A 72089-nucleotide genomic window follows, 5' to 3' on the forward strand; every position below is an offset into this window, starting at 1 on the left:
ACCTTCCCCTATTTCTCTAATTCTTTATTCTTATTTTCTTTTTTTTCAGCTCTGCATTTTATATTCTTCCCCCCTTTTTTGTTTTTGTTTGTGCTTTTTTTGTTTGCTTTGTTGGTTGGTTTTATTTTCTCCTTGTATTTTTCCCCTTTTTCTTATCATTCTTGTTCTCTTTTATCTTTCCTAATTTTCTCTTCTCTGGTGGTTGCTTTTGTTGATGCTTTAGGAGTCTTGTGTATGTTCTTGTTTTGTTTCTTCTGTTTTGGGTTTTATTTTGTTGTATTTTTTTTCTGTTCAGTAAGCACCTCCACAACAGCTTGCACAATGTGGTCAGGAAGCCTGAGAAGAGACTCCATCCATAAACAGGACAATAATATTCAAGACCCAACTATAACAGGAGAGCCCAAATAACTCATGTAAGGGATTCTCCTAGAGCACCCAACTCAGGAGATCTAAGAGATTGCACCAATGGATCCCACAAAACACCTACTACATAAGACCACCCCACAAAATCTGGGAGGCATAGAAGTTTGATTTAATACATAGAAACACATACAAAGGTTCAGAAAAAATGAGGTGACAACACCCAAGAAAGAAAAAACACCCAAATGAAAGAAAAGGAGGAATCACCAGAAAAGGAACTAAATGAAATGGAGGCAAGCAATTTACCACATGAAGAATTCAGAGTAATGGTAATAAGGGTGCTCAATCCATTCAGTGATAACTACAAACAACTTAAAGATAATTACAAGGAAATTAATGAAAATATTAAGGGACTTAATGAGAACTACACCAATATGAAAAAAAAAGAGGTTGAAAGAATATACGGATCAATTAGAAATGAGGAAAGACATAGCTGAAATAAAAAACAACCTGGAAGGATTTAACAGTAGGTTAGAAGAAGTTGAGGGAAGAATTAGTGGAATTAGTGAATTAGAAGAAAAGGTAGAAGAAAACACCCATTCAGAGCTGCAATTTGAAAAAGAAATTAAAAGAAGGAGGAGAGTTTAAGGGAGCTTTGGGACAACATGAAACATAACAACATTTGCATATAGGGGTACCAGAAGGAGAAGAATCCAAGCAAGAAATAGAGAACCTGTTTGGAGAAATAATGGCAGAAAATTTTCCTAGCCTGGTGGGGGGAAAAAAAAGTCACTCAAATGCAGAAAACACAGAGACACTGCCAAGATGAATCCCAAAAGACCAACACCTAGGCACATCATAATAAAAAAGGCAAACATTAAAGACAAAGAAAGAATCTTAAAGGCTGCAAGAGAGTAATAGACATTACCTACAAGGGAGCTCTCATGAGTCTGCTAGCTGACTTCTCAGTAGAAACACTTCAGGCCAGGAGGGAATGGCATGAAGCATACAAGTTAATGAAAGCTAACGGACTGAACAGGAGTAAGGCTATGATTCAAAATCAAAGGTGAAATAAAGAGTTTTGCAGGCAAGAAAAAGCTAAAATAGTTTATTACCACCAAACCAGCATGGCAAGAAATGCTAAAGGGACTTTTATACGAAGAAGAAATAAAGAGAAAGAGAAAAACATAGGCATAAAGAATAAGAATGTCAATAAGTAAGTACCTATAATAATAACCTTAAATGCAAATGGATTAAATGCTCAAATCAAAAGACATAGGGTAGCTGAATGGATATGAAAACATGACCCATATAAATAACTCTTAAGAAGAAAAAAACAACAAAATAAATAAATAAATAAATAAATAACTCTTACCATTTGCAACAGCATGGATTTCCTGGAGATTATTATGCTAAATGAAATAAGCCAGTCAGAAAAAAATGAGTATCACATAGTCTTACTCATATGTGGAATCCAATGAACAAAATAAACTGATAAACAAAATAGATCCAGAGACATGGAACAGACAGTCGAACCTCAGAGGGAAGGCAGGGGAGGCTGGGTGGGTGAGAAGAGATAAACCAAAGAACTTGTATGCATGTAATGCATAACCCATGGACATAGACAATAGGGTGATGAAGGCCTAGGGACAAGGGTGAAGGCAGGTTAGAGGAGGTCAGTTGGGGGGAAAACAGGGACATATTTTCAACAATAAATGTTTTTAATAAAGAATAGATTTACCATATGATCCAACAATTTCTCTTCTGAGTATCTACCTGAAATTTTTGAAAACAATTATTCACAAAGATATATGCACCCCTACGTTCATTGCAGCATTATTCACATCTAGAGGCCTGGTGCACAAAATTCGTGCCCAGCCTGCACCCTCTCCAATCTGGGACCCCTCGGGAGATGTCCAACTGCCGGTTTAGGCCCGTTCCCCTACAGGGATCGGGCCTAAATCGGCAAACAAACATCCCTCTCACAATCCTGAACCCACAGGGATCGGGCCTAAACCGGCAAACGAACATCCCTCTCACAATCCGGGAATGCTGGCTCCTAACTGTTCACCTGCCTGCCTGCCTAATTGCCCCTAACTGCTTCTGCCTGCCAGACTGATCACCCCCTAACCACTCCCCTGCCAATCTGATCGATGCCTAACTGCTCCCCTGCCAGCCCAATTGCCCCCAACTGCCCTCCCTTGCTGGCCCGGCTGCCCCTAACTGCCCACCCCTGCTGGCCTGGTCGACCCCAACTGCCCTTCTCTGCTGGCCTGATTGCATTCAACTGCTCTCCCCTGCCGGCCATCTTGTGGTGGCCATCTTGTGACCACATGAGGATGGCCATCTTATGACCACATGAGGCAGCCATCTTGTGCGAGGGTGTGATGGTCAATTTGCATATTACCTCTTTATTATATAGGATGGCCAAGACATAGAAACAACCAAAGTGACCCTCATAGATGACGGGATAAAGAATTTGTGATACATATATACAATGGAATACTATTCAGCCATCAGAGAAGATTAAATACTACCATATGCAACAACATGGATGGATTTTGAGAATATTATGCTAAGTGAAATAAGTCAGGCAGAAAAAGTCAAGAACCATGTGATTTCAGTCATGTCCTATCTAATAAAGAGGAAATATGCAAATTGACCATCACTCCACTACAAACAGGACAGTGCCCACAGCCAATAAGGCAGGAATATGCAAATTGAGGGTCACTCTGCGACAAAGATTATGGAGGCTGGGCCGGGACGCTTGTGTCATTGTCGTGACGATGATGCAGGCGTTCTGCCCCGCCCCACCCACATAGGGCCTGTCAGCAGTGGGCAGGTGCAGAAGCTCGGAGCAGCCGGGGCAGGGCGGGATGCCTGCCAAGGTGACAAAGGCAGGCATCCCGCCCCGCCCGGGCAGCACACACAGAGAGCCTGTGGGCCGCAGAGAACCTCTGGGTGGGGGAGGCAGGCTGGCGGAGGGCGGCCTGTACTCCCCACATGGCGGTGACAGCAGCCGTGAGCACGCCAAATGGAGCCTGCAGGCCAAGATGAAATAGCGCCTGCAGCCCATCAGTGCCAAGGAGTGGCTATGTAAGTCCCGCCTCCTGGCCCAGAAGGTGCACAATTGCAGGGACAGTCACCATGGTGGGCCAGATTGACATCTTCCTGGCCGCGCCATGGGGGTTTGCAGATCTGCACAGCCACAAGCCTCCAGTGCAAGCATCCTCTCCTCCCCTCTGGCGTGCGAACGTTCCCCAGCGCGCTGTCATCCACACGCACCTGCAACAGTCCTGGACCTGGACCGTGGCACATGCAAGTCCTGCCCTCCTGCCCCTCAGCCACACTTCCATCAACCCCAGCATGCCTGTGTTCCCCACAGGACATGCACATGTCCCCTCTGGCATGCTCACGTCCTTTGGAGAGTGTCTGGGTGTTCTGGTGCTAAGGGTGGGCGCCTGTAAGATGATAGTGAGAGGGCAGAGTTGTGATGCCCTGTTCCTGCAGAGGCCAGTGTAGCGACGAGATCACCTCCCTGGGGCTAATGCAGGTGCTAAGGCAGGAGCAGGTGCGGACAGACACACCTGGTGGGCGTGGGTGGCCCTCGCTGAGGTGCCTTGGGTCAGTGTTCAAGATCGGGAACCCAGAGGAAGTGAGGAGTTCCGTCCTCTCAGTGAAATGGTGGAATAATCAGGGCGACTGCAGAGGAGGAATGTGCACTTTGGGTGCCAGCACCCATGAGCGAAGGCTGCCCTGACTGAGCCTCCCTCGCTTGGGGCCTAGCACACTCCTGCCGGGCAGCGGGTGACAGGACGTGCTTTCCCAAGTTAATGAAAGAAAACATTGATTCTCCCGCTGCCCACAAAGGTGGAAAGTGCAGTGGGGAGACATGTGGGAGTGAGCGAGGTTCCCTGTCTGGGGGTTCCAAATCCGCCGTTGGTTCCTTTCACCGCTGACTAGAGATATACAGGGTGTCCCCCCAAAATGTATACACACTTTGAATACCTACTAATTCCAATGGGTTTAAGCATGAAAAGAAACAACAATGGAGCTGTCATCTGTTAAAAGGGCACAAACTGGCAGTCAAACATTCCCCAAGGGGTCCCGGATTGGAGAGGGTGCAGGCTGGACTGAGGGCCCCCTTCCCCCCCATGCACGAATTTCATGCACTGGGCCTCTAGTGTAAGATATAAAACTGAAACCAAAAAATGAACAAACAAAAACTCATAGAAACAGACAACATTATGGTGGTTACCAGAGGAGAAGGGGGTGAGAGGGTAGCAAAGGGTAGAAGGTGCGAGTGTATGGTGACAAAAGATTTGACTTTGGCTGGTAAACCCACAATGAAATATGTAGGCAATGTATCATAGAATTGTATACTTAAAACCTATATAATTTTATTAATCAGTGTCACCCCAGTAATTTCTTTTAAAGGCACTAGCAGAGTTTCTCAATGCTGTAAAAAAATTTTTTTTAAATACTGCCAGCCTCAAAAGGCCTCTAATAATCTCGGAAACTTACTCTGCATAGGTGTCTTACTTCATTGGGTTATAATTCCAACCAAATCCCTTATCTCTATCCTGGGCCACTTGCCAATATGCAAAAAAACTATAGTTAAACATTCTCTCACATATTAAAAAGTGTTGTTCTCCCCACTTACCCCTATCCTCCAACTTCTGCTGATCTTCCATCCATTTGTTTCCAGAGTATTCTCTGGACCATTTGTAAATAAACTGTCTTTTACCCCCAACCTGTTATTTATATTGTGGTGACTTCCCCCCCTGAGTTGATGGGTTCTGGCTACATTACACCATTTCTTTTCTTTACAGTCATCTACTAATCCAACAATCAAAATCATCACAGCGTGCGCGCGCGCTCACACACGTACACTCACGCTGGAGGCTAAGTCCAGCAGGTCATAATAGATGCGAGAAGTCCTCAAAAGGTTGAATGGACATATTCAGCAGGGCTGAAAATCTGCATGTTATTACCTGCTGCTGGAACAGCCCAAGGCAATTCCCCTAACCTGATGGTTCTTTATTGTTTACCAGGCCTTACCTTTGATATGTATATCTGCTTTGCTAAAGGGGAAAATGTGGGAATAAAAAGCCATGGGTCTGGACATTTGGGGAGCCCAATTCACTAGAAAGTGGAGCCTCCCTGGCTCCCCCATGCCTCTCAAATTTACATTTCATGTCTAGTCTCAATCCATTTATGTCACAGCCCTTCTCCAAATTCCTGAACCATTAATGCAGAAAGACCCTAGCACACTCATTCATTTTTTAAGGACTTTGGCAGTGATTTAATCTTTTATTTTCATTCCAAAATCTACTGTTATGCTTGCATGGCACCAGTGTTCATATGGAGGAGTTCTATTTTCCACTAAGACATAAACAATCATAAAAGACCTTCACTCCTCTTATATAAAGAAGACAGATAAACTGAAAGTGTATCATTAATAAGTGTATAGTAACTCCAAAGTAATCTAAATGAACTAAATTTCTAAGACAAGCAAGCTCTTCATAAAAAGCAAAGCACAGCAGTTGCCTCCATTATTGGGACTGGGTATTGCTTTGTCTAGTGTGAGTGAACAGAGATGAGGGCCTATCATAAGTAAAAGATTGCTAGGATGAGGGAAAGCAAGTCAAACCTTTAAGGGCAATTGGACTTGGCATGACAGATTGAATACTGGAAGATTCCAAACACAAAATAAGTCTATTGGCCTAACAATTCTATACTGCAGTAACATTGCTGAATAAGTGGTCATAGGACTGGAACTGAGAAGTAGACAGATTTTTATGGTGTTGTTCAGTGCTTGAGTTTCAGAGTCCTGCTACTGTTGAATTTAGAGGCAAATGGAAACTAACTAAAGCTGGAACCCACTTTCCGCCAGCCCAAATCCTGATAATATCAGCAAGATAAGTCTCTCTATGGTGGCAGGGAAAGAGAAATCTCTATAATTTCATTTGAAACCACAGGATAACTGAAACTAATAAAGCTGTGGCTAATCCCCAGCTCAGCTTGACTCAGGGTGGGGATCTTAATGGCCATTCCCTTACCTTACCTGCCTCAGAGAAAATGAATAAATACCCTATCATGGGAAAATGAAATAAAACAAAAAATAACTAGTTCAATCTCCACTGTTCTTTCATTTAAAAACTAGAGGCCTCATCGCCCCTAACCGCCTCTGCCTGCCTGCCTGCCTGGCTGATCACCCCTAACCACTCTGCCTGCCTGCCTAATCACCCCTAACTGCCTCTGCCTGCCTGCCTGATCTCCCCTAACTGCCTCTGCCTGCCTGCATCATTGCCCCTCATATTACACTTTTATTATTATAGATAGTTGCCTTGCTCCAATTTGTAAGGACCTGCTTGTCATAGAGATAGAAAAGTTTTAAGTTTTACTCTTGATTATGGCAATTAACTAACACAGATGACCACCAAAAAGGTGACTTACCAAAGGATGTAGAGCAAATGGTGCTATTAAGTCCTCTTCCGTGAAAACATGCATGTCGTGCATTGTATCTGCCTGGGTACATGAAAGAGTGAAGTTTCTGTCTGTCTTTGCAATCATATGAGTGAATTGTGTGAGACCCCAGCCCAGTCTGGTTTGGTGCTCACAGAATAATAGAGCTTTTTTACTTCTTTGCTCCATTGGTGGAGATTTCCTAGAAGTTGCAGGATATATTCCTTTTAATTTTTCCTCAACACTCTGACTTATGTCTCTCACCTTTGCTTTCCCTCCATCCCCTACCCGCATCAGTAACTTGCTCCTGGCTCACTTCACTCAAGTGCCTAGGAGATCACGCAATGAGTCCACCACCAGAACCACGATTCCCAGCATTCCTGGTGCTCCCCACACTCTCGGCTTCTGCTTCCGGCCCGAGGCCCCTCCCCTCCCCTCCTTCCACATAGCTAGGACACAGATGCTGGGCTCATGTTGCTGGGGCGACACTGCCAGCATCCCGCCTCAGCCACTATGGGAGCTGCCATCTTTGTCGTGGAGTGACAGTTAATTCACATATTACTCTTTTATTAGATAGAATAAAATACCCATGCTTCAATGTCTCTGAATCTATTTTATTCAGAGAGAAAGGGGTGGGGGGCATGAAGAGATTAAACAAAAAATGTATATGCATAACCCATGGACAGACTGACACAGTAGAAGAAAGAATCTGTGAACTCAGATATGAATGCATTAAAAATACTCAAATTGAAACATAAATTAATAAATGAAAAAACTTAACAGAACATGAGACCTCTGCAATAATACTATAATTGGACTTCCAGAAAGAGAGGAGAGAAAGAATGGGACAGAATTAATATTATCCAAAAAAATTTCAAAACTTTTTTGAATGAATGACCCCTCAGATTCAAGATTAGCAAACCTCAAGCAGGATTTAAACAAAAGAAAACAAAAGCACCTAGACACATCATAATCAAATTGGTGGACCTCAGAAAAAAAGAATATATGACAATGGAATGACATCTTTAATACCCTCCAGGAATCTCAGATTGGAGAGGGTACAGACTGGGCTGAGGGACAACCCCCCCCCCCCCCCCCCCGCCTGCCGTGCATGAATTTCGTGCACCGGGCTTCTAGTCTTTAATATGCTTAAAGAAAAATGTTATCAACTTATAATTTTATATCCAGTGAAAATGTCCTTTAATTTCCATATTTCCATGTGAAAAACCCAGACAACACTCTTCAATGTTTCTAAATCTCTACCAATAATCTTCTGCTTTGATAGCACTCTGACCTCAGCTCCCGTAACTTGAAGCCTCTCTAAAATCTTGAATTCTAGTCAATTGTTCTCTACCCACACAGCAGGCTTTTCTTTGAACATGCTCATTTCCTTATTCTTACTGCACTTGTCTCTCTCTACTAATTCCTTCACCATCAATTTTAACTATTCTGAAGATATTTTCATCATAAAAAAGAAAAAAACTGCAGTTGATCCTGTATCTCCTTCTAGAAAAAACAACCCTTTTTTACTATTTCTTAGAGCAAAGTTCTTCAAAAGGATAATCTGCAGGTAATGCATTTATCTCCTGCAATTTGTCTGTCCAATAGCAATGTAACATCTTTTCACACCACACTATTTAAATTACTCTGGCAAAGATTGCTGATGACATATTGTCAAATTGAATTAAAATTTTCCTATATCATCCTAACCTTTCTACAGCATTTAACCTTGTTAACCACTCTTTTCTAGGAATTTCCTCCTTCTTTGACTGTCTCTTCTGGCTCTCCTCTTTATTCTGTGATCATACTTTTTCAGCCTCTTTAATAGTATTTACTTTCCCTTATATCTTCTTTTTTCCTGCTTTAAGTGTTCTGGGTCTAGAAGTATGCTGCCTTCTCTAAGATTTTAACAGGGTTGGTAATAAAAGGTCATGCATTATTTGTCTACACAAGTGTTTGAAAAAAGTCATGACTTTACTGTTAGAAAATAAAATTTACTATTTCTGCTGCAGTGAGTACCAATGATTAAGTAAATCAGAGGGAGATGACTGAACTCACTTTACAAATTATGATTCTCTAAATTTGATAATAGAGATAAAAATATTTTTGCATTCTTATTATTTTAGTATCTATAATAACAAAAATTCTAGTTTCTCTTTAAATTAAATCACTTTTCTGACTGCCAGTTAGACACTTATTAAATTACTATGTTTTAGGACATCCATGAGAATAACATTGAAATTCCTCCAAATTTATTTTGCTGTTGTTTGCTGCACTGATATATATTAAAATATTAGTCTCCATGTCCTGGGGCTACCTATAAAGAAATGCATTCATTCAAATTTACTGTGTTTTGCTACTTGTTTTATATCAATTTTACTGTTCTAGCTAAACCTGCTATAGAAAAATATATTATTTTCAGTGTTTTATTGCCACAACAATGCTGCATAACATTCACAAAATAACAGTGGCATATAACAATAAACATTTATTTTTTGGCTTAAAAATCTATGGGTTAGCTAATGATTCTGTTGGGTCACTCAAGAATCTATTATTACCTGGGAGGGTTGACTTAGGGCTGGCTCTTCTAGGGTGGTCTCAGTGGGGGACACTCAGCTCTCCTCCATGTGCTTTCTCTCCTCCATGTGCTTTCTATCCTCCAAATGGCTAGCCCAGTAAGTGGGGGCAAGTGCCAGGGAGCTAGAGAAAATAGACAAAGCTCCTTGAGACCTAGGCTTAAGAGTGACAGATGACCACTTCTATTGCATTCTGTTGGCCAGAAAGAGTTGCAAAGCACACCACACTTAAAGATGGGAAGGCATAATCAATCTCTCAATGGGAGCAGCTGCAAGATCCATATTGCCAGGGTCTAGATACAAGAAAAAGTGAAAAATGGGGGTTGTGGGGTCCCAGGTTCGATTCCAGTCAAGGGCATGTACCTTGGTTGCAGGCCCAACCCCAGTAGGGGGGTGTGCAGGAGACATCTGATTTATGTTTCTCTCTCATCTATGTTTCTAACTCTCTATCCCTCTCCCTTCCTCTCTGTAAAAAATCAATAAGGTATATTTTTTTAAAGGAAAAGAAAAAAGGGGGTCGTTTATGCAATCAATCTATCACACAGTTCAAATTTATTTTATACTATAACTTGCTTTATAGTTAAATATCCACTGAATATTGTCACTGAGAGGAGTTAGAAGCAAGATTAGGCAGACCAGCTAAGAGATGGAAGAAGGAGGAAATGTTGGACATGACCATTGGAGCTGAAACCACAAAATGTTTTGCAGGAAAATAGGATGTTTTGAGACAAGGATGTTTTTCTTGCAAGTGCAAAATAAAATGTTGCAAAAAGTCCAGGTGTCAGGGCCAACCTGACAGGTTGAACCGGGCTGAGGTAGGGAGGTGGGAATTAAGAAAAGAAAGAAAGACAGGACAGCGGGATCGGGAGGACTACAAGAGACTGTAGTGAGTTTATTAACTCTGTAATGCCTTTTATACAGAAAACACTGTATAGGAGGTCTGTGAAGAGGAATGTACTCTTTGTTCCTCTTAATCTCTAAGGGAGAGACAGAGCAGGACAAATTCTTGGTACAGTAAATCAGGCAGATTCTCAGTAAATAGTTACAGACTTCTTGGCAAGCCATGAAAGGGTTGCTCTCATTCTACTGATAACCGCCATCCAAACAAGTCTGGGAAAACTGTGTGGGTAGGGGGCCAGCCCTGCTAGCCCCTTCAGGTGCAAGAACCGTGTCAGCTTACACCTTGTCTCAAACAGATCCCCCTTTTTTGTTTTTTTCGGGGGTTGGGGTTTTTTTTTTCCTTAGGAAAAAACTAGTCTTGGGTTTTTCATTTCTGTAGCCCTTGTAAAGAGTTAAGTCTAGTTCAAGACCTATATAATATCCGAAATTGGACTGTGTGCACATTTTGTCTTATACCAGCTTTCTCTTTACACATGTACAGATATCCCAGACACATTTCTAAATTTTGTTAAACTTTTTCATGGCGACAAAGGAAACTTTTAATTTGTATACTAGGAGAATGGGCGTCCATATTGGATCACCACGTGTCTCTCCCTTCCCCCATATCCTGGTTACTTCAGGGGAAGCATTAGCAATAGATCTGGCCGAATTTCTTTTTATGCTTAAAAGATAGAAACAGATCTCAAATTTTTTATTTCTTTTTGGCTTTCTGAAGTAATAACTAACACCCAGTTTGGCCAAGATTTGCATTTCCCTGCGAGTTCTCTTATAATTTTTAAACAAGGTATTAAGTAATCTTATTGCAAGTAATCTTATTGTGGGAGAGCAGATAGCCCTGCTCTCTCCTGCCACCTTTGAATTTCTCTGCACCAGAGGCAGTTTCAGCAGTGGAGTTCCACTTATTACAGATTTTAAATTCTATAGACACACTAAGATTCTAATTTGAACAAGAAACAACATTATTTTGTGATCACATAGACTTCAACATTTGCCTCTAAAGGGCATTTTCTCTAAACTCTACTTGTCCCATGCTTTACTCCCAACTATCAATAAATTGCTCCTCCCTTACCTTATCGAGTGCACTCTTTATCTGGAGGAGTTCCTCACCGTCTGCTTCGCAAGTCCTCAGGTCCCTGTTCGGGTGCCAATTTGTCAGGGCAAGCCTGACAGGTTGAACTGGGCTGAGGTAGGGAGGTGGAAATTAAGAAAAGAAAGAAAGACAGGACAGCGGGATTGGAAGGACTACGAGAGACTGTAGTGAATTTATTAACTCTGTAATGCCTTTTATACACAAAACACTGTATAGGAGGTCTGTGAAGAGGAATGTACTCTTTGTTCCTCTTATTCTCTAAGGGAGAGACAGAGCAGAAGGACAAATTCTCAGTACAGTAAATCAGGCAGATTCTCAGTAAATAGTTACAGACTTCTTGGCAAGCCATGAAAGGGTTGCTCTCATTCTACTGATAACCGCCATCCAAACAAGTCTGGGAAAACTGTGTGGGTAGGGGGCCAGCCTTGCTAGGCCCTTCAGGTGCAAGGACCGTGTCAGCTTACACCCGGTCTCCAACATCCAGGAACCAATCAGAGTGCAACATAAATAGACAAAGAGCGGGCTTTTAGTAGATATAAGGGAAAGAGCAGAATGCTTTAACAGCAACCCATTTGGGTCCCCTCCCCAAGTGGGGAGCTTGTGTTTGCTTGAATAAACTCCTGCCTTGCTTGAACTCTGGTCCATGGCTTCATTCTTTGATTTCATGAGACATGACCTGGGAAAGAATTTCTGCTCACCAGTTCCAGGATCATTACCAGTAAATTTGCTTTGTTATATTGTTTGCTACACAAACACACACATCAAATAAATGAGATGACAGATGATAGATGAGAGATAGATGATAGATAGATGAGAGATAGATAGATAGATAGATAGATAGATAGATAGATAGATAGATATAGAATTGATAAGAAGTACTCTATTTCAAGATTTAATTGTGACCTCAATAATATACAATTGCCTGATTTTTTCCCCAGGTATCTTAGAAAAAGACTCACTCCAAGTGTCAGTAAACTGATATCACAAGATACATGGTGACATTAATGTACCTTAGTAAACACAGAACCTGTCTTAATACCAGAGACAGTGCTAAAACCCAGCCTCAGAAGCTGGACTATACTTGTCATTTTGTCATTACTACTGTAGGATCTATGGTTTCTATATACATGACAAGAATCAAGTCAATTCTTAGCCAACAGTCTAATGACACCACACAGATGGCTTCTCTTCTATCATAATCAAGCATAATGTACATCAAGAGGGAGGGAAACTTAATTTTTTTTTGCATATTCTCCATTTCATTTTTGCTTCTATTCCTGAATTGTTTATATCACCAATTTGGGAACAGAAAAATTGTCATTATGGACAAGGAGAGATGGGTTACTTTTTACAAACCAAACATTTCAGATTTCTCCCTGGTAGATTTTTTTTTTAATTTCCCTGATAAACCTTTGCTCCCAGTTCAGAGATGGAGACAGACATTAAAATTATCTTTTTGTGACCATAGCTGTGTATTTGTGTGTGTAGATAGATTATATAAGTATATTTACATGTGTGTACAGAGATTTGCCTTTATCTATTATCTGTTTAACTAGAGGCCCGGTGCATGACATTTGTGCACTGGGGGTAGGGAAGCGGGGGATCCTCAGCCTGGCCTGCACCCTCTCATAGTCCGGGCCCTTCGGGGGATGTCCGCCTGCTGGCAGTCGGACATCCCCCAAGGGGTCCTTAGTGCTGCCTTGGAGGCAGGAGAGGCTCCCCGCATTGTGGCTGCACTCGCCAGCAGTGAGCCCAGATTCTGGCTAAGCAGCGCTCCCTCTATGAGAGTGCACTAACCACCAGGGGGCAGCTCCTGCGTTGAGCGTCTGCCCCCTGGTGGTCAGTGTGCATCGTAGTGACCGGTTGTTCCACTGTTCGGTCAGTTTGCATATTAGGGTTTTATTATATAGAATATAGGGTTTATGTAAGCTTGCTGCTGTTTTGATGTCCTAGTGTTGGACATGAAGAAAAACACAAGAAAGACCATTAAAACCATGATATTAGAATCACTTGGGCTCAGCTATAAATTGTCTGTCTCTGGTCATTTCCTGTGTGCTACAACTCCCAAAGGAGTGGGGTTACTGGGTGAGACCTTTAAGAAAAACATCCCTAAAATGGGCATGTCTGTAAGCTCACTCCCTACACCTCTCTACCTGTTATGTGGGGAAGGGTGAAAGATGCTAATTTGGGACTAGATTATCTAAAAGGAGCAAGAGCATAATCGATATAAATATTTGTGAAAGGTTTTATAGATAAGCCTGGGGCATCACATCACCCATTCCCATGGCAAATACTCACACAGGCACTATTAAACCAACAAATTACCCTGAGACTCAGCACAGCAAACTGCTCCCCATGACCTTGGAGGCCTTAATTACTAACATTTCTCTCACACAAGCCCTTCTCTCCATTCCCTCCACAGAAATCTTGACTCAGAGCTATAGTGCCTCTTACCTTGATTACCATGAATCTTGAAATTAGTGCTCCTGCCTCTGTTTTCACTCACAGTAAGCCACATTGTGAGTTATGTCACCCTCCTGCCTAATGCTCTTCAGTGGCTCCAAGTGCCTATGTAATAAAATCATCTACCACCTCCCAGGCACCAAGGCACTTTCCGCTTCCTGTGTTTTGTTTACACCACCCCCTAATCCTGGATTGCTGCTCACTACTAACCATCCCTGGAAATACCTAGTTCTCTTTCAAGAAGAGACCCAAATACTACCTTTTCTAGAAAGCTTTCGATAATTACTCTCCCTCCCATTCTCTACTCCCCAATAAAATCAGCCACTCCTCTGGTACACAGTCCCTGCAGGACTCCACTGCACTTTGTTTACTACACGGAGGTCTCTCCACAACAAGACAGGGACTTGACAAGACGGGAAAGAGCAGAATGCTGGCTCATCTATCATCTGTCATCTCATCTATTTGATGTGTGTGTTTGTGTAGCAAACAATATAACAAAGCAAATTTACTGGTAATTATACTGGAACACAGGAGTTTATTGCAAGCGAACACAGGCTCTCACTCGGGGAGGGGACCCAAATGGGTTGATGTGATGCTCCAGGTGATTGATTCAAATATTTCAATTTGAATCGATTGAGTCAACATAAGACTTTGCTAAAATAAACAACCAAAAAAAGAGTGTTATTTATCACAAGTATAATAGCATCAACACTGGTTTATTTAATAACACCACATAAAGACATCAACAACAGAATCCCTGTTGATAACCAAATCTATAAAGCATTTAAGTGTTTTCTCAGAGCTAGAAAAAAATAATTTTATTTTCTATAAGTATTATTAAAAATCTATAAATTACAGGTCTTCAAAAATGGAGAAATAAACACATTACAATTAAATTCTTTTCTATACTTTTTAAGAATCTCTTTCTTACTGAAAATTGTACTTTTTCAGAATATAAAAGTGTGCGACCTTCCTATATTCTCAAACCTGAGACTGTGACAGTCCTTGTTAGTCTGGATGCCCCTGAGTGTAGAGCCTGAGACAAAGATTTGTTCGCAGGTAGTTTAATTGAGAGGTGACCCCAGGATGCAGAAGAGAGGATTAGGGAGGATGAAACAAGACCAGAGGGACAGCAGCTTCAGGCAATTGGTGGAGCATCCTGCCAGAACCTTCTGAACCTTATTGAGATGGTGTCAGAACTGTCTGCTAGGGGAAGTGAAGGGAAATATTTATTCACTAGAGGCCCGCTGCATGATATTCATGCAAGAATAGGCCTTCCTTCCCCTAGCTTCGCTCCCGGCCACCCAGGAGCCTGCAAGTCCTCGCTCCAGGCCAGAGCACTGCTCCTGTAGCTCCCTCCCCTGTCCCCACACCCCCTGATAGCAGGCGTCCCGCCCTTCCCAGCCACTCCGCACCTGCATATGCAAATTAACCCACCATCTTTGTCGGGTTAATTTGCATACTCACTCCTGATTGGCCGTGGGCGTAGTGGAGGTATGGTCAATTTACATGTTTGTCTATTATTAGCTAAGATTGGCTTTTACCCCTATTGGTCAAGGGGGAACCCCTCAGGCAATAACTCCCCATTAACTCCTCCCCACCCCCAACAATACTCACACTTTCTGGTTGTTTATGCTTGAGTATGAGCCAGTTCCCAGGGTTGGGTATCCCACCTAGGGAAGCTCCAAGATTGTTAGGGACAGGAACTTGTCAGGTGCTGAGATGATTATACCATCAGATTATACCTGAACAGAGCTGGTTACTAAAGTCATACCTGGAGTAAAATGAAACTGAGATGATCATTCACAAGCTGTGCTTGATACACTCAGGATAAATGGCTCCACTCCACTCCCAGTTTCTAATGAACTCAATACACACAGATAATACATTACAATGCTTATGTTTTTTATTTAAACCTTTATATATAATATTCTATCAGATATCCAGAAACCTACTGTAAAATTTCCTATTATTGCTGTCTCTCCCAAATATAACCCTCTCCTTCATTAACATAATGCTGTCTAACCTACACAAGAAATGGAATGGAATATTTATTTATTTATTTATTTATTTATTTATTCAACCAGTGTTTATTATGCATCAAACATTTATTGGAAATACAACAATAAACAATGCATAATTTCCACTCTCACCATCAAGGACAGGAAATAGTAAGAAGCTCTGCCATTTTGATGGAGCATCAGTTCTGTACTAGCTGATGAGTGGACTCACAGTGACCAAGTACAGAGGAAACTCTGTCAAAAATGTGTGGTGGGGGAAATGGGGCTCTGGATATAATTCCATTAGGAAATTATGTATGAACTTAAATTTGGAGAATAAATTTAAATTAGCCAAGTTGGCAAGAGGAAGAAATAAATTCTAGACAAGAGGCACAGTTAGCATAGGAGTAGAAGCAGGAGAAAAACTGATTGATCTGTTCTAAAAACTACAATTGGGTCTGTTCAAAAGAAGCCAAGGGGGCATGGGAGCTGACAACATGAGATGAACATGAAAGGGAAAATTATGAAGGGCTTTGTATACCAGACCTGGAATTCCCTGAATTCTTTATAATCTTTAATACTCAGGATGGGGGAGCTCTAGATAGTTTCACATGAAAAATCTATATCTTATATATAAAGTATGGTTTTAAAAAATGAAGGGATAGGAAGATCAGTTAGGAGGCTATTGCCAATAGTTGATATTCACCCATTTGGCAAGCATTCATCTAAGAGTATATTAGTGAAAGGAAGTGGGTGGCAATGGTCATAATCGTGATGGTGATGGTAATAATGATAGAAATGATTATGGTACTGCTTCTGCTGGTGGTGGTGTTGGTATGATGGAAGTGTTGGTAGTAATGGTGTTTATACTTGTGGTATTAATGGAGGTAACACCTACTTTTACATAGCACTGTCTCTGTGCCAGGTAATTTCTAAGTACTTGACATATATTTAACTCAATTGACACTCACAACAGAGCAATTAAGTAGACACTTTATTATCTTCCATTTTACATGTGAGGAAATTGACAATCAATCAATAAAGATCAAAGTAGGATAACATTATAGAGAGTAACTTTTTTGTTTTTAAAACAGTTTTATTTAGATAAAATTAAAATACAATAAACTTCACATATTTAAGGGTAGAAATTTAAGGGTAGAAGTTTTGGCATTTGAATACATATTTGAAACTATCACCACAACCAAAATAACAATATTTTATCCCCAAAAAGTTTCTCTTGTACATTTATAATTCCAACCTCTACCCCTCAAATCTCCAAGGAACCACTGTTCTACTTACTGTAACTATAGATTAGTTTGCATTACCTAGGTTTTATATAAATTGAATTATTCCATATGTGCTATTTTTGAGATTCATATATGCTGTAGTATGCATCTATAGTTTATTTTTTTAACTACACATTTGGAATTCTTACATAGATGTAGGGCTGATAATCTCTGCCTTTTAGTTGGAGTGTTAAAGCATTTACATTTAATGTGATTATATTTTTCAATTACAGTTTACATTCAATATTATTTTGCATTAGTTTCAGCTATACAGAATTGTAATTAGACAATCATATATTTTTCAAAGTGGTTCCCCTGATATTTCTAGTAATAACAAATAGTTATTACAATATTATTTACTGTATTTCCTATGCTGTAATTTACATCCTGTGACTATTTTGTAATTACCAATTTGTACATCTTAATCCCTACACCTTTCTTATCCAGTCTCCAAACCCCCACCCCTCTAATAACCATCAGTCCATTCTGTGAGTCTGTTTCTATTTATTTGTTTGTTCATTTATGTTGTTCTTTAGATTCTACAGACAGGTGAAATCATATGGTATTTGTCTTTCTCTGACTGACTTATTTCACTGAGCAGAATACCCTCTAGGTTCTTGGCTGAATTTTATTCCATTGTATATATGTACCACCCCTTTTTTATCCACTCATATATTCATGGGCAGTTAAATTGCTTCTGCATCTTAGCTATTGTAAATAACACTACAATGAATGTAAAGGTGCATATATTTTTTGAATTAGTGTTTTGAGTTTCTTCATATACATACCCAGAAGTAGAATGACTGAGTCAAAAGTCAGTTTTATTTTTAATTTTTTGAGGAACATCCATACTGTTTTTCATAATGGCTACATTGATCTGCATTCCCACCCACAGTGCACAAGGGTTCTCCAATACTTGTTTGTTGATGTATTAATGATAGCCATTCTGACAGGTGTGAGGCAATATCTCATTGTGATTTTAAATTGCAGTTCTCTAATAATTACTGATGTTGAGAATCTTTTCATATATCTGCTAGAGGCCCAGTGCATGAAATTTGTGCATGGGGGGAGGGGGTCTCCTCAACCCAGCCTGCACCCTCTCCAATCCGGGACCCCTTAGGGGATGTCCAACTGCTGGTTTCAGCCCAATTCCAGGGATAGGGCCGAAACTGGCAGTCAGACATCCCTCTCACAATCCAGTACCTCTGGCTCTTAACTGCTCACCTGCCTGCCTGCCTGATCTCCCCTAACTGCACCCCCCCTCCACTGCCAGCCTGATCACACCTAACAGCTTCTGCCTGCCAGCTTGATCACCCCCAACTTCCCCCCAGCCGGCCTGGTCACCCCTTAGTGCCCCTCTCTGCCGGCCTAGTCACTCCCAACTGCCCCCCCTGCTGGCTTGGTTGCCCTTCATTGCCCCCCTCTTCCAGCCTGGTTACCCCTCACTGCCCCCCGTCAGCCTGATCCCCCTCAACTTCCCTCCCCCCCCCCCCCGCCAGCCTGATTGCCCCCAACTGCCCCCCCTGCTGCCCTGGTTGCCCCTCACTGCCCCCCTTTGTCGGCCTGGTCACCCCATGCAGCCTGCTGGTCAGTCGTTTGGTCATCCCTTGCTAACCCCCCTGCCGGCCTGGTCGCCCTACACAGCCTGCTGTTCGGTTGTTACTGTGAAGGCATCATGACCATTTTGCATATTACCCTTTTATTAGTATAGATTGGCCATCTGTATGTCCTCTTTGGAGAAGAGTCTATTCAGATCCTCTGCCCACCTTTTAATTGGATCAGGGGGATTGATATGGAATTGTATGAAATCTTTTTAAATTTTCAATATTAACCCCATAAAGAATGTATTATTGGTGAATATCTTCTCCCATTTAGTAGACTTTTTTTGTTTCATTGATGATTTCCTTTGCTGTGCAATAACTTTTTAGTTTGATATAGTCCCATTTGTTGATTTTTATTTTGTTTCACTTAAGAAGATATATCAGAAAACATTTTAATAAGAGAACTGTCAGAGATTTTACTGCCTATGTTTTTGTCTATGAGTTTTATGGTATCAGGTCTTACATTTAAGTCTTTAACCCATTTTGAGTTTATTTTAGTATATGGTGAAAGGAGGTGGTATGGTATCATTTTTTTATTTATTTATTATTATTTTTTGGTATGTATCTGTCCAATTTCCCAGCACTATTTATTGAATAGACTATCCTTACCTCATGGTATGTTCTTGCCTCCTTTGTCATATATTAATTGACCATATAGGCATGGGTTCATTTCTGAGATCTCTATTTTCTTCCATTGATATATGTGCCTCTTTATGTCAGTACCATGCTGCTTTGATTACTATAGCCTTGTTTGCTATCAGGTAGTGTGAAACCTCCAATTTTGTTCCTCTTTCTCAAGATTTCTGTGGCAATTTGGGATCTTTGTGGATCTATATAGTTTTTTTATTATTTATTCTAGTTCTAAGAAAAATACCATTGGTATTTTGATAGGGTTTGCTTGGAATCTATAGATTGCTTTGGGCAATATGGGTATTTTATTTTTATATACTTATTTTTTTAATCCTCACCGAGGACATGCTTAGAGAGAGGAAGGGTTGAGGGATAAGGGGGAGAGAGAGAAACATCATTGTGAGAAACATTGATCAGTTGCCTTCCATACATGCCCCAACCAGGGATTGAACCCACAATGCAGGTATATGCCCAGACAAGAAATCAAACCGGCAGCTTTTCAGTGCACTGGCCGACGCTCCAACCAAGTCACTTTGGTCTGTCAGTATGGACATTTTAATGATGTTAACTCTTCCTATCCATAAGCAGGGTATACGTTTCCATTTATTTGTATCTTCTTCCATTTCTTTCTTCAAAGTCTTATAATCCAACAACAGGCCATTTACTTACTTGGTCAAATTTATTCCTAGGTATTTTTTATGCAATTCTAAATAAAATTGTTTTCTAGGTTTCTCTCTCTGATAGTTCATTATTATATATAAACATATCAGTATATAAAAATATAACTGACTTCTGAATATTTATTTTGTATCCTTCTACTTTATTTTTAATTCAATAGTAGTTTTTGGTGGAATCCTTAGGTTTTCGTACATGTAGCATCATGGTATCTACAAATAAAGAGAGTTTTAGTACATTCTTTCCAATTTGGATGTCTTTTTGTGTTCTTCTTCTCTGATTACTGTGGCTAGGATTTCCAGTACTATCTATCTATATATATATATATATATATATGCCTAATATGCAAAGTGTCCCCTCGGGAGTTTCACCGACTGGGAGTTTGATCGCTCGCTATGACATGCGCTGACCACCAGGGGGTGGCGTGGAACAAAGGGAGGTCCTGGCCAGCAGCCAGGGAAGGGAGGCCCTGGCCAGCAGCCAACAGCTGCTAAGGACCCTACCCGTGCACTAATTTCATGCACTGTTGCAAATGGTAAGAATTCCTTCTTTTTTACAGCAGCGTAGTATTCCATTGTGTAGATGTTCCACAGTTTTCTAATCCACTCATCTGCTGATGGGCATTTAGGCTGTTTCCAAGTTTCCAAATCTTAGCCATTTGACCCAGTAATACCACTTCTAGGAATATATTCCAAGAAAACAGAAACACCAATCAAAAAGGATATATGCTCATAGCAGCACAATTTACAATAGCTAAGATTTAGGTGCCACTTCTTTGAATGTTGGACAAAATTTACCTGTGAAGTCATGTAGTCCAGAACTTTTGACTGTTGGGAATTTTTTATCACTGTTTTAATTTCATTAGTTATAATCAGTCTATTAACATTTCATTCAGTCTTGGAACATCATATTTCTAGTTATTTATCCATTTCTTCCAGATTTTCAATTTGTAAGCATATTATTGTTCATGATAATTTTTATAAGCCTTTGTATTCCTGTGGTGTTACTTCTCCTCTTTCATTTCTGATTTTATTTATTTTTGTCCTCTCTCTCTCTCTCTCTCTTTTTTTTTTTTTGACATGACTGGTTAAAGGTTTATCAATCTTATTTATCCTTTCAAAGAACCAGCTCTGGTTTCATTTATTTTTTATATTGTATTTAGACTCAATGTTGTTAATTTTCACTCTGGTCTGTATTATGTCCTTCTTTCTGTTCACTTTGAGCTTTGTTTGATGGTTTTTTATTTAGTTCCTTTAGGTTTAAGTTTAGATTATTTATTTACGTGTGTTGTTTTTTTTTTATTTGTTTCTTCTTTATTAATCTTTATTATTGAAAGTATTACATATGTTATGGAATCTAAGTAACAAAATAAACTGATGAACGGAGTGGATCAAGCGACATGGAAGCATGGAACAGAGTGCAGAATCTCAGAGGGGAGGTGGGAGAGGGTGAGTGGATGGGAGGTAATCAACCAAGGACTTTATATGCATATATGCATGATCCATGGAAACAGACAATGGGGCAGTGAGGGCCTGGGGTTGGAGGTGGGGTTGGGCTGGAGGGAGTTAATGGGGGAGAAAGAGGGACATATGTAATACATTCAACAATAAAATATTAGTTTTTTTTAAAAAAGAAAGTATTAAATATATCCTCTTTTTTTCCCCATTAACTTTTTCCCCCATTACCTCTTCTAGCCTGCCCCACACCCCATTCCAGGCCTTCACCACCCTATTTTCTGGGTCCATGGGTTATGCATATATGCATACAAGTTCTTTGGTTGATCTCTTCCCACCCACTCACCCTCCCCGCCTTCCCTCTAAGGTTAGAAAGTTTGTCCCATGCTTCTATGTCTCTAGATCTATTTTGTTCACTTGTTTCTTGAGGTAGACTTATACTTCTATGAATTTTCCTCTTAGGACTGCTTTTGTTGTGTCCCACAGATTTTGTGTTGTGTTTTCATTTTCATTTGTCCCAAGGTATCTTTTGATTTCTTCTTTGATCTCATTTTTAACCCATTCATTGTTTAGTAACATGTTATTTAGCCTCCATGTGTTTGTGTGTTTTTCAGGTGTTTTTTTTTTTCATGTTATTTCTAGTTTCATTCCATTGTGATTAGAGAAGAGGATCAATATGACTTCAAACTCCTTAAATTTATTAAGACTTATTTTGTGACCTAACATGTGATGTATCCTGAAAAAATGTTTCCTATGCTCTTCAAAGAATGTATATTTCAGGGATGAAATACTCTGAAAATATCAGTTAAGTCCATCTGGTCTAATGTGTCATTTAAGGCCACTGTTTCCTTCTTAATCTTCTGTCTGGAAGATCTATCCATTGATGTCAATGGCATATTAAAGTCCCCTACTATAACTGTGTTACTGTCAATCTCTCCTTTTATGTCCATCAATATTTGCTTTATACAGGGGTGGGCAAAAGTAGGTTTACAGTTGTTTGTATGTGAAAAGACATGCCAGTTATGATTATTACAATAGCTTTATTAACTCAAAAGAATGTCACAATGCAACTGTAAACCAACTTTTGCCCACTTCTGTATATTTATGTGTTCCTATGCTGGGTGTGTAAATCCTTGCAAGTGTTATAATCTCTTATTGGATTGATCCCTTTTTCATTATGTAATTTACTTTTTTGTCTCTTATTGTAGCTTTTGTTTTAAAGTCTATTTTATCTGACATAAGTGTTGCTACTCTAGCTTTTTTTTTTTGCTTGAAATATCTTTTTCCAATCTTTACTTGTAGTCTATGTGTGTCTTTTGATCTGAAATGGGTCTCTGATAGACAGCATATATATGAGTTTTGTTTTCCTATCTACTCAGCTACCCCATGTCTTTTGATTAAAGCATTTAATACATTTACAGTAAAAATTATTATTGATAGGTAAATATTAATTGCCATTTTATTATCTTTTGTTTATATCTCTTTTTTTTTTCCTTTCTTCTTCTTAAAGAAGTCCCTTTAACATGTCTTGTAATAGTGGGTTGGTGGTGATGAACTTCTTTAGCTTTTCCTTGTCTGAGAAGCTCTTTATTCCTTCTTAAATTTTAAATGATAGCCTTTCTGGATAGAGCAGTCATGGTTGTAGGTGATTGCTTTTCATCACTTTGAATATTTTGTGCCAAATTTTTCTGGCCTGAAATGTTTCTGTTGAGAAATCAGCTGACAGTCTTATAGGAACTTCATTGAGAAATCAGCTGATAGTCTTATAGGAACTTCATTGTACATAAGCAACTGTCTTTCTCTTGCTGCTTTTAAGATGTTCTCTTTGTCTTTAACCTTTGCCATTTTAATTATAATTTCAATCCTTTGCTCTCTCTCTTCTCATTCTGGTACCCCTATGATGTTGATGTTGTTACACTTGAAGTTGTCTCAGAGATCCCTTAAGGTGTCCTCATTTTAAAAATTTGTTTTCTTTTTTTTTTCTGCTCTGATTGGGTGCTTCCTGGTACCTTGTCTTCCAAATCACTGATTTGATCCTCTATTTTATCTAATATTTTTATGGTTTCTATGTGGGGTTTTTTAATGTTTCCTATTTTTTTGTTTAAGTTCTCACTGAGTTCATCCATTCTTCCCCTAACTTACTTAAGCATCCTTATAAGCTTTGTTTTGAATTCCATATCTGGTAGCTTGCTTGCCTCCATTTCATTTAGTTCTTTTTGTGGAGATTACTTCTGTTCTTTCATTTGGAGCCTGTGTTTTGTTTCCCTATTTAGGCTACCTCTCTGTATTTGTTTCTATGTATTAAGTAGATCAGCTATGTCTCCCAATCTTGGTAGAGTGGCCTTCTATAGTAGGTGTCCTGTGGGGGCTTAGTGGCACAATCTCCCTGATCACCTGATCTGGGTGCTTCGAGAGTGTCTCTTACGTAGGCATGTGAACTCTCCTGTTGTAATTAAGTCTTGATTGATGTTGGCCTGTCCGTGGGTGGGTTTGACCCTGAGGCTGGCTGTCTTTGAAAATTGTCCCCAACTTCAGTGTATGAGCTGCTGTGTGGGTGAAGCATCCATGTTATATAAAAACTGCTGTTTGAAATTTTAACCCTGCTATTTGGCTTCTGTAGATGCTTGCTTGCTTAAATAATAAGGAAAATGAGACTACTCCCACTTCAGAGAGGCCATTAAACCTTCCCCAGACGAAATTATCAGTGCTGGCACCAGGCCAGGCCTTTGGCTGAGGTCTCAAGGCCCCAGCACATAGGGGCTCTTCAAGAACTTGCAAAGGAGGCCAGAAACACCCCATATTTGGGAGACAAAGAAGGTAAAAACATATAAATAGGGAAAATTCCTCCATGTTGGGGCCCAGAATTTGAGAGACATTTTCCTCTGGACCCGCGTGTAATAAATGTAACTCCATCTCTCTAAATATTGCTTGGTTCTTCTCCGGTTTCCTGTAACATTAATGATTCCCTGACCGGGAAACAGCTGTACTTGGCCTTTTGGCCTCTGGTGAATGGGCCAGGTTTGGGGCCTGGGGGAGCCAGATAGGTCTCCGGGAGGCACCACTCTGCTAAATTAGCAGAATTGAACCAGGGGACTCCGGGAGCTCCCGGACCTCAGCCCAGGACCCAGCCAGCATCTGGAGAGAGTGGACAGACACTTCTGGACCTGTCGACAGAATCAGTAAGGTAGGGGCCCTTATCAGTCAGGCCCACTTCGAGTGAGTGGAAGGGGGAGCTTGATCACCTCCCCAGAAGTCAAGGACTTCCTCAGGCAAATTAATCAGGAATCAGGTGGACTGTTTAAACTCTGGGTAAATATCTGGTAAAATTTCTCTCTATGTTTGTATCTGTGGACCCCGTTAATCCTGGTTGTGTGTCTTGTGTGGTCTGTTGTCTTCGTGGTTGTGTGTTTTGTTTGACTTGCTGTTTTCAGTTATTTATTAGGATCCCCATAGAGGACATAACCTGTTCTTTCCCTTCCTCCCTCATCCTGATTCCGATAGCATCTGTAACTGGATTAAAGATCTTTTCTTTCAGGAGGCCATCCAGGCTTTCAGTTCGCAAGAAATCTCCCTACACACCCTTATCCTCATCCGCTATCTTTCCAGGCCGACTAAGAGTCATTTTTCTTCACAGGTCAGACCCCAGCCTCCGAGAGGGAGGATTACTACAGTGGTAGTCTGTAGTTTTCTCTGAAACTCCCACTGTTTCTATTTCTCCCCTCTGTAGGAGTTGTCTTCCTCTGACTCACAATCGGAAAGGGAGACAAGCAACTGGACTGGGGGACGGGTCAGGGTGGGGGGGGTGGTCGGAGAAATCAAGAGTGGTAAAGGAGGAGGATTTAAGATCTTCTAGGGGCTTAGAGTAAAAATTTATGAGGGAAAACAACAGTTACAGAAAGAAAAAAAGTATCCTTAAATGTAAAAAGCCTAAATATACAGGATCTCCAACCATTTGCCTTGTTTCAGGACAGAGTAAATGGTTACTGCAGAAAGGGGGTGGGGGTGCCAGCAGTTAATTATGAAGCAGGGAGAGATAGGTTTTTGTTGATTTTTACTGGCTGCAGACTGCTCTGCTGGCGTAGGGGTCTGGTCCAGGTGTCTTATCAGAACTTCACTAGATTCAAGGTCACAAGTTTTCTGCAAGCATAATTAATCTAGCTGCCCCATTTTATTCTTTTTAACCCTTCCAATACTAAATTAGACCAATACAATATACTTAAAATTGCATAAGGAAAAATAAAGCAGTTTTTACTAGACTAATTTACCTGTTCTTAGTTTTATCACAGGTCTAGATATATTTTCTTGAAAGTAAAAGTACATTTTAAATGTGTTCATAAATATTAATCTAAAAATGCTAACTGTTCACTTTTGATAATCATTAAAGGATTGAGGTTTCTAAGAATAAAAAATTCTAATACATAAAAAAAAAAAAAAAACACTAAACTCCCAGGAGCCAAGCGGAGGAGAAACGGAGCTGAAGTCCGCAGCTGCCCTGGTGATTTAAAACTGGTTGCTAGGCAGACTCAGCCCCCGAGAGCCAGGTAAAAGAAGAGGGGCTGGATGCCCGAGCTGCCTGCAGTGGCCCTGGAAGAAGCCGCAGCAGCGAGAAAAGGGGGGGGGGGGGGGTAGCAGACATTTACCTGACACTCTGCTGCCCAGTGAGTAATGAGCATTTTACAACAAGCAATACAAGACTTAGGCCTTTGGCTTCCTGGCTACAACAGTTAAACCAGAAGCCAGTGACTGCTACTGGCCTTCCAGCAGCCCCAGGAATAGAGCAACGAGCCCGGGATCTGTGAAAGCAGCAGATAGAGCTAGAGGAAGCTCCCTGTTTGCAAATGTGCTGAAAGGGTTCAGTACCTGTTGTTGCTGGAAGAGGAGGGGCTGATATCCCTTTCCAGTGCACTCCCTTGGGAGAGGCCTGGTCGCTGCTCTGCCACAAAGGGGCCTAATACCCAAGCCACTGCCACAGAAGCGCTTTGCAATATGGCTGTTTTGGACTGGCAGCTTAAAGTCAAAGGGCAAAGGAAAGGCGCTCTCCCTGGACCGGGGAGCCTTCAGGACTTTGAGATTCTCCAAGAGAGGAGGAGTCTGCCTGAGGGATGGCAGAGACCCTGTTGGGCTGGAAGGACCTAAGGCCGCATGTTAAACTTATAAATTACGGCTTTCTAGGCAGATGTCTAAGCCCAGTTATGTAGGGGTTAAGCTGCCGGTTTACAGCAAAACAACTTTCTCCCGTGCCAGAATACATTTTAAGGAAATTAGACAGACTGTGTTTGTGGCTAGAAAGAAGAACTGGCCACTATGCACAGCCCTGACAGTGGCCTGCAGAAAACTATATAATAGACTTAGATGATGCCTGCATTTTCATGGACATAGCTCCAGAGAGACAAGGACAATTTTGCTTTGTGTGGGAAGTTCAAGAATAGACTTTAGTCACCTCCCTAAGATATTTGTATAGCCCTAACATGTGTCATATTTAGTAGAAGAAGATTTAGCTGTCAGAAGTGGTTGCAGTGCCAATGTTACTGTCTTGCAGGCCTGTGTGACCATGGCCATGTCAGGGGTAGCACAAACCTCAACTTTAGGAAACTGGGGAAGGCCTGTGTAGAACTGGAAGTGTTGAGTACCAGCCCTCTGTTACAGGAATTACAGACCCTATGAGGTCCTGTGACATGTAAAACCCTGTAAAAGAATAAAGCTCCCTTAGTCCTTTCTGAGAGGGCATGTCACCCCTCCCAGAGACCATATAAAAATTTAAGGACAAGTCAAGTAGGGGGAACCCTACTACAGGGACAGCTGTAACTGTCTATTTGAATATAAACACATTTTTAATTTCTTCTTGCCATTTGAAGACAATATATTACTCTGAAAAATCCATAGAAAGGACTGACAAGGAAAATCAAAAGATCTTAAAGCAGGTCAGTACATTTTTCTCCTTATACAATTCCTCTGAAATTTGGCAATGCTTAATAAATCATGGCAATAATTTCTTTGCATAAATTCAATAAGACCAGTTTCCAATAGTAGTTTTATTGACTGGAAACTTTGACTAGAATATCATGTTTTAAAGATCCCTGTCTAAACTCTGAAGACTTGAAGCCAATAAGAGTGCCAAGGAAAAGCCTGGTATCCTGCTTGGTAGCCCTGAAAATGGCTGGCACTTAAGCGTCAGGCCCATGCCCTACCATCACTGGCGGTTGGTCAGAGTAGAAGGGGAGCAATAAGGGCACCTCTGCGTCCCTGCGGAACCCCCACACACTCTAAGCCTTGACGAGTAGGAGGGCTGAGATGGGCCTTAAAACCTCGGGCATGGGCCCAAGTGGAGTGAGGGATTTACCTAACTCAGCAGATACTGCAGGAAGGCCGGATGGCAGTTGGATGGCTTGGCTTCCTGGCCCTACGGGGCACACTAGTTACCATTCTTGTTGTGTTTATGCAAACAATCAGGCCAAATTAAATACAATAGATAAATTGATCTTGATCTGGCTCTTTTGATAAACATAGAGGTAATTTTGAGGAGAAAATTCTATTTCAATAGAGGTTATTAAAACTGAAATGTTTTCTTTCCCTTCCACCAGACCATTTGTTACAGTTTGTCTCTGCCAGGTCACAAGCCCACCTCCTTCTGTGCCCAGGCCTCATCGTCCCTCTGACAGACAGCAAGGATCTCTTGGCTCTGAGAGAAAACTCCGTCCCTCCTCAGCACAAAGCAGCTACAGAAGAAATTCAACGTCCATTTTCCCTAAAAAAATTCAGAGCCAGGATCCTTGAGGTAATATATTAGGCAGTTAGACAGACATGAGCAGAGGAAGGACGATGGGCCAACTAGTGCTACCAGATGTAACTAGGCATTTCCACCTCTACGTATATGAGACAAAGGGCATGGCCAAAGAGGTATTCACCCAAAGTCTCAGCCCCTAGAAAAGGCTGGTAGCCTATTTGTCCAAAAGACTTGACCCCTTTGCATTTGGGTGACCTACTTGCATCCAGGCTGTAGCAGCCACAGCTATGCTTATCAAAAAAGCAAATAAGTTAACCTTAGGGCAGTAACTAATTCTAACTGCCCCACATGAGGTCGAGGCTTTACTCTGGAACACACTGAAGTGCTGGATGTCAAACACTAGAGTCACCCAGTTTCAGGCTCTCCGGTGGACAAAAGAAAAATCAGTAACAATTTATACTGATAGCAGGTACAATGGCTCACATACATAGTGCTATTTACAAGGTAAGGGGACTCCACAGAAGCAAGAGGGAACCAGGCCACAGAGGAAGCAGCCCAGGAGGCTGCCCTAAAACCAGTGAGGCCTCTACAGATTCTAGTGACTCTTCCAGACCCTGACCTACCCACCTCACCAGCTTACATAGACACCCAATCTAGAAAAGGTGAAATCCATAACCAATCTTTACTCAAGTTCTTACAGGCTTTACAGTCTACCCAGGAAGCAATCCAGAAGCACGTCCAAGATGTTCTGCCTGTACCAACTTCTGATCCGGTTCATCCCTTCCACTCTGGTGACTCTGTTTGAGTAAAGAAATTTGCAACCCAAGGACTGACTCCTACCTGGAAAGGACCACCTCTAAGGCAGTCAAGGTCGACAGAATCCCAACATGGCTTCATCACACCCAGCTTAAGACAGCCAGGAAAAATTGAGAATCCAGGACTCTTAGGACTCTCTAAAAATTACTCCTGGCCCTCATTCCGGACCCTTATCTTATAAGCAGGCCCACTAACTTTATTAGGCAGAAAATTAAGATTATAGTCCTCAGGGGTAAATATAACTCCCTCCCTGACAATGACTAAGAGTCAATGATTTGAATCACGTACATAAAACCAGTGGGGAATGAAGCATCCATCTTATATAAAAACTGCTGTTTGAAATTTTAACCCTGCTATTTGGCTTCTATAGATGCTTGCTTGCTTAAATAATAAGGAAAATAAGACTACTCCCACTTCAGAGAGGCCATTAAACCTTCCCCAGATGAAATTATCACTGCTGGCACCAGGCCAGGCCTTTGGTTGAGGTCTCAAGGCCCCAGCACATAGGGGCTCTTCAAGAACTTGCAAAGGGAAGCAGAAAAAAGATGGCGACCGGCTGGAAGGTAGGGAGAGAGTGAGAGTGAGGAACCCATAGAGGAGAGTGTAGACGTGTGTGGTGTGTGTGTGTGTGTGAGCTAGGGTCAGTTAGATTCTGCACGTCTTCCAAGGGGCTCCCTAACTGGGCAGTCCTAGACGGCGCAGCCCCGCGCACAAAGCGGACACTTCTCAGCGGCTGGTGCGGACGCGGAGACCACGCCATCTTGGGAAACAGAGCTGCCTGAGACGCGGATCCTGGCTTCTGACACAAACCAGGACCCTGCAGCCACTGGGGACAGAGAACTGCTATCACAGCTTCAGACCAACAAACAAGAATCCAGACTTCTCAGCAGAATTCCGTGAGTCAAAGAGCCTACCCCACTCCCAGCAGGCGCGCGAGCGCCATAGTAACTGATAGACCCGCCCCTCCCCCAAGCTGCTGAACGCTCACAGGCGCGCCGAGAGCACAGTAACTGATAGACCCGCCCCTCGCCCAAGCTGCTGAGCTTTGCGCAGGGACGCGCTCCCCACTAGGGAATTTGGCGCGGCACAGGACAGAAGCAGCTCCCGGTCGGGGAAATCTGTCAGTGCGCACAGAGGGCTCCCCTTCGGGGAATTTGGCTTGCGGGTCACAGCTCCCCCTTCTGGGAATCTTAGGGCGTGCACAGAAGGGCTTCCCTTCAGGGAAGTTGGCGCGCAGGACGGACTCCGCCCCGCTTCCGGGACTTTGGGAGAGTGCACCACAGAATCAGCTCACCTTCAGGATTTTAAGAATGTGCGCTCTAGCCGGTTTGGCTCAGTAGAGAGAGCACACACAGGACGCAGCTCCACTTCAGGGAATTTGGCACGCCGGACACAGCTGCCGGGGATCCCTGACTCACAGCGCATTCACACTAAGAGCCAGCGACCCCAATTGTTGGTGCATGCACACACAGGGACCCTGATTCTCAACGAGAAACCTCACAAGGCAACAGAGACTTTGACACTCGAGTCTTGGTGCAGACACAGGGAAACTCTGACTCCTGGCACATCCTAAGGATCTCATTTTCGGCGCATACCAACAGTGTGGTGCAGACAGGGCCCCTGATTCCAAGTGTGCACACGAGACCACACAGAACACTGGGGACACTGACCCTGGGCAAGTCTGGTTCCCACCAACCAAAGGCAGCCACACGTCCTAGTGTCAGAGCACTCCAGTGAAACTCGGGTGGAGCGAAGTCCCCACAGCACACGGCCCAGGTCCACACAAACGGAAACTTGAGCTTTCTGGTAATAGCCAGAATGGGGAAACGAAATATCTCACAGAGGAAAGAAAATGTGGAGTCGCCAAGAAAGGAAATTAGTGAAACTGAAGCTTGCAACATGACCGAAAAGGAGTTCAGAGTAATGGTCGTGGAATTTATACAACGGATGGATGAGAAAATCAACAACTTATGCAAGAATCAGGAAGAAATGAAGAGTGATATAGCTACAATCAAAAACACCATGGAAAGTTTCAACAGTAGACTACAAGAAGCAGAGGACCGAATTAGTGAGTTAGAAGATCAGGTACAGAAACAAGCTCAAGCTGAACAGCAATTGGAGAAAAAAATTAAAAAGCAGGAGGAAAGCCTAAGGGAGCTTCGGGACAACATGAAACGAAGTAACATGCGTATAATAGGGCTGCCAGAAGGACAAGAAGAGCAGCAGGGTTTAGAAAATCTATTTGAAGAAATAATGACAGAAAACTTCCCGGATATGGGAAAGATAAAAGTTACGCAAGTAAAGAGAGTCCCAAGCAGGATACCCCAAAAGACCCACACCAAGACATGTCATAATTTCAATGGCAAATATAAATGATAAAGAGAGAATCCTAAAGGCGGCAAGAGAGAGACAGAGAGTTACCTACAAAGGAACACCCATCAGATTGTCAAATGATTACTCATCAGAAACACAACAAGCTAGAAGTGAATGGAAGGAGGTATACAAAGTGTTGCAAAGCAAAGGACTGAATCCAAGAATACTATATCCAGCAAGACTATCAATCAAAATTGAAGGGGAAATCAGGAGCTTTGCAGACAAAAAAAGCCTCAGGGAGTTTATCACCACCAAACCAGCAATGCAAGAATTGCTAAAGGGAATACTGTAAAAAGAAGAAATAAACAGGTAAGAAGGAATACAGACACAAAAATAGATATGACTGCAAACAAATACCTTTCAGTAATAACTTTAAATGTAAACGGACTAAATGTTCCAATCAAAAGACATCGAGTAGCTGAATGGATAAAAAAACACGACCCATGTATATGCTGTCTACAAGAGACCCACCTCAGAACAAGAGACTCACACAGATTGAAAGTGAAGGGATGGAAAAATATCTTTCAGGAAAACGGAAATGAAAAAAAAGCAGGGGTAGCAATACTTATATCTGACAAAATAGACCTCAAAGTAAATGCCATAACAAGAGATAAGGAAGGCCACTTCATAATACTAAAGGGAGAAATCCAACAAGAAGAAATAATTCTGGTAAACATATACGCTCCCAATATAGGAGCACCCAAATACATAAAAAAACTCCTGGAGGATATCAAGGGAGAGATTAATAGCAATACAATCATAGTAGGAGACTTTAATACCCCACTATCACCACTGGACAAATCCTCTAAACAAAAAATCAGCAAAGAAACAGCAATCTTAAATGACTCACTAGACCAGATGGAATTAATTGACATCTTCAGAACATTTCACCCCAAAGCCACAGAATATACATTCTTCTCAAGTGCACATGGGTCATTTTCAAAGATAGACCATATGCTGGGTCACAGGCAAAATCTCTTCAAATTCAAGAAGATAGAAATTATATCAAGCATCTTCTCAGATCACAGTGGCATAAAACTGGAAATCAACTACAATAAATACAATCCAAAGAAATCAAACACATGGAGACTAAACAGCATGCTATTAAACAAGGACTGGGTCACCAGAGAGATCAAGGAAGAAATAAAAAACATCATGGCAACAAATGACAATGAAAACACAACAATCCAAAATCTATGGGACACAGCGAAAGCAGTCTTGAGAGGGAAGTTCATAGCTCTACAAGCCTATTGCAAAAAACAAGAAACAATGGTAACAAATTACTTAACCCTACAACTCAAAGAGCTAGAAAAAGCGCAGCAAGAAAAGCCCAGTGTAACCAGAAGGAAGGAAATAACAAAGATCAGAGCGGAGATAAATGACATAGAGACCAAAGAAACAATACATAAGATCAACAAAACCAAGAGCTGGTTCTTTGAAAGGATAAACAAGATTGATGGACCTCTAGCCAGGCTCACCAAGAAGCAAAGAGAGAGGACCCAAATAAACAAAATCAGAAATGAAAGAGGTGAAATAACAACAGACCCTGCTGAGATACAAAGGATTGTTACAAAATACTACGAACAACTCTATTCCAACAAACTGGACAACCTGGAGGAAATGGACATATTCCTAGAAAAATATAACCTTCCAAAAATCAATCAAGAAGAATCTAAACAGCTCAATAGGCCAATAACTATGGACGAAATTGAAGCAGTCATCAAAAAGCTTCCGGCAAACAAAAGCCCGGGGCCTGATGGCTTCACAGGAGAGTTTTACCAAACATTCAAGGAAGAACTAAAACCTATCCTCCTCAGACTATTCCAAAAAATTCAAGTGGAAGGAACACTTCCAAGCTCCTTCTATGAAGCCAGCATCACCCTAATACCAAAACCAGATAAAGACAACACAATGAAAGAGAATTACAGACCAATATCCCTCATGAACATAGATGCCAAAATCCTCAACAAAATTCTAGCAAATCGGCTCCAGCAGTACATCAGAAAGATCATACACCATGACCAAGTAGGATTTATCCCAGGAATGCAAGGATGGTACAATATCCGCAAATCAATAAACGTGATACATCACATAAACAAATTGAAAGATAAAAATCACATAGTCATATCAATTGATGCAGAAAAAGCATTTGACAAAATCCAACACCCTTTCTTGATAAAAACTCTCAACAAGGTGGGAATAGATGGCTCATACCTCAACATAATAAAAGCTATATATGATAAACCCACAGCAAACATCATACTCAATGGACAAAAACTAAAAACATTTCCCCTAAGAACAGGAACAAGACAGGGATGCCCACTCTCACCACTCCTGTTTGACATAGTACTGGAAGTATTAGCCATTGCAATTAGACAAGAAGAAGAAATAAAAGGCATCCAAATTGGAAAAGAACAAGTAAAGCTGTCTTTATTTGCAGACGACATGATATTGTACATAAAAAATCCGAAAGACTCCGTCAAAAAACTAATAGACTTAATAAATGAATTCGGCAAAGTAGCAGGATACAAAATTAACGCCAAGAAATCTATGGCCTTTCTATACACCAATAGTGAACTTACAGACAGAGAGACTAAAAAGGCAATCCCATTTACCATCGCGCCAAAAAAATTAAGATACCTAGGAATAAACTTAACTAAGGAGGTAAAAGACCTATACACGGAAAACTACAGGACACTGAAAAAAGAGATAGAGGAAGACGTAAACAGATGGAAGAACATACCATGTTCATGGATTGGTAGAATCAACATCATTAAAATGTCCATACTACCCAAAGCAATCTATAGATTCAATGCACTCCCCATTAAAATACCAACGGCATATTTCACAGACCTTGAAAGAACTCTCCAAAAATTCATCTGGAATAAAAAAAGACCCCGAATAGCCACAGCAATCCTGAGAAAGAAGAATAAAGTAGGAGGGATCTCAATACCAGATTTCAAGCTGTATTACAAAGCCACTGTTCTCAAAACAGCCTGGTACTGGCACAAGAACAGACATATAGATCAATGGAACAGAATAGAGAATCCAGATATCGACCCAAACCACTATGCTCAATTAATATTTGACAAAGGAGGCATGAACATACAATGGAATAAAGACAGTCTCTTCAATAAATGGTGTTGGGAAAATTGGACAGATACATGCAAAAAAATGAAGCTTGATCACCAACTTACGCCATACACAAAAATAAACTCAAAATGGATACAGGACTTAAACATAAGAAGGGAAACCATAAAAATACTAGAGCAATCCACAGGCAGCAAAATCTCAGACATATGCCAAAAGAAATTCTTCACTGACACTGCTCCTAGGGCAGTGGAAGCTAAAGAGAAAATTAACAAATGGGACTACATAAAAATAAAAAGCTTTTTCACAGCAAAAGAAACCATCAACAAAACAACAAGAAGGCCCACTACATGGGAGAACATATTTGCAAATGGCATCACTGATAAAGGTTTAATCTCCAACATCTACAGGCAGCTTATGCAACTTAATAAAAGGAAGATAAATGATCCAATTAAAAAATGGGCAACAGACCTAAATAGAATCTTTTCAAAAGAAGACAGAAGGAAGGCCAAGAGACACATGAAAACATGCTCAACGTCACTAATTATCCGAGAGATGCAAATCAAAACAACAATGTGGTACCATCTTACACCTGTCAGAATGGCTATCATCAACAAATCAACAAACGACAAGTGTTGGCGAGGATGCGGAGAAAAAGGAACCCTCGTGCACTGCTGGTGGGAATGCAGATTGGTGCAGCCACTGTGGAGAACAGTATGGAGTTTCCTCAAAAAACTGAAAATGGAACTCCCATTTGACACAGTAATCCCACTCCTGGGAATATATCCGAAGAAACTAGAAACACCAATCAGAAAGGATATATGCACCCCTATGTTCATAGCAGCACAATTCACCATAGCTAAGATTTGGAAACAGCCTAGGTGCCCGTCAGCAGATGACTGGATCAGAAAACTGTGGTACATCTACACAATGGAATACTATGCTGCCATAAAAAAGAAGGAATTCTCATCATTTGCAGCAACCTGGATGGAATTGGAGAACATTATGTTAAGTGAAATAAGTCAGTCAATGAAAGAAAAATACCACATGATCTCACTCATTTATGGATAATAAAGAACATTATAAAATTGAACAAAAAGATAGATACAGAGACAGTAAAGCATCAAACAGACTGTCAAATTACAGGGGGAAGGTTAGGGAGAGATGGGGGAGATAAGAGATCAATCAAAGGACTTGTATGCATGCATATAAGCATAACCAATGGATGCAAAACTCTGGGGGGTGAGGGCATATATGGGAGTGGGGTGGGGGGGGGCAATGGCAAGATATGTACACATATAATACCTTAATAAAAAAAATTGGAAAAAAAAGAACTTGCAAAGGGGGCCAGAAACACTCCATATTTGGGAGACAAAGAAGGTAAAAACATATAAATAGGGAAAATTCCTCCATGTTGGGGCCCAGAATTTGAGAGACATTTTCCTCTGGACCGGCACGTAATAAATGTAACTCTATCTCTCTAAGTATTGCTTGGTTCTTCTCTGGTTTTCTGTAACATGGGGGCTGACCCCATAAAGCAGAATTTGCCCCAGCAGTGCTTGCCAAGACCTGCCTGTAGGTGTGCTGCTTGTGGAGCTAACCAGGTCATGCTTTGATGTGGTCTGAAGCCAGCTACCAGGTGTGTTGTTCTGGGGCTTCTTAGAAGGAATTCCATACAGGTCAATATCAGACACTGCCTGTGACCAGCCCTGGGCTACATGTTAGGAATACAAAGTGATCCACCGCTGGGTCTGGGTGCTCATGAGAGGTGCCAAGCTACATTATAAAGCTATACTCCACCAGTATTAAGCCTGTGGCAGGTCAATAAAAGGCCCAAAGCACCCTGAGATGCACCTCCACCTACTAGCTGATTGTTAGCCTCAACCACTGCTAGATCCTCAGGTGGTACACAAGGTGCATGAGGCAGATTCTCAGTGGTGTTCACTAGGTTAATACAGATTCATACTTAGCACCAATGCTGGTTCTGAGGCCACTCAGCAAAATCTCAGAGTACACCAAGGCCAGCTGCCACTCACCTGGGGCTTGTGGACCTCTGCGGTGGAATGGGATGTCAGGGAGTCATCAGGGTGAAGCTAAAACAGATTAAGATTTGGCCATGTGGAGGGAAGGCACTGCACAAGAACAGTGAGTGGCACCTGTCAGGCACACAGGAAGACATCCCTCACCCTAAAGCCACACAACTCAGCCTCTCGCTATGTCTCTGAAAACCGCCCCATCCCCCAAGCTTTCCCAAAATCCCTGGAGAGATTTTTAAGAAATACTGCAACGTGGACCTAGGCTGGCTACTGTCAGCAGATACCACAGTCATGTGCAAGCTTGGCAAGGTGGAGCCTCAGGAAGTTGGCAGGGTGTAGCCAGTTAGCTTCCCAGGTTAATGCCATATGTAGGGGAGTGTTTGACACAGAAAACATAGTGATATGGGAGATTGACTCAGCACAGGGACATTGGCAGCTATCTGTCCAGCCCTCTCCCCAAAAGCCACACAACTCAATCTCTCCCTATATGACTCTAGTCCCCTCCAAACCACCATCACTCCACTGGAGCACAGCGTGAATGCCTGCAAGTGAGATTTTGTGTGCTGGTCCTTTAAGAGGATGCCTAGGCTTTTAACATACTCTTGTCTCTTTCTGGCAGACAGAAACCTTGCTGATTTTCATAAGCAGATATGGGCTCTTATTCCTGGCTCTAGTGTTCTGGGCTGAGGAGCCCAGCATGAGGCTGAGAGCCCATGCTCCTCAGGGGGAAGCTTTGCAGCTGAAATGTCCTTCTGGATTCTTCACCACTACATGTAGGAGCAGGGCCAGCCCTTTTCTTGTCTCTACCCTTCCTACCAATCTCGATGTGGCTTCTTTTGTATATTCTTAGTTATAAGACTCTGTCCAGCTGATCTTCAGATGGTGATGTAGGTTGATTGTTCTATAATTTAGTTGTAATTTTTATGTGGTCCTGGAAAGAGATAGTGCAACTTCCCCCTACTCTGCCATTTTGGATCTTGTAGGGAGTAACTTTATACCTTATCTCATAGGGTAGGCAGAAGAGGTCTTTCTGAGAGGGTAGTGTTTAAGCTAAAAGCTGAGTGACAAGAAAGTGCCCACTATGAAAAGTTCAAATGAAGTGGGGTAAGGGTCATTTGGGAAAGGAAGCATTCCAAGCAGAGATATGCAGGGCAAAGGCCCTAAAAAGGGCATGATCCTGGTAAATCTGAGGATCCCAAAAGCCAGTGGTGCCTAAGTCACCAGAACATAGTCTAGTTGATCACAAGCTGAGGTTGTGACAATGTCCTGGACCCAAGTGAAAAGTGGCCAGAGCGATGGGAATGGGGCTAGAAAAAGAGTGTGGATCTGAAAAAAATTTTCAAAGTGGAATCAACAGGTCTTGTTGACACTTGGATCATGAAAATAAGTAAAACTGAATAGCTCTCATATATCATACATGTAGCAAAGCACTGGCCAAACTTCCACTACTGGCATCTCTATTCTTCGTACAAATAACATCTCTCCCAATCCTCCAAACAGCCTCTCGTGTTAGGTACTATATGCCCACATATTTCCTGGGGATACAAAAATTAAATTAAAATGAATAATTTGACTACTATCATACAGCTAGAATGTAGTGAAGCAGGCATAATATTCAATATATCTGAATCCAAAATCTTTTCTCTATAATAGAAATTTATAAAACAAATTTAGAGACTTAAGTAATTTTAACGTGTTGCCATTATAGAGAACTATGTTCACTTCTACCTCTAATTCATGATCTCTAGTCAAACAAATTTTTCAGCAATGAATGTAAATAGTTGAATAATTTATATTTTAAACAGGTTTAAAATATCATAATTTTAAAGTATCAAAAATAGTCAGAAATCAAATTTTTAAAGTGTTTTTTATCTTTATTGTTGAGATTATTATAGATGTCCCTCTTTTTTCCCCCCATAGCTCCCCTCCACTCGGTTCCCACCCCACCCCAGGCCCTCGCTACCCTATTGTCTGTGTCCATGCATATAAGATCTTTGTCTAATCTCTTCCCGCACCCCTCCCAACACACACCCTCTTACCTCTGAAAATCGTCAATCTGTTCCATTTCCATGCCCCTAATTCTATTCCCTTCACCAGTTTATTCTGTTCATCAGATTTTTTATTCATTTGATTTTTAGATTCACTTGTTGATAGATATGTATTTGTTGTCACTTTGTTGTTCATAGTTTTTTATCTTTACCTTTTTCTTCTTCCTCCTCTTCTTAAAGAATACCCTTCAGCATTTCATATAATACTGGTTTGGTGGTGATGAACTCCTTTAGCTTTTTTGTTGTCTGTGAAGCTCTTTAACTGACCTTCAATTCTAAATGACAGCTTTACTGGATAGAGTAATCTTGGTTGTAGGTTCTTGCTATTCATCACTTTAAATATGTCTTGCCACTCCCTTCTGGCCTGCAGAGTTTCTGTTGAGAAATCAGCTGACAATCGTATGGGTGCTCCCTTGTAGGTAACTAACTGTTTTTCTCTTGCTGCTTTTAAGATTCTCTGTCTTTTGCCCTTGGCATTTTAATTATGATGTGACTTGGTGTGGTCCTCTTTGGATTCCTCTATTTTGGGGTTCTCTGAACTTCCTGGACTTGTAAGTCTATTTCTTTCACCAGGTAGGGGAAATTTTCTGTTATTATTTCTTCAAATAAGTTTTCAATATCTTGCTCTCTCTCTCTCTCTTCTTCTTGCACCCCCCACAATTAGGATGATGGTAAGCCTGAAGTTGTCCCAGAGGCGCTTTATACTATCTTCATATTTTTGGATTCTTTTTTCTTTTTGCTCTTCCGGTTCGGTATTTTTTACTTCCTCATATTTCAAATCATTGACTTGATTCTCAGGATCCTCTAGTCTACTATTGAATCCCTGTATATTATCCTTTATTTCAGTCAGTGTATGCTTAATTTCTGACTGGTCCTTTTCCATTTTTATGGCATTCTCACTAAGATCCTTGAAGGTCTCACTAAGTTCCTCGAAGGTTTCTAGAAGATTTTTGAGTAACCTTATAACTGTGGTTTTGAACTCTATATCCAGTAGTTTGCTTTCTTCCATTTCTTTCATTTGTGATATGTTTCTTTGTCTCCATTTGGCTGCTTCTCTGTGTTTGTTTCTATATATTGGTTAGCTGATAAGTTTCCTTCAGTTGATAGAGTGGCCTTGTGTAGTAGGTGTCCTATAGGTACCAGTGGCTCAGCCTTCCCAATCACCTGAGGTGGACACTCTTGGTGAACCCCTTTGTGGGCTGTGTGCACAGTTTTGTTGTAGTTGAGACTTGATTGCTGTTGGTGTCACTGGGAGGAATTGACCTGGAGGCCAATTGGCCATGGGGACCAGCTGCGACTACAGTGGGAGAGCTGCTATGCTGGAGACACCCTTATCGGACAGAACTTGCTTCAATGGGGCTTTGGTGCTCACTGAGTCTGCCCCTTGCATGTGTCACTTATGTATGTGAAAAGTTGTAATCTGGTATGGTCTCACTGACCACTGGGTACACTAGCTCTTGGGTCTTCAGGGAGGTGCAAAGTCAGCCACTGACTGGGGCCTACCAGCAGCAGCTATAGAGAAATCTGCAGATTCCTCTTCTTTGTATCGGGTTTGGAAGTGTCCATGCAAGGCCCAGCTATGAAGCAAGGCAGGCTGGTGCTGATGCCAGCCTTAGGCCTTTTATTGATAGCTTGGGGCTCCCTGACCCAGCTGCAGCTTATTTGACAGGTTTTAGGCTGAGAAAGGATAGGCCATTCATATGCAAAAGCCGCTGCGCACAGCTTGGGTGGGGTTATAAATTGGGTGGGGTGGAATCTCAGGGAATCACCAGGGCAGAGCAAACAGAAATGGCTGCCAGTCTGCCCTGTACCAGGGAGGTCCCAGCATAGGAACAATGACCACTGTGAGCACCTCCATCTGGAAGAAAGCCACCCCAGATTCCTGCCCTGATGGCAGACAGTCCAGTTTCTCCCCATATGTGTCTGGGTCCCCCAGAGCCTCGCCCAGCACTGGAGCTCAGAGGAAGTGGGAGCTTGTAAATTCAGTTCGTGGTGCCGGCCTTTTAAGAGGAGCAGCTGGGTCTCCAGCAGCCTGTGTGTCACTCAGCTCCAAACCGCACTGGTTTTTACAGTCCTAGTCCTTATGGCCCATAGGGAATTCTTTCCCCAGCTCTGGAACCCTGGGCTGGGGGTCTGGTGTGGGGCTGGGGCCCCTTGCTCCTCCGGGCAGCCTCCACAGAAGCAATCTCCCTCCCAATTAAAAAAAGTGGCACACTCGGATGCTGAACCAGCCCGTTCCATGCCTCCGCACCTCCTACCAGTATCAATGTGCTTCCTTCTTTACCTCTCTAGTTGTAGTACTTCCACTCAGCCAGCTTTACCATGGTTCAGGATGATATTTTTATGTGGTTGTGGGAGGCAGCAAGTGTAGGCATTTACCTATGCTGCCATCTTGGTTCCTCTCAGAAATCAGATTTTTATTGAAAATATCTCTATTACAACACTATAAGTATTTATCCATGATGAGATACATATACATTTCTTTAGAATACATTATTACAGTCCATTTAAATCAGACTAAGTAAATAATCATAGATGTGCCTAAGGTTATAATGCATGGCAATTTACCCTGCAGGATTTTTTACAATTATTAACAACAAAAAAATGGAACAAACCAAATGTCCAACAATATGGTCCTGGTTTAATAAATTATGGGTGGTTTTTAAAAAGTAATTACCATGATATGGAAGAATACATAATAATGTGAAAAGATAGTAACCATATAATAACTGAATATAGAAGATTATTTAAAAAATAGCTTCTCTATGATTTAATACTAATGGATGAATGCAGGTATACACAGATGAATCACTAAGTGGTTAAGAATCTAGCCAACATTAAATAGTTACATTTGAATAGTTGAATTATGGGTGATAGTGTATGTGTATATGAGTGTACATTTATGTTTATCCAAATTTTATAAAGTTATATATGAATGTTTATAAGTATGCTATAAAAACATAAATTTTACTCTGTGTACACCTACGTCAGTTGCAATATTATTTCTCCCAATAAGAACTCCAGCACTTACAAAGAACACATGATGCTCTAAAAGTTATTATCTAAATAGGAACCACACACACACACACACACACACACACACACACACACACACACCTGGTTGAAAAAGTTTTATGCCACATCTCATAATTCATAGGTGTGTCTGTGTCCAATTAGTACCATTGGTTTTGTGATGTTACCCAAAAAAATCTCAGAAGCTAAGATTTCCTCAGAAACTAGACAGCCCCACCAAATGTAGAATAAGTGTAAGTGAGCAGTACACCCCTGCTTTATCCTTTGGCAAACAGGTCTTCTTTAGATGAATGAATAGAGTTTCATGTGTGTGTCTGTGTTCTATAGTAAAACGGTATATATATAGACACAAGAAAAACAGTAGGAGAAGAGAAGAGCACTAATCCTAAAACATGCAACTTGACATAGGTAAAAAACTACATTTAAAATGTTCCCTTCAAGATAATAAATCAATAATATAAACATATTATCAGGCACAGATCCAAAAACTCAATAAGAAAATTATCCTATATATTAAAAGGCTAACATGTAAGTTGACTGAACAGTGGAACGACTGGTCACTATGATGTGCACTGACCACCAGGAAGCAGACACTCAACACAGGAGTGCTCCCTGGTGGTCAGTGCATTCCCATAGGGGGAGCGCCGCTCAGCCAGAAGCCCTGAGCTGGGCTCACGGCTGGCAAGCGCCTCTCCTGCCTCTGCAGAAGCGCTAAGGATGTCCCCCCGAGGGCTCCTGGACTGCGAGAGGGCACAGGACAGCCTGAGGGGACCCCCCCCCCGGCCCCAGTGCACGAATTTCATGCATTGGGCCTCTAGTACTATATAATTATATCACTAATAGTCAGTGGTTTCTGAAACAAATAGTTGTAACTCTTCTGAGTTTTTATTCTTAGTTGCCATTTGTTTATATTCTAAGTAGAGGCCCGGTGCATGGATTCGTGCACCGGTGGGGTCCCTCACCCTGGGCTGAGAGGATCGAGCCGAAACTGGCTCTCCAACATCCCCCAAGAGGTCCCAGATTACAAGAGGGAGGTTCTCGGGTGACGCTCCCTCCTCTCTTCTCCCAATATTATGTCACTTTCTCTCTGTAGCTATCTCACTTCTTTCATCGCACTTTACCCTACGTTTAGAGGTAACCGATGACTTGTGGGCATTTAACTTCAAAATGCAATTACTTAGCGAACAGGATTTACTTAGCCTGGAATCCAGTCGGCCTAGGGCAGAACCCTGCTCAATGTCAGCTCCCACCCAGGCCCTTCCACCTAGGCAGAGTCCTGTGGCAGCGGGAACCTCCTTCTTCCCACCTGAGCTGCTCCTTCGCCTCCTTCTCTCCCCGGAGGTTGCCCGCTGGCACTACCACCTGGAAGGAGGGAAGCCACTTTCCCAGCTGAGAGTTGTAGCGGGGAAAATACGCTGCCTCCCCTAGAAATCGATATTAACCCTTTGCACTCGCTTGCTTTTTTCTAGATTCCTTTATTCTACTCAAGATTTAATTTTTTAAATACCCCAGATTTTACAAAGCGCGGCTGTAGAATAAAAAACTGGAGTTTCTTTTCATACAAACTTATTTATTTGGATTTTTTTATATTTCAAATTATTGATACATTCAAAGAGTAATTTTAATCTCTATAGTTTTTCATGGTGTGATATTTTTTGAAACATTCACCCACATGAAGACCTGGTTTACATTAACATGTTTCACAAATATAAATCATCTCTCTTCTTCCTCCTTTGATTTTTCTGTTAGAACAAACAACACAATCTTTGTGTTTTTTGTTAGGGTGAGGTGTGATTACTAGAGGGAAAGGGAGTGTGCGGGGAGGTAGGAGAAGGTAAAGGGAGGATAAATGGTGATGGAAGGAGACTTAACTTGAAGTTGTCAACACACAATACAATATGCAGATGCTATATTATAGAATTGTACCCCTGAAGTCTTTATAATTTTATTAACCAATATCACCTCAATAAATTCAATAAAAAAAGAACATAAATTCATTTTCTCAAAATTTGGTTGCTAGAAGTCCAAGTTGAAAGTGTCAGTGGGTTTGCTTTCTTCTGGAAAAAAAAAAAAAAAAGCTTAAGTGACTTGCCGATTGTTCAACCGTCTGACTCGTTATGATGTTCACTGACCACCATAGGGCAGATGCTCAATGAAGGAGCTGCTGAGCTGCGGTGACTTGGCAGCTGCAGTTCTTGGGTGATGCATCCGGAACTAGAGAGGAGGGAGCCTGATTCCAGGGTGTGTCACCCGAGAACCACCCTCTCACAATCCAGGACCCCTCTGGGGTGCACTGACCACCAGGGGCAGCTCCTATATTGAGTGTCTGCCCCCTGGTGGTCAGTGCGCATCATAGCAACTGGTCATTGCACCATTTGGTTGATTTGCATTTTAGGGTTTTATTATATAGGATAGGTTCTTGTTTGTAGCCATTTCTGTACTTTATGCATGTGTTCCTTCCTCCCTTTCTATTTATTCTTTTTACAGCATTCCCTTTAGCATGTCTTGCATTGCTGGCTTGGTAGTGATAAACTCCCTTAGACTTTTATTGTCTGCAAAGCTCCCAATTTCCCATTCAATTTTGATTGATAGTGTCGCTGTATAGAGTATTCTTGGATTCAGTCCCCTTTGCTTTGCATCAGTTTGTATACCTCCTTCCATTCCCTTCTAGCTTGATGTGTTTCTGTTGAGAAATCATTTGATAATCTGATGGGGGATCCTTTGTAGGTAACTCTGTCTTTCTCTTGCAGCCTTTAAGATTCTCTCTTTGTCGTTAACATTTGCCATTGTAATTATGACGTGTCTTGGTGTGGGTCTTTTGGGATTCATCTTGCTTGGGACTCTCTGTACTTGTGTAACATTTTTCTTCCCCATATCAGGGAAGTTTTCTGTCATTATTTCTTCAAATAGATTTTCTAATCCTTGCTGCTCCTCTTGTCCTTCTGGCAGCTCTATTATATGTATTTTGCTTTGTTTTGTGTTGTCCCAAAGGTCCTTTAGGCTCTCCTCCTGCTTTTTATTTTTTTTCTCCAGTTGCTGTTCAGATTGAGCTTGTTTCTCTACCTTATCTTCTAACTCACTAATTCAGTCCTCTACTTCTTCTAGTCTACTGTTGAAACCTTCCATGGTGTTTTTTACTGTAGCTATATCACTTTTGATTTCTTCCTGATTTTTGCATAGGTTGTTGATTTTCTCATCCATCCAGTGTATGAACTGTACAGCCATTACTCTGAATTCTTTTTCTGTTATGTTGCATGCTTCTGTTTCACTAATTTCCTTTCTTGGTGATTCCTCATTTTCTTTCCTCTGGGGATTGTGTCGTCTCCCCATTCTATCATCAGAAGCTTCAAATGTCGAGTTGTGTGGGCCTGGGCCATGTGCAGTGGGACACCACCCAAGTGTCACTTGAAGAGCTCCGACACCAAGACGTGTGGCTGCCGTGGGCTTGTGGGAGCCATGCTTGCCCAGGATCAGAGTCACCGATGCTCAGTGTGGCCTCGTGTGTGCACCTAGAATTAGGGACCCCGCCTGCACTGCGCTGCGCTGAAACTCAGAGTCCCCTAGTGCATGCCAGAAGTCAGAGTTCCCCTGTGCCCGCATAAAAATTGAATATCAAAGTCTGTTGCTTGGTGCAGCCTCGCGCTGAGAATCAGGGTCCCTCTGTGTGCATGCGCCAGGAATTGGAGTAACTAGCTCTTTAGTGTGAATACACTGGGAATCAGGAATCCCAGGCACACGCAATGAGAAACAGAGTCAAGTCACTGATGCTCAGTGCTGCCTCTTGCCTGGAGAATCAGGCTCCTGGTCTGTTTAAGGAACTGGGTTGCACAGTAGCATTGTGTTGGCAGGAGATCCACTCCTGTGCTGCAGAAAACAGACTTCCATATGCACTTGCCCAGAATTGAAGTCAAGTGGCACTGTCGCCCTGCATGGGTGTGGGGTTTGGTCACCTGATTGCGCTGCAGGGAACAGATTCCCAATGTCTGCATGCTCCCAGGCTCAAATTCCTGTAGCTGCACTGCAGCCCCTGTGAGGGGCGGGTCTAGCAGTTCCTATGGCACTGCAGCGAGCCTGTTGGGAGGAGGATGGGCTCTGTGACTCACAGAAATCTGCGGCCGGAATATCTGGATTCTTGGTGTCTGTGGGTCTGCAGCTGTGGTCACAGGTCTCTGTCCCCAGTGGCTGCAGGGTCCCGGTTTGTGTCTGAGACCAGACTGGGTGGTGCTGAGGCCAGGATCCTAGACTCAAGCAGCTCTGTTTTTCAAGATGGCATGGTCTCTGTGCCTGCACTTGCTGCCCCCAGAGTGTCCGTGGTGGCAGTGGGGCTCCGCTGTGTAAGACAGCCCAGTTTGGCAGCCCCTTGGAAGACCTGAAGGATCTGACTTTCCCTAGCTCATACACACACACATCACACATGTCCACACACTCCTCTATCGCTCCCTCACTCTCTCACACTCTCTCCCTCCCTACCTTCCTGCCGGTCGCCATCTTCAGAATCTCTAAGCTTTTATATATATAGATTGTTCAATAAAATGCAGCATTCCTTGCCCTGCTTTCTGTAAATTATATGGGCATGCCAAAGGGACAACTTTGGTATTTTGTCTGGCATTACTTTTTCCAAATAGAACCATAAAGGGGTAGTATAGAGAGAGAAAAATGAAATGCTTAGTCAGTCCCTATGGACATTGAACTAGTTTCTATACTACACTATGGAAATATCAAAATTTTAGAAGATAAAGATTTTGACTGGAATAAACAAGAAACAGCAAAAATGTAATCTCTACTTGTGTTAATCTCAAAATTATAATTAACTAGATTCTACATGTTTCACAAAAGAGTAATTACCAACTAACTTCAGACTATGTTGAAAATTATTTGAGAAAAATGATACCATAACATTTTGCATGGTATTTACAGTTAAAACTCTGAAACTACACAAGCAGGAATTATGCTGGCTGGCACTTTGGGCACCATAATGACTAGGCTGAATACTGTATTCTTAAGAGGATAAGTCCCAGAGAAGTTTACTCTTACTTGAATCCAGTTTACAAGCCTTGAACCACTCCAACCATGTGACTGCAGGGAAATAAGGAAAGGAGAATAAAGTCTCTGCACAAAACACTATATCCACAGTTACTCAAATGATTAAAACTGAAGCTCATGCATGAGTATCATACTAAATGCTCCCTTTTTCTAAATTTAAATTTTATTCATTTGTGTGTGTGTGTGTGTGTGTGTGTGTGTGTGTGTGTGTGTGTATTCACAGCTTAATTTGAAATAGCCAAAAAGTGGAAACAACCCAGATATCCATCAAAAAGTAAACTGACAAGCAAATTGTGGTATATCTATATAATGGAATACTACTCAGCAGTAAAAAAGAATGAACTATTGATACACAAAACAATGTGAAGGAATCCCAAAGCAGCTGTGATGGGTGAAAAAAGTTAGACAAAAAGAATTATGTACTGTATGATCTCATATATAAAATAAAATTCTGGAAAATGCAGACTAACTTACAGTAACTAGAAAGAGATCAGTGGTTGCTTGTGAGGGGTGGGGTGGGAGAGAGGAGAGGATGATAAAGATTTATAAGGAAACTTCTGGAATAATAGGTATTTTCATGATCCTGATAGTGGTGATTTTACAGTTGTATACCTATGTTAAAAATTAAATTGCATACTCTAAATATGTTCAGTTCAGCACAGGTCAACTATGACTCAGTAAATCTATAAAAAATCATTTTTTTCAATTACCATAGACATATAATATTACATTAATTTCAGATGTCCACCCCAATGATTAGATATAAAACTTATTAAGTGATCATCCCAAAAAATCTCATACCCACCTAACACCATACTTAGTTATTAGAATATTATTGACTGTATTCCCTATACTGTAGTTTACACCCCCATGACTACACTATAACTACTAATTTGTACTTCTAAATTCCTTCACCTTTTCCACCTAGCCTCTAACCCCCTCCCATCTGGCAACAGTAAACATGTTCTTTGTATCTATGAGTCTGTTTTTGTTCTGCTTGTTCATTTATTTTGATTTTTAGATTCAATTGCTGATAGGTATGTATTTATTGCCATTTTACTGTTCATGTTTTTTATATTTTCTTCTCCTCTTCCTCCTCCTCCTCCTCCTTCTTCTTCAAGAAGGTCCTTAAACATTTAATGTAATACTGATTTGTTGGGTTAATTTGAATACTCACTCCTGATTAACTGGTGGGTGTCTCGAAGGTACAGTCAATTTGTATCTTACTCTTTTATTAGTATAGATCATTTCACTGGGTAGAATAATCCTAGTTGTAGGTTCATGGTTTTCATATTTCAAATTTCACTTTGAATATTTCTTGCCACTTCCTTCTAGCCTGCAAAGTTTCTGTTGAGAAATCAGCTGACAGTTGTATGAGCACTACTTGGTAGGTAACTAACTGCTTTTCTCTCGCTGCTTTTAAGATTCTCTCTTTGGCCCTAGCCAGTTTGGCTTAGTGGATAGAGTGTTGGCCTGCTAACTTGAGACTGGAGAGTCTCAGGTTTGATCGCAGTCAAAGGCACATGCCCAGGTTATGGGCTTGGTCCCCATTGCGGGGAGTGCAGGAAGCAGCCAATCAATGATTCTCTCTCATCATTGATGTTTCTATCTCTCTCTCCCTTTCTCTTCCTCTCTAAAATCAATAAAAATATTTTTTTTAAAAAAAGATTCTCTCTTTGTCTTTAACCTTTGGAGTTTTACTTATGATGTGTCTTGGTGTGGGCCTCTTTGGCTGACTTTGTCTCATCTTATTTGAGACTCTCTGTGCTTCCTGGATTTGAATGTCTATTTCTTTCACTGGGTAAGGGAAGTTTTCTGTCTTTATTTTTTCAAGTAGGTTTTCAATTTCTTGCTCCCTCTCTTCTCCTTCTGGCACACCCATGAAGTGAGTGTTGGTACACTTGAAGTTGTCCCAGAGGCTTTTTACACTGTCTTCATATATTTTTATTCTTTTTTCTTTTTTCTATTCTGATTGGGTGGTTTTTGCTTCCTTATATTCCAAATTCTTGATTTGATTCTCAGCATCCTCTACTCTACTGTTGATTCCTTGTAAATTATTCTTTATTTCAGTTAGTGTATCTTTCATTTCTGACTGGCCCTTTTTTATGTGGTTGATGTTCTCACTAAGTTCCTTGAAGTTCTCAGTAAGTTCCTTGAGCATCCTTATAATCATTGTTTTGAACTCTGTATCTGATAGTTTTCTTGCTTCCATTTAATTTAGTTATTTTTCTGAAGATTTCTCATGTTTTTTCATTTGTAACATGTTTCCTTGTCTCTGCATTTTGCCTGCATCCCTGTGTTTATTTCTATACATAAGGTAGATATGCTATGTCTCTTGGACTTGGTAGAGTGGTCCTGTATAGTAGGTGTCCATTACGGTTCAGTGGCTCAGCCTCTTCAGTAACCTGAGCTGGGCACTCCAGGTGCACCCATTTGAGCTGTGTGCACTCTCCTACTGTCGTTGAGCCTTGATTGATGTTGGCATCACTGGGAAGGATTGGCCCCCAAGCCAATCAATTGTGAGGATCTGCTGTGACTACAGCAGAAGAGCTGCTGTGCAGGAGCTGATCTTATGGAGCACAACTTGCTTCAGTGGGGCTTTGGCTGCAAACCAAGTCTGTCTCTTGGGTGTGTCACTCATGGAGATGGTAGAGTTGTAATCCAGCATGGTCAAAGCTGACCACCGTGTACACTGGCACTGGGGCCTCCCAGGAGGTGCAAAGTCAGCCACTACCTGTGCCCTGCCTGGGGCCCCTGAGCATGAGCTACAAAGCAATCTGCAGATGGCTGCTACTTATCTTGGACTTGGAGGATCCTAAGAGTGGCAAACCAAGGTGGGTTGACACTAGTGCCAGGCCTGGGACCACTTATTGAGAGGTACAGGGCATGCTGAGGCCAGCTGCTGCTTGTTTGAGAGATTTTAGGAATGAGGCAAGAGAGGCAGGTTGTATGGAAAAGCCACTAGAAATGGCTTGGATGAGCCTGCAAGTAGGGAGGGGTGGGGTCTCAGGTAATCACCAGGGTGAGGTGAAAAGTGAACCAGGTTGATGGAGGTTCAGATATGGTGCCTGCCTCTTGGCTCTGTGGCAGGAGGTCTCAGCAAAGGAACAACGGACTCTGCCAGCACTTCTGCCTGGGAGAAAGCTACCCCTCCAGCTCTTCCCCTGATTCCAGACAAGTTAGTTCCTTCTTTAATGTCCCTGATTCCTTTCAAGCTACTGCCCTAGTGTTGAGCTCAGAGGAGGTGAGTCCGAGTAAACCTGCTTACGTCCCTTTAAGAGGGATTCCAGAAGCCTTCTGTCTCCCTCAGCCTCAATCCCCACTTGTTTTTACAGCCCAAAGTTATGGGGACTTCTCTTTCTGGCACTGGAATCCTGGGCTTGGAGGCCTGGAATGGGTTAGGAACCCCTTCTTCCTCAGGGAAACCTCCACAGACAAGATATCTCTCCCAATTTTAAACTGCCACACGTGGGTATGGGATCAACCAATTCCGAGATTCTGCCCCATCTCCACTCCTTCTACCAGTCTCCATATGCTTCTTCTTTAATTCCCTATATGTAGGACTTACTTTCAACTAGATTTCAGGTGGTTCTGAATAATGGTTGTTCTGTAGTTTAATTGTAACTTTGATGAGGCCACAAGTACCATGTGTACCTATGCCCCCATCTTGACTGTACTAAATTTTATTCATTTTTAAATAAACAATCCATAAGTGCATTAATTTTGTGAAAAATACAAATGATCCCCCCAAAAATTAAAGCTCCAATGACTATCACTCAATCCCACCCCTCCACAGAGGTAACTGCTATAACCAACCTACTATGTACACTTGGGAACACTTTGTTATGCATATGCATGACTGATGTATTTATACCTTCTGGAATTTCATTTTTGTATATATGTTGGGAGGTACAAAATGTGAATGGTTGAGAAACTGGCTTTTGAAAAAAATATCTTTTAAGTGTTGTTTACATGAATCTATCACATTTAACTGCTTTATAGTGCATCTCAGTAGTTTTCAATTTTTTGCTATTATGAAAAGAGACATGGACATAAACATCTTTGTACACACCTAACATACACTATGCACTATGTGCAAGAGTGCTCTAGCTCAGACACCAGAAAGAATGTGAAGTTGATTTCCCATGGTGTACAAAAGAATGGCCAATTACCAAGTTTATCTGACTTCTCAAGTCAGAGATCTTTGCCCTTTTTAAACAATGTAGGAAACCTGAATTCCATACATTCTAAAAGGCATGACTTCCAAAAATACAGTTCTCTTAAGAAATCTTGATGAAAAAATATTTAAGGCATATAACTTAAAGACTGACTAGGTAAAATTTTATTGCCATGGCCTCAAAAACTTAGCTATGAAGCATTATTCCATAGGATTAACTGTCATTAAGTGACAGTACTGTTTTCAAAAGACTTTGAGTACTTGCCTATTGATGGCCATGTAACTAATATAGCCTCAGTCCATCTCAGGACAATTGGATTATTGTAAAATTTAGAAAGCAGCCAATCACAAAGCATTTGTTACTCAAAACACTAATATATGGTGGCTTCCTCAAGGTTTCTGGAATAATTAATAAAAACTGTTAGCCAAGTGGGACATAACAAACTAGAAAAGAAGCTGGAAATTGCAATAAGAAGGAAGGTCATGGGCAAATTTGAGAGGCTCATTGAGAAAATATTTGACTCAGAATACTTGTTTTATATAACCATCAACACCTACCTGAGTGCCTTGACCATAGGAAATGCTTAGTTAACACTTTTCCAAGGGGTGACAAAGTAGCACTATAATCAGTGTCTGGAGAAAGATAATTAAAACAGAATGTTGATTGATTTTTCAATTTTTCAAACTGGGAAGATGCAAGTAGAATGTCACCAAAATTGTATGTTGGCATTTAAACTCCCCATGACACATAGGGTTTTTGTCTAAATAAAACTTAAGCACCTTTGTCACATATATTAAAATCATGCCCTTCAAAAAATCAGATTTGAGGGAGCAGAGGCAGTGGGAGCCCAGAAGCCTGTGAGCTGGCCAGGAGCAAGTCAGCTTCCAACCAGTTTAATAATGAGGTTCTGAGGGCCCACAGGCTCACCCCAGCACCATGGCCTACCCCTGCGGATGCTCTGCAAGAAGCTCATCCAGGAGGCTCAGCAATATTCAGAGGCCCTGGACAGCATGCAGATCCTCAAGCACACCCCGGAGTCCAGTCCCAGCCAGTGCAGAGAGAAGCTGGCCTGGGCATCCTACGGTCAGACAGGAGGGGAGGTGGCTGATAGATGGTACAGTGTAATTAAGAATTGCAACTTCCAGCAGCGTGGCTTCAACTCTGAGACTGGACACTTCAGGCCATGGTATGAAAGAACACAAAGAGGATGGGAGTAGAGAAAGCATCTGAAAGTGATGGGTCCTCCTTCGTGGTGGCTAGACACTTCCCAGCAGGGAATGTCCTCAACTAGGGCTTCTTTGAAGAAAATGTCCTGCCTCCAAAGAAGTAGCTTGCCAAATGTAAAGGGCAGCTGGCAGACTTAGAACGTGGATATGGAAGGTGTACAGTACAACAAAAACCAGATGCGTGTCTCTCTCGGTGGGTGTATATGCTTGTGTGTGATGCATGTGAGTGTCTCTTACACACACACTTGGATATACAGTTTGGCATGAACTAATTCATATCAAAGGAATGAGCCAATGAAGCCTTTACTCTGATGGTTAGACCACAATTATTTGGACTTGGGGAAAATCAATTTTTAAACTTTTCTTGTTATTTTTAAAGTAAACTTTTTTGGGGTACTTTTCTTACTTGTAATATTCATCCATGGACTTTTTGTATTCCAAATGTGTGTGCTGTTGAGAAGTGAAATTCATTTCCTGTGATCTTCCTGCATTGCAATCTACTAGTGGTAGATATTTAGGAATATTAAAGCCTTGAACCAAGATGGCGGCATAGGTAAACACATGAACTTGCTGCCGCGCACAACCATATCAAAACTACAACTAAAAGACAAAATGAATATCATCCAGAACCACGGGAAGGCTGGCTGAGTGGAAATTCTACAACTAGAAGGAAAGAGAAACGTGCCTTGAGTCCGGTAGGAGGTGCGGAGGTGTGGAAGTGAAGTGTGGAGGTACAAAGGCACACACAAAAGGGGCTAGCAGCTGGGTACACTGTTGTCTTTTTCAATCAGGAGGGAGATACAAGCTCCTGACTGCTCCGAACTCCAGTTCCGGGCGAGACTCTGGGGACCCAGACTCTTACGGGGAGAAACTGGACTGTCTGGCATCAGGCAGGAATGCGAGGGCAGCTTTCTCTCAGAGGTGCTCACAGCCATCTTTGTTCCTACATGGTGTGTGGGACACAGAGACCCAGGAGCCTCTTCGGGGCAGGGCTGATGGGCAGCCATCGCTGTTTGCTCTGCCCTGGTGATTCCCTGAGACCCCGCCCCACCCAATTTACAACCCCACCCAAGCTGTGCCCAAAGGCTTTTGCATATGAATGGTCTGGCCTTTTGCAATCTAAAACCTAACAAACTGCAACTGGGTCAGAGAGCCCCAGAGCTTCCAAAAGAAGGCCCAAGGCTCCACAGCAGCTTGCATTGCTTCACAGCTGAGCCTCATCTGGGCACCTCCAAACCCCAAACAAAGAGGAAGAATCTGCAGATCTCTCTGTAGCTCCTGCTGGGTGGCCTCAGGCAGTGGCTGACTTTGCACCTCCTTGGAGATCCAAGAGCCAGTGTATCCAGTGATCAGAGTGAGACCATCCAGATTACAACTCTTCACATCCATAAGAGACACACTCAGTGGGCAGACTCAGTGAGCACCAAACCCCACTGAAGCAAGTCCTGCCCCATAAGAGTGTCTCCAGCACAAAAGTTCTTCCACTGTAAACACAACTGATCCTTTCAGCCAATTGGCCTGGAGGTCAATTCCTCCCAGTGATACCAACAGCAATCAAGGCTTAACTACAACAAGACTGTGCACACAGCCCACAAAGGGGTGCACCAAGAGTGTGCACCTCAGGTAATTAGGGAGGCTGAGCCACTGGGCTCTATAGGACACCTAGCACACAAAGCCACTCTATCAACACAGAGAAGCAGCCAAAATGCAGAGACAAAGAAACATGTCACAAATGAAAGAAATGGAGGAAAGCAAATGACTGGATATAGAGTTCAAAACCATGGTTATAAGAGGAGCCTCTGGGACAACTTCAAGTGTGCCAACATCCGAATTATGGGGGTGCCAAAAGAAGAGAGAGAGCAAAATACTGAAAACCTATTTAAAGAAATAATGACAGAAAACGTCCCCTACCTGGTGAAAGAAATAGACTTACAAGTCCAGGAAGTGCAGAGAACCCCAAACAAAAGGAATCCAAAGAGGACCACACCAAGTCACATCATAATTAAAATGTCAAGGGCAAAAGACTAAGAGTGAAGCTTAAAAGTAGCAAGAGAAAAACAGTTAGTTACCTACAAGGGAGCACCCATACGATTGTCAGCTGATTTCTCAACAGAAACTCTGCAGGCCAGAAGGGAGTGGCAAGAAATATTCAAAGTGATGAATAGCAAGAACCTACAACCAAGATTACTCTACCCAGCAAAGCTATCATTTAGAATTGAAGGTCAGATAAAGAGCTTCACAGATAAGAAAAAGCTAAAGGAGTTCATCACCACCAAACCAGTATTATATGAAATGCTGAAGAGTATTCTTTAAGAAGAGGAAGAAGAAGAAAAAGGTAAAGATAAAAATTATGAACAACAAAGTGACAACACATATCTATCAATAAGTGAATCTAAAAATCAAGTGAATAAAAAATCTGATGAACAGAATAAACTGGTGAATGTAATAGAATCAGGGGCACAGAAAGGGAGTGGACTGACAATTCTCGGGGGAAGGGCATGTGTGGGGTGCAGGAAGAGACTGGACAAAAATCGTACACCTATGGACGAGGACAGTAGGAGGGATAAGGGCAGGGAGTGGGGTGGGAACTGGGTGGGGAGGACTATGGGGGGAAAAAGAAGAACAACTGTAATAATCTGAACAATAAAGATTTATTTAAAAAATAAATTTTAAAAAAAGAATATTAAAGCCTCATTTAAATGTGAAAAAAAAGAATGTGTAGTTGATCCTTGAACAACACTGTTTTGGACTGTGTAGTTTTAGTTACATGTGGACTTTTTTTTTTCAATAAAAATATTGGAAAAAATTTTAGAGATTTGCAACTATTTGAAAAAACAGATGAACCACATAACCAGAAACGTCAAAAGAATTTAAGAAAAGAATTAGGTACATCATGAATGCATAAAATATATGTAGATACTAGTCTATATTTTATCAGTTACTACCATAAAATATACACAAATCAATTATAAAGTTAAAATTTATCAAAGCATGCACACAAACACAGATCACACATGGCGTCATTTGTAATTGAGAGAAACGTAAACAAATGTAAAGGTGGTATTAACTGTAATGCATACTCTACTACTATCATTTCATAGCCACCTGTTGCTATTGCAGGGAGCTCGTATTTCATGCATGCACTTAAAACGCCATGTGACACTAATTATTTTCTCATGAGCAGCTTGCCTTTCCAGTAAATTGCATAAAACAGTAATCTCTTGCAGTTCTCGCATATTTTTCATTGTATTTAGCGCAATAACATAAACCTTAAATAACACCATGGGACCCACACCAAGTGCCACTAGTGATACTGAAAGTGCTCCCAAGAAGCAGAGAAAAGTCATGACATTACAAGAAAAAGTTAAATTGCTTAATATGTACCATAGATTAAGATCTGCAGCTGTAGTCTCCTGACAGCAGAAGATAAATGAATCCAGCTTAAGAACCACTATAAAAAAAGAAAATTCATGAAGCCTTCACTGCAACTATGTCAGCAGGCTCAAAAATATTGCACTCTTTTTTCAAATACCTTTTCATTTTGTATTGAAAATACAGCTTTTTATGGGGGTACAGGATTGCTATTAGAAAGGCATACCCAGAAAATCTACGATTTGAGAAAATATAGTCGTTATATGACAACTTAAAGTAAAATAAAGGTGAAGGACCTAAAGCTGGAGGATTTGTTGTTGTTGTTGTTAATCCTCACCCAAGGATATTTTTTCCATTGATTTTTGTTTTACAGAGTCAAAGGGAGGTGGAGGATTGACTAGAATCTGGGGCCTGTCTGTCCACAGATCAGTGCTCTAGCCACTGAGCCAAACCTGCTAGAGCTAATACTGGAGGATTTAACGCTAGCAAAGGGAGGTTTGATGATTTTAGAAAGAGATTTGGCTTTTTTAAAATGCTAAAACAAAAAAAACAAAAAAAACAGGATAAGCAGCTTCTGAAACCAAGAGGCTGCAGACGAGTTTCCAGGCCCCATTAAGAAAATCATGGAGGAGAAAGACTACCTGCCTGAATAGGCTTTTTTAATGCAGACAGAAATGTCCTATTTGCGGGGTAGGGGTGCCATAAAGGACATGTATTACTAAGGAAGAGAAACTAGCACCAGGATTTAAGGCAGGAAGGGACAAGCTAACTCTACTGCTTTGTGCAAATGCAGTTGGGTTTGTACTCAGGACTGCCTTAGCTATAAAGCTACTAACCCCCAAGTCTTTAAGGAAAACGATAAATAGCAGCCACCAGTCCTTTGGTTGTATAATAAAAAGGCCTCCACAACAATAATACTTTCTCTGGATTGCTTTCATTGATGCTTTGTCCTGAAGTCAGGATGCTCCTTGCCAGTAAGGAACTACCTTTTAAAGTTATTTTGAAAAAAAATAAATAAAGTTATTTTGATATTGAACAATACCCCTGGTCACCCAGAACCCCATAAGTTTAACATAAAAGGTGTAAAGCACTCTACATGCCCCCAAGCACATTGTCTCTAATCCAGCCTCTAGATCAGGGGGTCATAAGATCTTTAAGACTCATTACACATGGTATTCTATTGTCAACTCTGTGGAAGAGAACCCAAATAGAGAGGACATTTTAAAAGTCTGGAAGGATTACACCATTAAAGATGTCATCATTGTTATAAAAAGACCTGTACTCGGAAAACTACAGGACACTGAAAAGAGAGATAGAGAAAGACATAAACAGATGGAAGAACATACCGTGTTCATGGATTGGTAGAATCAACATCATTAAAATGTCCATGCTATCCAAAGCAATCTATAGATTCAATGCACTCCCCCATTAAAATACCTACAGCATATTTCACAGACCTAGAACGAACTCTCCAAAAATTCATCTGGAATAAAAAAAGACCCTGAATAGCTGCAGCAATCCTAAGAAAGAACAATGTTGGAAGAATCTCAATACCAGATATCAAGCTATATCACAAAGCCACTGTTCTCAAAACTGTCTGGTATTGACACAAGAACAGACATATAGACCAATGGAATAGAATAGAGAACGCAGAAATTCACCCAAACCACTATGATCAATTAATATTTGACAAAGGAGGCAAAAACATACAATGGAGTCAAGACAGTATCTTCAATAAAGATACTAGTGTTGGGAAAATTGGACAAATACATGCAAAAAAATGAAACTAGACAACCAACTTACACCATACACAAAAATAAACTTAAAATGGATAAAGATCTTAAACATAAGATGGGAAACCATAAAAATATTAGAGGAATCCACAGGCAGCAAAATCTCAGACATATCCCGAAGCAATATCTTCAGCAATACAGCTCCTAGGGCAATGGAAACTAAAGAGAAAATAAACAAATGGGACTACAAATAAAAAGCTTCTGTACAGCAAAAGAAACCAACAAAACAACAAGAAAGCCCACTGCATGGGAGAACATACAGTATTTGCCAATGTTATCATCGATAAGGGTCTAATCTCCAAAATTTACAGGGAACTCATGCAACTTAACAAAAAGAAGAAAAACAACCCAATCAAAAAATGGGCAAGGGACCTAAATAGATACTTTTCAAAAGAGGACATGAGGAAGGCCAAGAGACATATGAAAACATGCTCAAAATCATCTGAGAGATGTAAATCAAAATGACAACGAGGTACCTTCTCACACCTGTCAGAATGGCTATCATCAACAAATCAACAAATGACAAGTGTTGGTGAGGATGTGGAGAAAAAGAAACCCTCATGCACTGCAGGTGGAAATGCAGACTGGTGCAGCCACTATGGAGAACAGTATGGAGTTTCCTCAAAAAACTAAAAATGGGTAGAGAAACCAAGATGGCGTCATAGGTAAACACCTAAACTGCTGCCTCACACAACAATTTCAAAACTACAACTAAAAGACAAAACGGACATCATCCAGAATCACAGGAAGGCTGGATGAGTGGAAATTCTACAACTAGAAGGAAAGAAAAAAGCACACTGAGACTACAGGAGCTGTGGAAGGCAGAGGTACAGAGGCACGTGTGCAGAGAGGGCTGGCAACTGAGTACACGGTGGGCTTTCTCAATCAGGAGGGAAACAAAAGCTCCTGACTGCTCTGAACTCTAGTTCCAGGTGAGACTCTGCGGACCCAGACTCATATGGGGAGAAACTGGACTGTCTGGCATAGGGCGAAAATCGAGGGCAGCTTTCTCTCAGAGGTGTTTGCAGCGATTACCATGGAACACTGAGAACCAGGGGCATCTTAGGGCAGAGCTGACAGGAAGCTATTGCTGTTTGCCCCGCCCTGTGATCCCGCCCCACGAAGCCATAGCTGTTTGCTCCACCATGGGACTCCACCCCATCCAAGCTGAGCACAGAGGCTTTGCATATGAATGGCCTGGTCTTTTGAATTTTAAACTTACCTAACAAACTGCAGCTGAGTCAGTGAGACCCAGAACATCCAAAAGAAGGCCCAAGGCTCCGCAGCAGCTTGCATTGCTTCACAGCTGGGCCTCATCTGGGCACCTCCAAACCCCAAACAAAGAAGAGGAATCTGCAGATCTCTCCATAGCTCCTGCTGGGTGGCCTTAGGCAGAAGCTAAATTTGAACCTCCTTGGAGATCCAAGAGCCAGTGTACCCAGGGGTCAGAGTGGGACCATCCAGATTACAACTCCTCAGATCCATAAAGGACACACTCAGGGGGCAGACTCAGTGAGCACCAAAGTCCCACTGAAGCAAGTCGTGTCTCATAAGGGTGTCTCCAGCACAGAAGTTCTCCCATAGTAGACACAGCTGATCCTCACAGCCAATTAGCCTGGAGGTCAATTCCCCCCAGTGATACCAACAACAGTCAAGGCTTAACTACAACAAGACTGTGCACACAGTCCACAAAGGGGTGCACCAAGAGTGTCTACCTCAGGTACCGTATTTTCCGGCGTATAAGACGACTTTTTAACCCAGGAAAATCTTCCATACGCCCAGTCGTCTTATACGCCGGAAAATACGGTAATTAGGGAGGCTGAGCCACTGGGCCCTATAGGACACCTAGCACACAAAGCCACTCTATCAACTCAGGGAAGCAGCCAAAATGCGGAGACAAAGAAACAGGTCACAAATGAAAGAATTGGAGGAAAGCAAATGACTGGATATAGAGTTCAAAACCACGGTTATAAGGTTTTTCAAGAATTTCCTAGAAAAGGCCGATAAATTTAGCAAGACCCTCGAGGCTATGAAAAGGACCAACTAGAAATTAAGCATACACTGACTGAAATAAAAAATAATATACAGAGATCCAACAGCAGACTAGAAGATTGCAAAAATCATGTCAAAGATTTGAAATACAAAGAAGCAAAAATCACCCAACCGGAAGAGCAAAAAGAAAAAAGAATGCAAAAATATGAAGATAGTGTAAGGAGCCTCTGGGACAACTTCAAGCATACCAACATCCGAATTATGGGGGTGCCAGAAGAAGAGAGAGAGCAAGATACTGAAAACCTATTTGAAGAAATAATGACAGAAAACTTCCCCCACCTGGTGAAAGAAATAGCCTTACAACTCCAGGAAGCACAGAGAACCCCAAACAAAAGGAATCCAAAGAGTACCATACCAAGACACATCATAATTAAAATGCCAAGAGCAAAAGACAAAGAGAGAATATTAAAAGCAGCAAGAGAAAAACAGTTAGTTACCTACAAGGGAGCACCCATACAATTGTCAGCTGATTTCTCAACAGAAACTGCAGGCCAGAAGGGAGTGGCAAGAAATATTCAAAGTGATGAATAGCAAGAACCTACAACCAAGATTACTCTACCCAGAAAAGCTATCATTTAGAATTGAAGGTCAGATAAAGAGCTTCACAGATAAGAAAAATGTAAAGGAGTTCATCACCACCAAACCAGAATTATATGAAATGCTGAAGGGTATTCTTTAAGAAGAGGAAGAAGAAAAAGGTAAAGATAAAAATTATGAACAACAAATACATATCTATCAACAAGTGAATCTAAAAATCTAGTGAATTAAAAATCTGATGAACAGAATAAACTGGTGAATATAATAGAATCAGGGGCATAGAAAGGGAGTGGACTGACAACACTCAAGGGGAAAGGGTTGTGGGGGGTGCAGGATGAGACTGGACAAAAATCGTACACCTATGGATGAGGACAGTGGGGTGGGGGGGGGTAAGTGCAGAGGGTGGGGTGGGAACCGGATGGAGGGGAGCTATGGGGGGAAAAAAGAGGAACAATTGTAATAATCTGAACAATAAAGATTTATTTTAAAAAAACAAAAACTAAAAATGGAACTCCCATTTGACCTAGTGATCCAACTTCTAGGAATATATCCCAAGAAACTGGAAACACTAATCAGAAAGGATATATGTACCCCTATGTTCATAGCAGCACAATTTACCATAGCTGAGATTTGGAAACAGCCTAAGTTGATTAAAGCAGATGAGTGGATTAAAAAACTGTGGTACATCTACACAATGGAATACTACACTGCTGTAAAAAAGAAGGAAGTTTACTATTTGCAACAGCATGGATGGAACTGGAGAGCATTATGCTAAGTGAAATAAGCCAGTCAGAGAAAGATAAATATCACATGATCTCACTCATTTGTGGAATATAATGAACAACATAAACTGATGAACAAAAATAGTTCCGGAGACAGAGAAGCATTGATCGCACTGTCAAACCTCAGAGGGAAGGCAGGGGATGGTGGGGGGAAAGGGGAGAGATCAACCGAAGGAGTTGTATGCATGCATATAAGCCTAACCAATGGACACAGGCACCAGGGGGAGAGGGCATGAGTGGGGGGGCGGGCGCAGGGAGGCATTGGGGTGGGGGGTAAGGACACAAATGTAATACCTTAATCAATAAAGAAAAAAAATTTTTTTTAAAGAGCAATGAAGGCCTTTAAGCCTAAAACAATAAATTCCTACTGGAGAAACCTGTCCAGATGTTGTATAAGATTTCACAGGATTTATGACACAGCTGATCAAGAAAATCATTAAAAATTCAGTATGCCTCTATCATAATTGGAGAAATTGTGTATCAGCCTATCATCACAGGTAAATGTTTTTTTTTAATGTAACAATCTTTCTAATACTGTATTATTAATATGATTGTAATGCTATATGCCATAACATTTTGTAATGATTCATTCATTAGTGTATAGGCTAACCTACAATGAAGCAATCATATTGATTACACTGGGCTACCATAAAGCAATCATGCTGTGGCTTCTTCATTACCAAGGCATGAATCATACCTGTAAATAAATATGAATTTAGTTTTCACATTATCATTTTATTTTCTATGTCTAGTGTTAGTAATACATATAACACAGTGTTTTGTATCATATAGGACAAGATTGCTGTGGTTCCAAACATTTCTCTTGTAAACAGATGATGTAAACTTAAATATTGATAAATACAGTACAGTACTATAAATGTATTTTCTCTTCCTCATGATTTTTATCACATTTTCTTTTCTCTAGCTTACTTTATTGTAAAAATACATAATGTAATATATACAACATATAAATATGTGTTAAGCAACTGTTTCTGTTTTCAGTAAGGCTTCCAGTCAACAGTAGGCCATTAGTAGGAAAGTTTTTGGGAAAACAAAATTTATATGTGAATTTTCAACTGACCCAAGTGTTGGCACCCCTAACTCCACATTGTTCAAGGGTCAACTGTATATATTTTATACTATGGGAGATTAAAACAATGGACAAAATGTCATCTCCACCCTTACCTGTACACTTTTTTGCAACATGACTTTTATATCCTCCTATCATATGACTTACTTTAGCTCATAAGACATTAAAAAACATAACACAAGCCCTAGCCAGTTTGGCTCAGTGGATAGAGCATCGGCCTGCAGACTGAATGGTCCTGGGTTAGATTCCTGTCAAGGGCACATGCCCGGGTTGCGGGCTTGATCTCTAGTAGGGGGCATGCAGGAAGCAGCAGATCATTATTGATATTTCTATCATTATTCTCATTATTGATTTTTTTATCTCTCATTATTGATGTTTCTATCTCCCTCTCCCTCTCCTTCCCTCTCTGAAATAAAAAAATAAAAATAAAAAACATAACACAAGCACATCACAAGGCTTGAAAAATGCTTGTCAGTGAACTTAACTCCTCTTGCTGCTTTTTTGGAAGGATGAGATCACTGTGTGAAGAACCCCGGGCTGGCTCACATGAAGCAGAGGCAAGGTGTTCCAGCTGAGACCCACCCACATCAATCAGCCCAGCACCCTCAGACTAGTGAATGAAACCATCCAAGGCCAGAAGACCTGCACAGCCAACTCACAAAGTTTGAAAAATAATAAATGTTTATTGTTTCTAAACTACTAAATTTTGGAATGGTCTTTTACACACCAAAAGCTAACTGACTGAAAAAGATAGAATCAAAATGGCAATATGATTTTATATTCCCATCAGCTGGCTATAATTTTGAAAAGGAAGATTAAGGTGTCCTCATCTACTAGAAACTAAGGCGTATAAAACCATAGTAGTTGAAATTCATGTTATTACCTCTGGTAAGGGATTAATATCCAAAATATATAAATAACTCATACAAATCAACAACAACAACAAAATCCAATGAAAAATGGGCAGAGGACCTGAATAGACACCTCTCCTATACAAATGGGAAACAAATATGTGAAAATATAATCACCTTCACTAGCTATTAGGGAAATGCAAATCGAAACTACAATGAGATACCACCTCACACCTGTTAGAATGGCTATTACCACCAAGACAAGTAATAACAAGTGTTGGAGAGATTGTGGAGGAAATGAACCTTCATATACTGCTGGTGGGTGTGTAAATTGATACAGCCACCATGGAAAACAGTATGGAAGTTCCTCAAAAAATTAAGAATAAGGTTACCATATCACCCAGCAATCCTTCTTTTGGGTATCTATCTGAAGATTTTGAAAACTTTTATTCTCAAAGATATATTCACCCCTATGTCCATTGGAACATGGAAACAACTGAAGTGTCCTTCAATAGATGATTGGATAAAGAAGATGTAATGCATATATACAATGGACTCAACCATCAGAAAAGATGAATTACTACCATTTGCAATAACATGAACATATCTTGAGAATATCATGCTATGCAAAATAAGTCAAATGGAAAAAGTCAAGAACCATATAATTTCACTCGTATCCTATATAATAAAAGGGTAATATGCAAATTGACTAATGGCAGAACCACTGGGAATGACCTGTCGCTATGATGCACACTGACCACCAGGGGGCAATGCAGGAGCTGCCCCCTGGTGGTCAGTGTGCTCCCACAGGGGGAGCTCCACTCAGCCACAAGTTGGGTTGACTGCAAGCGCAGTGACGGTGGCAGGAGCCTCTCCTGCCTCCTCCTCAGTGCTAAAGATGTCCAACTGCGGCTTAGGCCTAAGCCACAGTTGAACATCCCCCGAGGGCTCCCAGGCTGCCAGAGGGATGTCTGAATGCCAGCTTAGGCCTGATCCCTGGGAAGCAGGCCTAAGCCGGCAGGTAGGACATCCCCTGAAGGGTCCAGACTGTGAGAGGGCGCAGGCCAGGGTGAGGGACCCTCTCCCCCTCCGCCCCGAGTGCATGAATTTTCATGCACTGGGCCTCTAGTATAGAATATAAAACTGAAAGCAACAAATGAACAAACAAGACAAACAAATAAAAACTCATAGACACAGACAGCAGTTTGGTGGTTACCAGAGGGAAATGGAGTTGTGGGGAAGTAGAAAAGGTAAAGGGGGTCAAATATATGGTGATGGAAGGAGACTTGACTTTGGGTGGTAAACACACAATGCAATATACAGATGATATATTGCAGAATTATACACTTGAAATCTATATCATTTTGTTGACAAATGTCACCCAATTTAATAAAAAAATTTAAGTATATGTTATAAGTGCAGAGAGAGAAAATAAATCAATGTAGCAGGAGAGAACCTAGTAACAAACCTAGGTACATGTAAAATATACATATACTAGAGGCCCAGTGCATGATTGAATCATGCACGTGTAGGGTCCCCTACACGCTTTCACTTTTCGCGGTGGAGCTGGGTGCCTGTCCGCTGGTGCACCAGGCCTTTCAGAAGCCTCTGGCTCGGCGGAGGCTTCTGAAAGGCCTGGTGCCGGAGCAGACAGGCACCCAGCTCCCCCACTTTTGATGGTCCACGGCCGCTGAGGGGGGCTGCCGCGGACACCTGGCTACCCTGCCGTTGAGAGGCGCAGCTGGGTGTCCGCGGCAGGCCCCCTCAGCGGCCGCGGATCTGGCCGTTGAGAGGCACAGGGGGCAGGAGTCCCGCCCCCTGTGCCTCTCAACAGCAGGGTAACCCCCCTCAGTGGCAGCGGATCTGTGCCTCTCAATGGCCGGATAGGCCACCCCGAGTCCCGCCCCACAGCCTCCGGCTGCCCAATCGTGGGCGTAGCGGAGTGATGGTAATTTACATGTTACTCTATTATTAGATAGGATACTGGAGGTAGCATTACAAATAAAGAGAAAAAAATATTATTCAATGACTGTATCATCTTAACTGGCAAGACATATGGGAAGAAATAAATACCTACTTCATGCAAAGCACACAAATAAGTCCCATATGAATTTAAACTTAAATATGACAAGAAAAACCTTAAAACTTTTATAAAAACTATAACATGATAACTTTACAACATGTTAGGGAATGATTTCTTAAATAACAGCAAAAAAATATAGGAAAAGATTGATAAATTTGAGCAGATTAAAAATTTTATGACTTTAGATAATAAAAACGGCAGCTGGCAGGACGGTGGTGAGGGAGAGGGTGTGAGTAAGTGAGGGGGTGAAAGGAGAGTGTGTGGTTGTGTGTGGTGTGTGTGTGTGTGAGTGAGGGAGGGACAGTTAAATCCGGCAGGAGCAGCAGGGGCTGGCAGACCAGGCTCTCCTAGACAGAGAGAGACTAACACCACTGTGGGTACTCCCCAGACTGCAGAACTCAGGCACAGAGCCCACATCATCTTGAAAAGGAGAGTGGCCTCTTCTAGGAACTCATCAACACCACCACTCAGACAGCCCTTAGACACCGCCTGGGACCTGGCAGCCAATTCAGGCAAAATCCTGCTGCCCCACCCACAGACCCGCGGGCCCTGGGACCTCCACCTCCAAAGGTGCACTGCTCCTGCAGCAGTAAGTGCAACCTCCCCGCTCCCCAGCGGCAGACCTCCAGACACCACAGTCCTGTGTTTCCAGCACGCAGGCCTCCTGGGCACACCACTCCACTGGCTGCTCTTGGGAGCCACTGTGAGCCCCCACTGGGTGTGATTTTGTACAGACAAGGGTGCGCTACCCTGCAGAAGAAATTCTGATTTCCCTCTTCCTGAATAACTGCCCACAAACAACACCAGCTATGCAACTTCAGCACTAGGGCCCCTCAGAGTGTGTCAGAGCTCTGCACCAGCAAACGCACTACCACAGTCACGTGTTTCCAGAACGCAGGCCTCTGGGCACACCACTTCACAGACAGCTCTTGAATGCCTCTGTGAGCCCCCATTGGGTGCAATTTTGTACAGACAAGGGTGCGCTGCCCCACAGTAGAAATTCTGAATTCTCTCTTCCTGAATAACTGCTCACAGACACCTCAGCTGCGCAACTTCAGCACTAGGGCCCTTCAGAGTGCATCAGAGCTCCATGCTGGCAAATGCACTGTGGGTGCCCCTGTTATCCACCACTGGGAGTGCGTGTATCCAACCACAAGCGCAGCAGCAAAAACTGAGTCTTCCCTCCCCATAGCTGCAGAACTCGGGACACTACAGTTGTGCTTTTCCAGTGTGCACACTTCCAAAGCCCACCACTCCACAGGCAGCTCTTATGTGCTGCTGTGAGATCCCGCTGAGAGCCCCCACTGGGTACACACTTATACAAAAAGGGTGCACTGCTGGGCTGTAGAAATTCTTAATTCCCTTTTCCTGGATACCTGCCCACAGACACCTCAACCACATGGCTTCAGCATTAAGGCCCTTCAGAGTGCATCAGTACACCATGCTGGTAAATGCACCATGAGTGTCCGTGTGAGCCACCACTGGGGGCACATGTATCCAATCACGGGAGCAGCAGCCAAAGCTGAGTCTGCCCATCCCACAGGTACAAAACTCTGGACACCACTGTCACGCCTTTCCAGAGCGCAGGCCTCCTGAGACCCACCACCCCGACAGATGGATCCTGGGTGCCACTGTGAGTCCCCGCTGGGCACGTGCAATTTCAACCAAGGGCACAAGGCAGCAAAAATTGGGACACCCCCCTCCATGGCTACTGACATCTAGACACGCCTTTACAGCTCGCAGGTCTACATCAAGAGAACCCAAATAGCTCAAGTAGGGAGCTATGCTAGATTACCAAGCCCAGGAGACCTGAAAGATCACACCAGTAGCACTATCCCCAAAAGAACCTGGGTAGCAAAGCAATCGGATCTAGGACACAGAAACAATTAAAACATTACAGCAAAACATGAGAAGACAAAAAAGCAATCCCCAAAGGAAAGAAAAAGAGGAATTACTAGAAAGGGAGTTAAATGAAAAGGGGGCAAGTAACATGTCAGAGAAAGAATTCAGAGTAATGGTTATAAGGATGTTCAAACAGCTGGATGACAAATACACACAACTCAATGACAAAAATACACAACTCAACGAGAATTATAAGGAGCTGAATGAGAATGTCACCAACATGAAAAGGAACAAAGAGGAAATGAAGAATGACATAGCTGCAATAAAGAACACAATTGAAGACTTAAACAGTAGACTAGAAGAGGTGGAGGATCACATCAGTGAATTAGAAGACCAGGTAGGAAAAAACACAGCAACTGGAAAGAAAATTTAAAAAGCAAGAGGAGAGCCTAGGGGAGCTTTGGGACAACACAAAATGAAACAACATCCACATAATAGGGGTAGCAGAAAAAGAGGAAGAGAAGCAAGGAATAGAAAACCTGTTTGAAGAAATAATGACAGAAAGCTACTCTGATATTTGCAAGAAAAAAACTACACAAGTCCAAGAAGCACATAGAGTCCCAAACAAGATGAACCCCAAACGACCAACACCGAGACACATCATAATTAAACTGGCAAACATCAACAACAGTAAGAATCTTAAAGGCTGCCAGAGAGAGACAGAAAGTTACCTACAAGGGATCTCTTATTAGAATATCAATTGGTTTCTCAACAGAAACACACCAGGCCAGAGGGAATGGAATGAAATATACAAAAAAAATGCAAAGCAAGGGACTGAATCCAAGAATACTATACCCAGAAAGGCTATCATTCAAAATCAAACGTGGAATCAGGAGCTTCACAGAAAAAAGAGGCTAAAAGAGTTTATTACCACCAAACCAGCAATGCAAGAAATGCTAAAGGGACAGTTGTAAAAAGAAGAAACAGAAAGGCAAAAAAACACATAAACATTAAGAATAAAAATAATGACAAACAAGTACTTATCAATAATAACATTAAAAATAAATGGATTAAATGCTCCAATCAAAAGTCATAGGGTAGCTGAATGGATAAGAAAACATGACCCAAATATTTGCTGTCTGCAAGAGACCCATCTTAAAACAAAGGATTCATACAAACTGACAGTGAAGGAATGGGAAAAAAATTTCAGGCAAATGGAAATGAGAAAAAAGCTGGGGTTGCAATACTTATATCTGACAAAATAGACCTCAAAGTAAAGGTTATAACAAGAGATAAAGAAGGCCACTACATAATACTAAAAGGAGCAATTCATCAAGAAGATATAACTCTGGTAAACATTTATGCACTCAATACAGGAGCACTCAAATACATAAAACAACTTCTGGAAGATATCAAGGGAGAGATCAATAGCAATACAGTCATAGTAGGGGACTTTAATGCCCCACTGACACCACTGGATAAATCCTCTAAACAAAAAATCAGCAAAGAAACAGCAATCTTAAATGACTCTCTAGATCAGATGGATTTAATTGACATCTTCAGAATATTTCACCCCAAAGCCTCAGAATATACATTTTTCTCCAGTGCACACAGGACATTTTCAAAGATAGACCACATATTAGGACATAGGCAAAGTCTCTTCAAATTCAAGAGGATAGAAATCAACTACAATAAAAACAATGAAAAAAAATCAAACACTTGGAGGCTAAATAGTATGCTATTAAACAATGATTGGGTTACCAAAGAGATCAAAGAAGAAGTAAAAAGCATCCTGGAAACAAATAACAATGAAAACACAACAATCCAAAATCTATGGGACACAATGAAAGCAGTCCTGAGAGGGAAATTCATAGCTCCACAGGCCTACCTCAAAAACAAGAAAAACTGGTAATAAATTATCTAACCTTGCAACTTCAAGAATTAGAGAGAGAGCAACAAGAAAAGTCCACAGTATACATATGGAAGTAGATAATAAAGATCAGAGCAGAAATAAATGGCATAGAGGCCAAAAAAAAACAATACAAAGATCAACACAAAGAGCTGGTTCTTTGAAAGGATAAACAAGATTGATGAACCTCTAGCCATGCTCACCAAGAAACAAAGAGAGAGGACCCCAAAAAAATCAGAAATGAAAGAGGTGAAGTAACAACTGAGGCTACTGATATACAAAGGATTGTAAAAAATAAAAATTAAAATTAAATACTACAAACAACTCTACTCCAACAAACTGGACAAACTCAATCAAATGGACACATTCCTAGAAAAATACAAACTTCCAAAACTCAATCAGGAAGAATCAATAAACCTAAATAGGCTGATAACTACTGAGGAAATTGAAACAGTAATCAAAAAGCTTCCAGAAAAAAAAAGCCCTGGACCAGATGACTTCACAGGGGAGTTTTACCAAACATTCAAAGAAGAACTAAAACCTATCCTTCTCAGACTATTCCAAAAAATTCAAGAGGAAGGCATACTTCCAAGCTCTTTCGATGACACCAGCATTCCCTAATGCCAACACAAGACAAAGACACCACAAAGAAAGAGAATTACAGGCCAATATCTCTGATGAACACAGATACTAAAATCCTCAACAAAATTCTAGAAAATCGGATCCAGCATTACATTAGAAAGATCATACACCATGACCAAGTAGGATTTATTCCAGGGATGCCAGGCTGGTAGAATATCTGCAAATCAATAAATGTGATACATCACATAAACAAATTGAGAGACAAAAATCACATAATCATCTCAATTGATGCAGAAAAGGCATTTGACAAAGTCCAACACCTTTTTCTGATAAAAACACTCAGCTAAGTGGGAATAGGAGGATCATACCTCAACATAATAAAAGCCTTATATGACAAATGTACAGCCAACATCATACTCAATGGGGAAAAACTAAAATAATTTCCCTTAATAACAGGAACAAGACAGATATGCCCGCTTTCACCACTCCTGTTCAACATAGTACTGGAAGTGCTAGTCAAAGCAATCAGACAAGAAGAAATAAAAGGCATACAAATTGGAAAAGAAGAAGTAAAATTGTCATTATTCACAGATGACATGATACTGTACATAGAAAACCCTAAAGACTCCATCAAAACATTATTAGACTTAACAAATAAATTCAGCAATGTAGCAGAATAGAAAATTAATGCCAAAAAATCTATGGCATTTTTATATAACAACTAGAGGCCTGGTGCACAAAATTTGTGCACGGGGTAGAGGGGGTGTCCCTCAGCCCAGCCTGCACCCTCTCCAATTGGGACAAAACAGGCAGTCGGACATCCCTCTCACAATACAGGACTGCTGGCTCCCAACCGCTCACCTGCCTGCCTGCCTGCCTGATTGCCCCTAATCGCTTCTGTCTGCCAGTCTGATTACCCCCTAACTACTTCCATACCAGCCTGGTCCATGCCTAACAGCTCCCTTGCCAGCCCAATTGCCCCTAACTGCCCTCCCCTGCTGGCCTGGTCCCCCCTCCCCAATTGCCTTCCCCTGCAGGCATGGTCCCCCCCAACTGCCTTCCCATGAGGCCTGGTTGCCCACAAATGCCCTCCTCTGCCTGCCCAGTCACCCTTAACTGCCCTCCTCTGCAGGCCTGATCACCCCCAACTGCCCACTCTTGCAGGCTGGTCCCTCCCAACTGCCCTCCCCTGCTGGCCTGATCATCCACAACTGCCCTCCCATGCTGGCCATCTTGTGGTGGCCATCTTTGACCACATGGGGTCGGCCATCTTGTGTGTTGGAGTGATAGTCAATTTGCATATTACCTCTTTATTATATAGGACAGTGAACTTACAGAAAGAGAGATTAAAAAACAATCCCATTTACCATTGCACACAAAAAAAAATTAAAATACCTAGGAATACTGTCAGAATGGCTATTATTAACAAATCAACAAACGGCAAGTGCTGGAGAGAATATGAAGAAAAAGGAACCCTCCTTCACTGTTGGTGGGAATGCAGACTGGTGCAGCCATTATGGAAAACAGTATGGCATTTCCTCAAAAATTTAAAGATGGAACTGCCATTTGACCCAGTAATACCACTTCTAGAAATATATTCCAAGAAAACAGAAACACCAATCAGAAAGGATATATGCACTCCTATGTTCATAGCAGCACAATTTACAATAGCTAAGATTTGGAAACAGTTAAGTGCCCATCAGCAGATGAGTGGGTTATAAAACTATGGTACATCTACAAAATGGAATACTACACTACTATAAAAAAGAAGGAATTCTTACCATTTGCAGCAGCATGGATGGAACTGGAGAACATTATGCTAAGTGAAATAAGCCAGTCAGTGAAAGAAAAATGCCACATGATCTCACTCATTTATGGATAATAAAGAACATTATAACCTGATGAACAAAAATATAGATACAGAGGCAGAGAAGCATCAAACAGACTGTCAAATTATAGTGGGAAGGCTGGGGAGGGGCAGAGGTTGGTAAGAGATCAACCGAAGGACTTGTATGCATGCATATAAGCATAACCAATGGACGCAAGATACTGGCGCGGGGGGGGGGGGGGGAGGTGACGGCATGTGCCGGGGGTTATGGGAAGCCAGGGAAAATCAATGAAGGGAAAAAAGGAGACATATGTACTACTGTTTATAACACTTTAAACAAAAAAATTAAGATCCCTAGGAATAAACTTAACTAAGGACGTAAAAGACCTCTACTCAGAAAACTACAGGATGTTGAAAACAGAGATAGAGGAAGATAAACAGATGGAAGAACATACCGTGTTCCTGGATTGGTAGAATCAACATCATTAAAATGTCCATACTACCCAAAGCAATCTATAGATTCAATGCACTTCCCATTAAAATACCAACAGTATATTTCACAGATCTAGAAAGAACTCTCCAAAAATTCATCTGGAATAAAAAAAAAAGACCTTGAATAGCTGCAGTGATACTAAGAAAGAAGAACAAAGTAGGAGGGATTTCAATACCAGATATCAAGATGTATTACAAAGCCACTGTTCTCAAAACTGCCTGGTACTGGCACAAAAACAGACAAAAAGACAAATGGAATAGAATAGGGAACCCAGAAATCAAACCAAACCACTATGCTCAATTAATATTTGACAAAGGAAGCAAGAACATACAATGGAGTCAAGACAGTCTCTTCAATAAATGGTGCTGGGAAATTTGGTCAGACACATGCAAAAAAAAAAAATGAAACTAGACCACCAACTTACACCATACACAAAAACAAATTCAAAATGACTAAAAGGCTTAAACGTAAGATGGGAAACCATAAAAATATTAGAGGAATCCACAGGCAGCAAAATCTCAGATATATGCCGCAGCAATATCTTCACCAATACAGATCCTAGGTCAATGGAAACTAAAGAGAAAATAAACAAATGAGACTACATAAAAATAAAAAGCTTCTGCACAGCAAAATAAACCATCAACAAAACAACAAGAAAACCCACTGCAAGGGAGAACATATTGCCAATGATATTTCAGATAAGGGTTTAATCTCCAACATTTACAGGGAACTCATACAACTTAACAAAAGGAAGACAAACAACCCAATCAAAAAATGGGAAAGGGACCTAAATAGATACTTTTCA

At 41.5% G+C, this 72089-nt stretch overlaps 1 pseudogene across 1 annotated transcript; it reads left to right on the top strand.

Moving 5' to 3' along the window:
* The first annotated feature begins 3507 nt into the window (after positions 1-3507).
* On the top strand, positions 3508-52174 carry LOC307097521 (Golgi-associated plant pathogenesis-related protein 1-like; annotated as a pseudogene). Its single transcript has 2 exons — positions 3508-3823; positions 51672-52174. The product of its transcript is annotated as a Golgi-associated plant pathogenesis-related protein 1-like (transcript).
* Positions 52175-72089: the final 19915 nt, after the last annotated feature.

Source organism: Cnephaeus nilssonii, assembly GCF_951640355.1.
Source record: "Cnephaeus nilssonii genome assembly, chromosome: 4".
Taxonomy (NCBI): domain Eukaryota; kingdom Metazoa; phylum Chordata; class Mammalia; order Chiroptera; family Vespertilionidae; genus Cnephaeus; species Cnephaeus nilssonii.